At 41.8% G+C, this 72,089-nt stretch overlaps 1 protein-coding gene across 4 annotated transcripts; it reads left to right on the top strand.

Moving 5' to 3' along the window:
* The first annotated feature begins 36,030 nt into the window (after positions 1-36,030).
* On the top strand, positions 36,031-68,070 carry BPGM (bisphosphoglycerate mutase). 4 transcript variants are annotated; one of them, XM_040471912.1, is made up of 4 exons: positions 36,033-36,402; positions 39,202-39,343; positions 53,838-54,493; positions 65,993-68,070. In XM_040471912.1, exons 3-4 carry the CDS (start codon positions 53,893-53,895, stop codon positions 66,172-66,174), a joined length of 783 nt encoding a protein of 260 aa, XP_040327846.1. In that variant the 5' UTR covers positions 36,033-36,402; positions 39,202-39,343; positions 53,838-53,892; the 3' UTR covers positions 66,175-68,070. The 4 variants fall into 4 exon arrangements, with proteins under 4 accessions (XP_040327847.1, XP_040327846.1, XP_040327845.1 ...); XM_040471911.1 differs by having other exon boundaries at positions 39,019-39,343; XM_040471913.1 differs by lacking the exon at positions 39,202-39,343 and having other exon boundaries at positions 36,031-36,402.
* Positions 68,071-72,089: the final 4,019 nt, after the last annotated feature.

Here is a 72,089-nt window from a genome sequence, read left to right as displayed (position 1 = left end):
TGTAACTACTTGCTATGGTGCTTCAAAGTCCTTCCTCAAGGGGGCATGGCCCTTCAACCAGTGGATTCTGAGACTGGAAACTGCCTAAACTCTTGAAACTAGACAGGAGACCATGATTGTCCACTGTGGTACTGACCCAAGAGGAGGTTTTCTTGGATATATAAATCAAGCAATGCCTTCATTGCTTGCCCATATATCTCACTCCTAGGTGACCTGGCTTTGCCACAATTTCTAAGGGTCAAGTCCTCTTGGTTGTCACCGTTTCCCATTAGGATAATTGCATCTACCTGGCTTATTGTGGCAATGAACACAGCCAATTAATTCCACCGACCCCACCTTCACTCTGCTACTTTTGTGTTATCAGCTGGCTTCTGCTATTCCAGAATCCTATTATCCCCATTAAATCCAGGGAGACCACTCTCCCGGAAGATCTTCTGTCAGCTTTGGCCTGCAGAAACAAACAACACTGAGTTTGTCAAGGTGTTGGTGTCTCCCTTTTGAAGCATTTCTTTCTACTTTAGTGAAGAGTGTTCTCTGGGTTTTGCTGAGAACCACCGGCATCTGATAGTTCTCTGGTGTTGCACAGTAAGTCTGTTCTAACATGCCCACCTTTCTGAGCCTTTCACCCCTTCCTCAGCCAAGGAACTTCCAGCATGTCTACCTCATTTACTATAAGTATCATTTTTTCCAAACCAAACCTTATTTAAGAGGCAGTCTGGCAGTGTATTAGGAGTGGCTCCAGGTATGCTTACCAGGCAAGCTGGGGGAAGAGAAAGCAAAAAGAAAGGGAAGCAAAAGAATAGGCCACATATCTTTCTTCCCACTGGCAAGTCCTCAAACCAAAAATCAGTTCTGAGCTAAGGGAAGGGAAACACTCTGACCTGGATGACAGTTTGAAGTTTTTGACTGGATAATACCTTCTAATACTTGAAAAGCCAAGCTGTTTCAATACTCAAGAGCAAATGGAAAGTGAATGGAGAGGCTTTGGATCTGCCCATGATATCACCAAGGGAGAGAGAGGGAAGGGAGAACCAGCAGAGTATTCCAAGGCAGAGGCAGAAGAAACATAGAGCTCTTTCCTCATTGTACCCTATCAATCATAGATGGTTTAAATATCCAGTTGCACAAGTGGCGAAGTACAAAATGGCGTTGCTGCCTTTTAGTTTTCCGAGTTGTTTTTCGCATTTAGGAAATGGGTTACAATGAGCCATTATGCAATGTGAAACCACTAGACATTCCATTTTTATAAACAGAGGGAACAAAATGAATAAGCTGTCCATGTCATCATATGTAAACTGGCCTCAGAGACTGGCAAGTAGCAACATAGGTGCCATACAAAAGTTTTAGCTATGTACTATGGAGCTCAATGAAGGAAACATTTCACCTATGGGTCAGTGGTTGCAGGGTCAAAAAGGAGATGATATTTAAAAGGAATTTGAACTACTGAGTATGATTTTGAAAGGTGTAGAGAAAGAAGTCCTTCCAAGTGCAGGAAACAACAGGGAGAGGCCTGGCAGAGTGATACTAGGGATGAGAACTTCAATTTAGATGAAACAGAGAACCTATGTAGAGATGTAATAGAACAAAGATTGAAAAACACATTCCATTTGTATCTGGACAGTCCTGGGTACCAGGGAGCGGGATTTATATTTCATAGGGAGGTATAGGAGTGAGTGATTGTAATGCTAATGCTTTCCTTAGTATTTTCCAAATAATTTCTTGGACAGTATCTTCAAGTTGTTGTTTGAAAAACAACCCAAAGGTAGAGTAAGTGGGAGTAAGGCTCTGCTAAGGAGCCAGTGGGCAGGGACTTGCTGATGCAGAGCAGTGACTGGGGGTGGCTATACCATACTGTTCCATAGCAGTGACCTGGAGAACAGGCAGAGCTCTAGAGTTCTTGTCCTGCCTACCAGCCAGCAGTAGCTGAGGTGGAAGGAAGCAGGTGCCATTTCTGGGTTTGACAGCTTTCAGTAAATCCCCCTTTCCACTGCCCTCCTCCAGTCTTGTCCTGGTCTGAGTACAGGAAGTGGGTGGTGAACACTGTGTTGGACCCTATGAGCAAAGGACCTTTTTCCTCTAAAGTTGATTGCCTAGTCTTCAAGGTGAATATTGGAGCCCAGTGTCAGCGTACTGTATTTATATGAACAAGCTTATGCTTTCCCCTCGCTGGATCTTCAAAGGGAAGAGAGTTATTAGAACACTCCTAAGGTGCTAGACATGCACCAGTGGCTATCTCAGAGAGTTTGTGCAGGGAGGTAGTGCAACAACACACGTGAAATGGTTATCATTTCCTGGCACAGAGTTGACACAATATTAAGTTCCCTTTCTGTCACTTTTCTATGTCAGGGAGCAGCACAGAGTAAGTCATCTCTTATCTCCTTGAACCCCTGCCCCCCACCCAGGTAACTGAAAACACATTACATCCTTTATCAATTATATTCCCCATTCCTGCAGACATTTTCCATAGGAGATGGTTTCAGAGTTGCCTCTTCCCAGCCACATCTTCTGGACTTCTATGGGTTGATGTTGTCCCTCAATGACACAATACCTGGAAGACCACTCAGTTCTCCAGGTAAGGGCTGACCAGCGAAGGAGAACAAAAGGGTTCCCGCACCTTGCCCTAGATACTAATTCTGTTTTTCCAGGTTGAGATTTCTTTAGGTTTTATTTTATTTTGTTTTGTTAAGCAGCAACAACTTGCTGTTGACTCATATTTAGCTTCCAGCCAACAGAAACTGGAGTCTTTTCTTTTTCCCCATGTGGTGCCATTAAGCCATCTCAACCCCACCCAGGTCTTAGACATTTGTTTGTTTTCATAGATCTGAATAAAGGACTTCTCATGTCTGTTAAATTCCATCTTGTTAGGTTCATTTTCTCCATTCTAGCTTCTAGCACATTAACTATCCTGTCCCAGCCCTATCCCATAAGAACCAGATACCAATCTTCTTTAAAATAGATTGATATCCTTACTGAAATTTATTAAAAATTTTAAAAGGAGCAGCAGCCCCCCAAAAAAGGCAGCCCAAAGCTCTGGGACCTGCCACAAGAGGCCTCTTAACAGAGTGAAAGGAAATTCAGTAAGTGCCCCTCTTTGGGTATGGTCATTCAACTGGACATGAATTCATCTAATTGATCTAGAATCCAGTTCCCATTGTTACACCCTTTCTAAAATAAATTATGAGGGGACTTGCCAAATGCCTTGCCCACGTAAACAATTTATGCTGTATTCACTCCATCTTCCAGTCTAGAAACTTTACCAAAAATGAAATGAATCTAGAGTGCAGTGGCTTCCTCTTTGTGAATACTACATTTACCACGACCTGGGGCATTGTCCTTCCATCCCTCTTCCCTACACAACAGTGGTCTCTAAAACATACTCCCTTTTTCACAAAGGCAGCACTGTGAGAAAGATCATGAAGAGCATGAGTCTGGGCTTGAATCCTGGCTCCTCCAATAGCTGGCTGTGTGAACTTGGGCAATTTGTCTCACCAATCTGTGCCTCAGGGTTTTCATCAGTAAAATGGGGATAAGAATAGAGGCCACTTCATCAGGTTGGTAGGAGAACTGAATAACTCAATATTTGTTTAAAGCATGTAGAACTATTTCTGGCCCATTCATAAGGAATATAAAAATTCTTGTTAAATAACTAAGTGAAAAAAAATAATAAACCCAGTGTGCTGGTATACAGGTGTCAGAACAAAGCCTAAAACATCAAATCATGGACACCCCTCTAGCGGCCGAGTATAAATAGCAACAAAACACACCACAGCAAACATAAACTGTAGTTTTCTTAAAAATAACCCACAAGCCTTGTAACTGACCAGAGATAGAGTCTCTGTTAACTTCTCAAAACTTTAGAGTCAAAAAAAAAAATTATTAGGGGAATACATTACGTCTCCAGAACGTATGATTTCTTATTACTGTCTAGTAGTCATATGTGTATTTTGTATTAATGAGCATATGCTTTCCTCTTCCAAATCATTTTAAATACTCTAATTGGTACTAAATAACTGAATAGCACAACACTTTCTATTACTTTTACCAGAAAAAAAAGTCTATATAAAATCGGGATATCTCTTAAGTTCCTGTGCATTTTATACTCTACTTCAGATTGAGGAGAAATTCACATAACATTAAATTCACCACTTTAGGGGCGCCTGGGTGGCGCAGTCGGTTGAGCGTCCGACTTCAGCCAGGTCACGATCTCGCGGTCCGTGAGTTCGAGCCCCGCGTCAGGCTCTGGGCTGATGGCTCGGAGCCTGGAGCCTGTTTCCGATTCTGTGTCTCCCTCTCTCTCTCTGCCCCTCCCCCGTTCATGCTCTGTCTCTCTCTGTCCCCAAAATAAATAAACGTTGAAAAAAAAAATTAAAAAAAAAATTTCACCACTTTAAGGTGAACCATTCAGTGGCATGTAGTACATTCACAATTTTATACAACCCTCACCTACCTCCATCTAGTTCCAACACATTTTCATTACCCCAGAAACTCTGTGACCATTAAATAGCTAATTAAACTCCCCATTCTCCTCTCTCTCAGCACCTGCCCTGACAATGACCAACCTGTCTTGTTTCTATCGATCTGCTTATCCTGAACATTTCAAATAAATGGAATCATTCAGTATGTAGCCTTTTGTGTCTGACTTCTTTCACTTAGCATAATGTTTGTGAAGTACATTCATGCTGTAGCACGTATCAGCACTCCATTCCTTTTTATGGTTGAATAATATTCCATTATATAGGTGTTCCACCTTTGTGTATCGATTCATCCACTGACGGATATTTGGATTATGTCCACCTTTTAACTATTGTGAATAGTGCTGCTATAAACATCCAGCACATGTATTTGTTTGAATATTGATTTTCCACTCTCTTGAGCGTATACCTAAAAGTGAAATTGCCAGTGCATATGGTAATTCTAAGTTTAATTTTTTGAGTACCCACCAAACTGTTCTCCATAGTGGCCGCACCATTTTACATTCCCACCAGTATTGTAAGGAGTTCCAATGTCTCTATACCCTCACGTGTTTTATTTTATTTTTTTAATTAATTTGTTTTTTTTAATGAAATTTATTGTCAAATTGGTTTCCATACAACACCCAGTGCTCATCCCAAAAAATGCCCTCCTCAATACCTATCACCCACCTGCCCCTCCCTCCCACCCCCCATCAACCCTCAGTTTGTTCTCAGTTTTTCACAGTCTCTTATGCTTTGGCTCTCTCCCACTCTAACCTCTTTTTTTTTCTTCCCCTCCCCCATGGGTTTCTGTTAAGTTTCTCAGGATCCACATAAGACTGAAAACATATGGTATCTGTCTTTCTCTGTATGGGTTATTTCACTTAGCATCACACTCTCCAGTTCCATCCATGTTGCTACAAAAGGCCATATTTCATTCTTTCTAATTGCCACGTAGTACTCCATTGTGTATATAAACAACAATTTCTTTATTCATTCATCAATTGATGGACATTTAGGCTCTTTCCATAATTTGGCTATTGTTGAGAGTGCTGCTATAAACATTGGGGTACAAGTGCCCCTATGTATCAGCACTCCTGTATCCCTTGGGTAAATTCCTAGCAGTGCTACTGCTGGATCATAGGGTAGGTCTATTTTTAATTTTTTGAGGAACCTGCACACTGTTATCCAGAGTGGCTGCACCAATTTGCATTCCCACCAACAGTGCAAGAGGGTTCCCGTTTCTCCACATCCTCTCCAGCATCTATAGTCTCCTGATTTGTTCATTTTGGCCACTCTGACTGGCATACCCTCACGTGTTTTAAAGTAGTCCCTCATCATCCTTTCTATTTCTGTAAAATCAGTAGTAATGTCTCCACTTTCATTTCCGATTTTAGTTTTTATGTCTCCTCCTTTTCTTCTTTGCCATATATCCTAAGGTTTTTCAGTTTTGTTGATTTTTTCAGAGAAACAACATGTGGTTTAATTGGTCCTCTTTATTGTTTTTATATCATCTATTTCATTTGTTTCTGCTCTAATCTTCATTTCTCCCTTCCTTTTGCTAGCTCTGGGTTAACTTTGCTTGTCTTTTTCCAAGGTATAAAGTTGGGTCATTGGTTTGAGATCTTTCTTCCTTTTTAATGTGTTCAGCTATAAACTTCCCTCTGAGCATTGCTGTCACTGCCTCCCATGGGTTTTAGTATGTTATGTCTTCCCTTTCAAAGTATTTACTAATTTCCATTGCAATTTCTTTTTTTTTTTTATTTTTTTTTCAACGTTTATTTATTTTTGGGACAGAGAGAGACAGAGCATGAACAGGGGAGGGGCAGAGAGAGAGAGGGAGACACAGAATCGGAAACAGGCTCCAGGCTCTGAGCCATCAGCCCAGAGCCCGACGCGGGGCTCGAACTCACGGACTGCGAGATCGTGACCTGGCTGAAGTCGGACGCTTAACCGACTGCGCCACCCAGGCGCCCCTGCAATTTCTTTTTTTAAGTTTGCTTGTTTGTTTATTTATTTTGAGAGAGAGGAGAGAGACAGAGAGACAGACAGGCAGCAAAAGCGGGAGAAAGAGAACCCCAAGCAGGCTCTACACTGTCAATGCAGAGCCTGATGTGGGGCTTGAACTCACAAACCACGAGATCATGACCTCAGCTGAAACCAAGAGGTGGCCACTTAACTGACTGAGCCACCCAGACACCCCTGTTGCAATTTCTTATTTGAGCCATTGGTTGTTTATGAGGGTGTTGTTTAATTTCCATATATTTGTGATTATATGCTACTTTAAATCACACTTCATAGTCATGTTAAATTCTATATATTCTACCTTAAGGATCTTATTTGAATCCTTACTAAACCTCATTTTCTTGTATTTATCATACCATTTAGACAAATTGTTTTTGGATTCCGATTTCATCATTCAATATACTTGGCCTAGAAGACTTTTATCAAATAAATGATAAAAATGTAGAACAGGATTAGTTAAGATATACCTGTCTTCATAATTAGTACATAATTATACATAAGTTAACAGTAGCAGTTCACTTTATTCTTTTTTTACCTTTCGAAAAAGTAAAAGGTTAGGATTGAAGATCCCAGCCTACTTTCTTCAGACTATAAATCCTTAATATAATTTATATACTACAAATATAATTTAATACACTATAATCTTGCTGTGATGGTTCATTTTATGTATCAACTCAACTGGGCCACAGTGCCCAAATATTTGGTCAAACATTATTCTGGAGGTTTCTATGAAACTGTTTTTTGGATATGATTAGCATTTAAATTGGTGGACTTTGAGTAAAGCATATTACCCTTCACAAAGTGGGTGGGCCTCATCCAATCAGTTGAAGGCCTTCTGGGAAAAGACTGACCTCCCCCTTGCAAGAAGGACTCAAACTATACCACTTCCCTGAGTCTCCAGCCTGATGGCCTACTCCATCGGATATTTGATTTACCAAGCCTCCACAATCGTGTAAGCCAACTCTTCAAAGGAAATCTCTCTTTATACACATACATGTTGTTGCTTCTGTTTCTTTGGAAGAGTGACTAATAAACTTGTTAGGTAGTATTATTCTGAAACTAAATATTTCCCTTTTGTCCTCTGATTTATACTTTGTCTCCAGAGTAAAACCTATCCAGAACTTAATTTCTCACGTTGGATTCCATCATGCATTCATTGATTCATTCATTTGGCAAACATTTGCTGAACATCTACAATGCACCAGGCACTGAACACAAGGCAGTGGACAAATAAGGAAATATATAGCATGTCAAATGGTGGTAAGTGTTATGGAAAGCACCAAAGGGCAGGATGCAGGGGGTGTTTACGAGGATACAGGACTGTTACCATACACCTTCTGTCTTCTTCTCTAGATCTGTTCCCTACCCTTCTCCACTCCATTATCTGTCATCAGAGGGTGATATGTATAGACTACACAATATACTCTTTTGTACTGCGGCATCCAGGTCGGTTTGGCTGGTTGGAGCGCTGGCAAAGGATTACAGGAAAAGAAAAGAGTTGATTTTGGATATTTCTTCTTCTGGCTCCTTTCCTATCACATTACCATGTTTCGGCTATATCTTTCTACTGAAGCTTTTGCAGGTGGGATGTCCATCTCACTACACCTGTCTCTCTTAGGGTTCTAGTAAGCTGCCCTTGCCTGGTATGTTTCAACCTCGGGCACCTCTTTCCCCTAGGGGGCATTTAGTGATGTGTGGAGATCATCTTCATTGTCCCGATGGGGGGAATGCTACTGGCATCTAGTGGGCAGAAGACAGGGACGCTGTTATACATCCTTAAAATGTGCAGAACAGCCCTCCCCCAACCACATAAAACTATCTAGCCCCAAACGTTACTAGTGCTGAGGTTGAGAATCCCTGCCTTGCCCCCTTGGGCCTGGGAGTTGGTAAGTAATGGCTCCAGGCCGTTCCTGGCCCAGAGTTACTGTACCATCCCTCGCTGTTTCTCCAAAACCAAACCATCACCTGTGTAAACAGTTCCTTTTATTAAACTTTCCTCTAATTACACGTTTCCTTCTGGGACTGAAACTGATACAAGTTGTCAGTCAGATTCAGTGACTCCAACAGAAATAGGCCTAGAGAATCAAAAGAGAGGAATTTTTTGGGAAGAATTGATTGCATGGGTATTGGGATACCTGAGGGGCCAAACAATTCACATTAAAGAAACCTGGAAATCAACAATGGCTGGAAGCCACTAGCATTCCTAGGCTGGAGGAACAAAGGGTTGGACAAGAGAATGATAGGAGAACATGTAGGCTCGTACCTAACAACGAAAGTCCCTTCTAAATAAGATGACATTTCAGTAAGAACTTGAACGAATGAATAGGCAAACCATGTAGATATTTGGAATAAGAATTTTCTGGGTTGCAGGGAAAAGTGCAAAGGTCCTAGGAAGTAGCATGCTTAGTGTATTAAGAGGAAAGTATTGCTAATGATCCCACAACAGAAAGAATGAGTGGGAAAGTGGTGGGAGGTAAGATCAGAGGTTAAGACAGGCAGCAGACAATATGGGACTTTATGTGCCATACTGTGGACTTGGGTTCTGGCTCTGAGATGAAGTCATTGACAAGTTTTGAGCAGAGGAGTAACACAACGTGATTATGGTTTAGAAGGATCCTTGTGACTGCTGTGAGGAAAACAGACTTTTTAAACAAATTTTTTTATTATTATGTTTATTTTTTGAGAGAGAGAGAAACAGAGCATGAGTGGGGGAGGGGCAGAGAGAGAGGGAGACACAGATTCCAAAGCAGACTCCAGGCTCTGAGCTGTCAGCACAAAGCCCAACGCGGGGCTCAAACCCATGAGTGTGAGGTCATGACCTGACTTGAAGTCGGACGCTCAACCGACTGAGCCACCCAGGTGCCCCAGGAAAATAGACTTTAATGGAGCAAGAGATGAAGAGAGAGAAAGAGAGCAGTTGGGAAATTATCTCAATAATCTAGGGAAGGCAGCTTGAGTGAGGGCCCAAGGGGTAGATGAGAAGAGGTAGGTTTTTGCACATATGTTGAGGGTAAACCCAACAGATTTGGTTGGGTGATACATAAGTGTGAAAGAGTCAAAAATGGCTTCAACTTGAGAAGTGCAGTTTGGAGAGAAAATCAGGAGCTCACTTGTGGACACATTAAGTTTGAGATGGAGACTAGATATCCATTCAGAGCTGTGGGGGAGGGCCATTGGATATATGATTCTGGAGTTTGGGGGATGTTTAGATGAGAGATATAAATATGGGAGTCATTGGCATAGAAGGAGCATTTGTCTTAGTTTGGGTTCCCCTAGAAGCAGACCCTGACAAGAATTTGAGTGCAAGCAGTGTGTTTGGGAGGAAGGTCCAGGAATTACCAGTAGAGAAGTGAAAGCAAAAGAGGAAGGAAGTGAAAGGTACACAATGAAGTAAGTTATCCCTTTCAGCAACTTAACTCTATTCCCATTGTGGAATTCTAGGAAAGAGTGTAGAATAGTCCTCAAAGGCATCCTGAGGGATCAGAAAGCTAGGTTTATTACCCACCAAATTGCCATCCATCTTTGGTTGAGGGCTTGCTCTTGGGGACATTTACTCTCTAGGACTTCCAGGTTTCTCCATAGGAGAGTCCAGTGCTGCCTGGGCCAATAAAAGCCCCCTTGATAGAACATCAGAAGTGAGGATCCAAGCAAGCAGCGCTCTGTGTGCACAGGTCTTAAAGAACATAGGTGGGGGTTCCAGTCATGAGATGGTCCAGCATCACCCCCAGAGTGAGTGAGGTTAGAGAGAGATGATGTCTGGTCTTCTATAAGCTCTATAAGCATTCCATCATTTAGAGATCTATAAGCTCTCTGGCTGGTCTTCTATAAGCTCTATAAGCATTCCATCATTTAGAGATCAAGGAAATAAGAAGGAACCAGCAAAGGAGACTGAGGAGAGGCCAATGAAAAAGAGAGAATGGAGTCCTAGAAGCCAAGTTCAGAAAGTGCTCCTAAAGGTTGGAAGAGATTAGCTACCAAATGCTGCAGAAGGTTCAAGTAAGGTGAGGATTGACGACTGACCATTGGATTTAGCAATTTGGAGGTCACTGGTGACCTTGAGAAGATCCAAGGAGCAGTGGTTCAAGACAGGGAGTGAGTTCAACAGAAAAAAGAAATCAGAGACAGTCTGTAGAGACAACTTTTTCAAATAGTTTTGTTGTAGAGAAATTGTATGCTAGCTGGAAGGAGATGTGGGGGTCAAAAGAGATGTGTGTGTGTGTGTGTGTGTGTGTGTGTGTGTGCGCGCGCGCGCACGCGCGCGCACACACACGTATGTTTAAGATGGGAAGTGTTGCAGCATGTTTGTGTGTTGATAAGAGTAATCCAGGCAAAAGGGAAAAACTGATAATGCAGGAAAGAGAGGAAAAGTCACAGAAGTGATATTCTTGGTACACAAGAGGGAACGGGGTCTGTACACAGCTAGACAGAACTGCCTTAGGAGCACAGATATGTATCAGTAGTGACAGAGGGAAGGCAGAGGGTAGCTGTGGAGGTGGTGGAGTGTGTGGAAATGCTCTTCTGAATTGCAGTGTTTTTCACAGAAGCAAGGAAGTCAGCTAACATTTGAGGGTGGAGGAGGAATTGTTGAAGGGTTGGGGAGAGAGAAGAGGTATGAAATAGTCGTTCAGGATTGGGAATAGTGGAGAGAAATAGAGAAGGATGGCCAAGAAGCAACTGGCCTTAGTGATCATGACTTTGAAGTGAGTGCAGTCAGCGTGGTTGAGTCTGTCTCCAGCCATGTTCAGCTGCTTGGGTGTGGCCATGGGGTGAGACAACCAGGCTGACTGCTCTCACTTTAAATTAGACTTGACCAAAGGTTGGGTGTGCTTTGTTTACAATGCCCAGCATTTCATTTCGCTCCAGAAATGAGGTTTCTGGGGGAAATCATCCTAAATTCTCAGATTCTAGAGAATACGTTTATAAGCAAAGGGAGAAAAAAGAGATTTGTGGGAAGATCAAAGCAGAACTTGCTTTATTGAACACATTTTGAAAGCGTTGCTCTGCCAAAACCGATCTGGGACTCAGCAGGAAACAATAGGTCAACCCCTTTACCTTCGACAAATGTAGTGAGCTGGATTTCCTCTCTGAGTTTCTTGACTCTGGTGAACTCTATAGCCACCGATTAAGGAACTGGAACCCAACATGCCATTTAACTGTTAGAGTTCTAAATAATTTATTCCAGTTTACAAGAGGCTGAGTGTACTACAACCACAGGGAATGTAAAAAGCAAGAAAGGTGTTTTTGAAGTTGCCCCACCTTCCTCTAGTAAAATTGTCTTACTACTTTTGCAGATAGAGCTCACATCTTTGATGAGCCTCTGGTCAAAGATTCCAGTAAGAAAACTCTTGAGACAGGGAGCTGTATACTTTGGACTTTCATTTTACCCCCGGCCAAAGAGAATTAACATACTGAGTCTTTGTGTCCCAGTAGCTAGTTTCTGAACAAGGTCAAGCAGCCCATTTATGAGTGCTCAGAAGACATCCATAGCATTAAGCCACCAGATAAAGGCAATGAAAGGGCAGGCACAGTGGTTGAATATTGTGCCCCCAAAAGATATGCCCAAGTCCTAACTCCTGGAAACTGTGACTGTGACCTTGTTTGAAAACAGGATCTTTGCAGACATAATTAAGTTAAGGATCTTGGGATGAGATCATCCTGGATTTAGGGTGGGCCACAAATCTAACGCCTGGCATCCTTACAAGAGAGGGGATGAGACACATAGAGACGCCAAGAAGGGCAATGTGAAGATGGAGAAAGAGACGCATGGCGTCCATGAGAGGCAAGGAAGTGATGGGACGGGCACATAACAGTCTCCCTCCGCTTCTCCCGAAGGAACCAGCCCTGCTGACCCCTTGATTTCAGACTTCTGGCCCTACTGAACAGAAAGAGGATAAATTTCTGTTGTTCAGGTTTGTGGTGACTTGTTATGGCAGCTGTACAAAACTGATGCAGGGAATGAACTCACATTTTAATAAAATGAAAAGTGCATAGTCAGGAAAATGGTACTGAATGAAACGTTCTTGGGACTAGGGAAAGAGGCTGGGACCACTTGCATTTCCTAAAACCTTGGGGTGTTTCCCTTAGTTTCCCTCTAGAAGAACATAGCTAGCTAGCTTCTCCTCCTGAAATCATGCCTCCTGACAGTCTGGAAAACATGCCCGTGAGTCCATCGCTTCATTTCCATGAAGGTGTTTGCAAGTATCCGGCTCCCCCAACAAGTCCTACCCTCATGACTTCATCAGCCTGATTCTGCAGTCCTGAAATTTCTGCTTGTAACAGGTCCGAGCTGAGAAGTCTGTACTTTAGAGAACAGCCTCCCAGACACCTGTCTCCCCCTGGATTCTTGTCTCATCTGGAGTGAAAAGAAGTAACAGCTAGCACCACACTTTGATGTGCTTTTTTTTCATTCTGATCTCTACTTTAATGCCCACACTCCACTTAGGGAACTCTTGCCTCTCCTTCAAGACTTGCCCAAATGCCTTCTGCTCTGTGATGGTCTCCTTGGAACCGCGGAATCAATTATGTTTTCTTCTACATTCCCACAGAACTTGAGCACCTCTGTTAAAGGGCATAATTAAATTTTATTACAGCCTATTTTTTACCTATCTGTCTTACCTGAAACACTCCAGAGGAAGTGTTATTCATGTCTGAATCACCAGCAGCTGGCCTAGCTCAATAAATACTTTTTGTATAAATTAAGGAAAGCAGTATCTTAGAAAAGTCCACAATAACCAAATTCAAAGGTTCTCAAACATATACAACTGCTGTTAATTAACTTCATTTATTTTGGATTTCAAGCCATTAGCACTTGGCAAAGAAACAAAGCAACATAGAAATTAGTATGTCCTATATGAGTAAAGAGTTCAGTGCAGCAGTTTGGAGGTAAGTGTTGACTGCTTTGCCATTAGCAAGAGGGAAACTTCTTTCCCAGAGATAAAAAGGGCAATGTTACCCCCAGGATGGCAACATTCTTCAACACATGGGAGATAAGTTCTTCCTATTTTGGATGAAAGTTTAGCAAAAGCTTTCTAGAATTAACCACTGAAGAAGCACAATGAACCACATTTCCTTCATCTGGTCACTGCAGAAAGCTGAAGTGTTCACAGCAGATGGTGTTCAGTGTGATGTTATCATACCACGGCTTATCCAAATGTCTCCTTTCATCATGTTTTGTTTGGAGTTATACCTGGAGTTTTAGGTATTTGAAAATATTCAAAATGAATCCTCAGTTGTTGAAGGAACATGGATTGTGCTCTCAGCTTATATGTGAACATGTTCTGTAGAAAAGATGAAAGCATCCAAGCGAACAGAGGCACAGAGCATAAATTTAAGAGGAGGGTTTGAGTAGGTAAGTATGTATGTTCTCGTGGGAACACACAGCTGCTGCCAACAAAAACCATGGGAAAAGGCCGCAGACTCTTTCTATGATTCAGGCTAAAATCAAATTTGTAAAGGAGTCAAAATACCCATGAATCATCTCCTCTTTCAACCACCATGATCATTACTATCTCCAAGTCAAAAGCGGGCCAAGAGTTACAATGAAAACCAGCCTGTTGTGACAACTGGGGATGTTTGTACTAAGTAGTCTCCCTGCCAAGGAATTCTGGTAGCTTCTAACATCCCCCAAACACCCTTTAAGTTCCTTTGCTTATTAAGACCCCCATAATCTGGTACTATAATTGCTATCTCATCCAATTTGTGGCCACTTCCCCATTTTGGTCAAGGTGGTCTTTTCACTACCCGGCACGCTTTCATGTTCATGCATGCCAAAACTTGACTCACTCTTTGTCCCCCAGTTCATGTTCCTTCTTCTTCAGCTATTCAAACCAATTTGTCCTTAAATCCCAGCCCCAGTACCATCTGATCGGTGGGGTCTGTCATGACTGCCGACCATATTTGCATTACCCTGCTCTTAATTCCCATACTGACACTTCAGAGCTAGAATCACAAGCTAATGTTTCTTTCTTTTTGTTTGTTTATTAGAGAGAGAGAGAGTGCAAGTCAGGGAGGGAGAGAGAGAGAGAGAGAGAGAGAGAGAGAGAGAGAGAGAGAGAGAGAGAATCCCAAACAGGCTCTGCACACAGTGAAGCCCCAATGTGGGGCTCGAACTCACAAACCATGAGATCATGACCTGCGCCGAAGTTGGATGCTTAACCGACTGAGCCATCCAGGTGCCCCCCAAGCTAATGTTTCTTTTGAAATCAGTCTATCATCTATGGACACTCGTTGGATTCACACACTGCTAGGAGCATAATGGAGATTTCTGGTTGACCTTCTAGCTATTGTCTTTGCTGCTCACCATTGTAAACATGTCTTTCCTTCCCAAAGATGACCAAGATAAGTAAGGGCTCTTGTTCCTTTTTAATCCTATGCAAGGGAAACATCTCTCCCCCTTCTCAGGCAAAAAAGAATCAGTTCGTACTGAACTGGTGAAAGCTATTGGAATCTTGACTTTTAACCCCTTCCAAATTGCATAAACCTCAGCTAAACTATAAATCAGTTACTAGTTGAGAAAATCCTATGCAGATAAAGGAATACTGGTTTGGGGTACCACTTGGAATAAGTGGTCTGGATCCCAGATTTTGGATATCCAGACTGTGGAGTCACTAATAGGCATATTCCACAGTCAGGATTCAGAATGAGAGTAATTCTTTTGGAATCTGAATCTTGCGGGGAAAAATAAATGAACAGGGCTAGATTCAGGTCTCAGAGTCTGGCAATCACAGTTTAGTCACGAACAGATAATGGAATCTCTGTAACATTTGCTTAACATCTAAAACCTCAAAATGCCTCCATTTCTAGGGCAATGTCATCTTTGTATCAAGAAACCATTTCTGGGCATGGAGACATTTAGCCTGGTATTTTATTTTATTTTATTTTAGCCTGGTATTTTAAAAAGTCACACTAGTTCATCCGTGCTGAATGAGAGGAAAACTGAAAGAAATTTTTTTTCCACTTCTTTAACTGAACAAACTGTAGCTGCCCTTGAATGACCTTTCTGTAGCTTACTCACTGCGTAAGTCACTGTCAAAAATGTTTACACCTTTCCCCTCCATGAAAGGGACATCCTTCCCCCACTCCTTTACTTTGGTTTGGCCATGTGACCTGCAGCTATGTAAGATTAAATGACTGTTATTCCACTGAGTTTGGGGGAAAGTTTGTTACACAGAGTTCTTGTGGCAACAGCTAACTGATGTACATGCCATTACCTTCATAGGTAGGTAGTTTCCAAAGTTTCCAGATTTTCCGAAGTTCTGTTTCAGCTCCCAGAAAATGCCATTCGTGACCCTGAAAGATTCAAATATAATATTTTCCTATGGGCTTCTAGATCAAATGGCGTAGTTGCTTCAGACACATGCTTCTATTTTTTTTTTTTTTTCAATTTCCGACATCGTGTTTCCTGCGGAATATTGCAAGTAGTCACAGGGAAATGTGATGTCTCTATGTGCACAGGTTACTTGAGTCCAGGCCCAGGGGGATCTGGTTGTGATCCCTAAATCTGTCACTATGTCATGGACCGCTGAAAAGTTGAAGGTAGGAGGCTACATCAGCCAGGGGCTCAACAAGAAACAGAGGGTACACTCAGTTTTGTTGTGTAGAGGCTTTTTATTTAAGGAACTATTTATAGAGATACCGGTAGGATTACAGGAACCCGCGCGGGAGGAACAAGAGACTAAGGACAGCGGAGATCATTTGCAATCCCCAGCCTGAACAGCAGGGGGAGACAACCCTATTACCAAGACCCTGGTTGAGAGCTAAAGTCAGAGAGGGACTTCCCCATGGTAGCTGTGGTTTGGTGATAAGGCCATAGACCTCAGGGAAGCAGAGTGTTTGGGAGGGAATAAATGCCCTGGCATCTCTCTCCATCCACATTCTGACCTCCTGCTGGTGCCTCCTACTTGTTAGAGGGTGCCATAGCCCATAGAGGTCAGCTTCCCAGGGCAAAGAACACAGAAGAGGAAAACAGAACAGATCTGGGGAGAACCAAAGAATAATCAGAATACAGGATACCTCAGAGATATCACGGACTCAATTCCAGACCACCACAATAAAGTGAATATTGCAATAAAGTGAGTCCAATGAAGTTTTTGGTTTCCTAGTACATATAACAGTTATGTTTAAACTATAGTCTAGTAAGTGTGCAATAGCACGATGTATATACCTTAATTAAAAATTCTTTATTGCTAAAAAGTGATGGGGCGCCTGGGTGGCGCAGTCGGTTAAGCGTCCGACTTCAGCCAGGTCACGATCTCGCGGTCCGGGAGTTCGAGCCCCGCGTCAGGCTCTGGGCTGATGGCTCAGAGCCTGGAGCCTGTTTCCGATTCTGTGTCTCCCTCTCTCTCTGCCCCTCCCCCGTTCATGCTCGGTCTCTCTCTGTCCCAAAAATAAATAAATGTTGAAAAAAAAATTTTTTAATAAAAAAAATAAATAAATAAAAAGTGCTAACCATCATCTGAGCTTTAAGTGAGTTGCCACCATCTTTTTGCTGGTGGAGGGGCTTGCCTCAATGGTGATGGCTGCTGACTCATCAGGGTGGTGGTTGCTGGAGACTGGGGTGGCTGTGGCAATTTCTTAAAATAACACAACAATACATACACCGTATTGATTGATTTCCTTTTTTGCAAATGATTTCTCTGTAGCATGTGGTGCTGTTTGATAACATTTTACCTACAGTAGAACTTTCAAAATTGGAGTCAATCCTCTGAAACTCTGCCACTGCTTTATCAACTCAGTTTATGTCATATTCTAAATCCTTTCAACAAACTTCGCAGCATCTTCACCAGGAGTAAATTCCATCTCAAGAAACCATTTCCTTTGCTCATCCAGGAGAAGCAACTCCTCGTCTGCTAAAGTTTTCTCATGAGATTGCAGCAATTCAAATATAATAATAATGAAAACATTTGAAAAATATTGCAAAGAATTATCAAAATGTGAGGCAGAGACCCAAAATGAGCAAACATGGGGAAAATGGTGCCAATAAACTTGCTTGACTCAAGGTTGCCACAAACCTTCAATTTGTAAAAAATACAGTACCTGCAAAGCACAATAAAACAAAGTATGACTGTAGATGTTCATTAATGCTTGACCCAGTTCCCTCAGGAAAAAAAAAAACAACATGGCAGGAAGGGAGGCCAAAAATGGTGTTATGATTAGGGAAAGTGCATGGTCTTTCATTGTTAATTGATTAGCAAAAAGATGGAGATTTAGATAACCTGTAATTGGACCAGTAGGTTGCTTTGCATTGCACCTATGTTGCCTTCAAGAATTTCTCTAAAAGCATCATGACATAAGCCAGTGGCACTAGAAGGCATCAGTGAAATTAACACTAAAGTATCTGGAAGATAATATTTTGAGGAGGGCAATGAAACTAAGGCTCAGACCTGAATTTATGGATTTGGAATTGTGATTTAAGAAGAGATAGGTTAATGGATAATGAGGCAAAACCTATCTTGGTGCCAGAAGATTTCTAGCATCTGAGCCACGAAACCCTAATGCTATTTCAATTTTGTGATATTCTTCAGATTCTTGACCTATAAAAATATTATGTGGAGATATTTACCAAACTTAACTCATGACACATCCATAAACCCAAACTTTCTAAAATATTTTAGGTGAGGGTGTGGAGGGCAAGGGATACTGAGGACTCCTGGGTCCATATACACGCATGCCTATACATACACCAGCATCAGCTGTCTTTCTTCAGTGGAATTACACTTCCTTTCCATTTTTGGAAACAAAAGTATGCTCAAGTGAGTAAAACTAAAATATCAATATGTTGAGGGTACCTTTTATTACACACAGAAATATCTTAATATGCTGGGAAACAGTATTATACATTATACCAATTTGCTTTGAGAAATCAATTAGCTGACTATTCATCTGAACTCAAATATGTGAGACACACTTCCATGGTTTTGAGATCATTCCTTAAACTGGATCATTATCTCAGGAGAATTCTCGAACAGTAATATTTCAGGGATAATGTTAGGTAAACTCAGAGGAAATGAATTCTAGGTCCTTAGGAATGCTGGATGTGAACCAGCTGAAGCATCAGAAGATTTACAACCAATATTTTCATCCTAATATTTTATTAGTGCATTTGCTTGATTTAAAGCTAGCCTCGATCGGGTTTCTCCAGAACAGACCCTGACTAGGACCAAGGCTACAAGTTTATTTGGGAGGTGATCTCAGGAAGCATTGGGCTGGGGAAGGGGCAGTGAGCCAGGAGATGAATCTATGAGTATGCTACAGCTGTGGGAAACTTGGGCTCATTCCAAACGTGTTCCTCTAGGAGGTGGTGTAGAGCATACCTGGTCATTGTTGCACTCCAAGGGTGAAAAACGTGGAGGACTTAGCCACCGAACCCCCACCTGTCATTAGTTTGAGGCTGTTCCCATGGATGTTAATGTGCTGGCACTTCCTGCCCGCCTGGCACCCAGAATGCTCCTGTGGTCAAAGAAAGCTCTCAGCCTAAGGGGTGCAGGTATTGGCAATAGAAAGCTTATCGGCATGTATAGGAATGTTGGGTTACAAGGGGATAAAAATGGTGTGCCAAAAGTACCTACTCAGAGGCATAACCAATTATAAACACATGACTAAATCTTTCTCTCAGTGGGAGGAAACCAAAAGGCCAGCAACCGAGGGTGGCAAGATCTGGAAAGCATAGACTGTAATCCTTCTGATAGCAGTCCTACTATCTTCCCACACAGGATCCTTGCAAGCTTCTCCTCAACCCCCAGTCAGTCACTGGAGGTCAGACTAAGGGAGGCCTGAGAACATTTTTTGCTTATCTTCTTGGAAGACATTGGGAACAGGTCAGGGAAGAAGCTATACAGAACACAGCAGGAGAATGCCATGCTTTTCTAATCAATGGTAGAGTCCATATTCCAAAGAAATAGTATTTCTCATGCTGTAAATTGTAATCATCCTATTTCTCTACAGGCTTGAAAGCCACAGGATTATCTCTTCAAAGGGAAATATTGAAGCTGAGGTGCTTATTGTTCTTCAATAAAATTTCCACATAGTACTTTCCTTTTAGGTTTTATGGTATCTTACGTCCCAGCCTTACAAGCTTCTTGTACCTCTTAACATCAAATTGAATGAGCAACTATGACTTGGGCTGTTGGTATTTCCTAAATTGGGAATTGGAGGAGGGTTGAGGAAAGGGGAGTTTCCCCTGCCCTAAGCTTTCAGTGCCCTTTGAAAAGACAGGGGTTGATGCTGAGTCTAGAAAACTGGTTCTTATGTAGCTTTTAGGCTTATTTCCTCATCTCCTAACTTTATGGGAGGAAGGATTTCTTTCAATAAAGTAAGGACTAGATAAGGAGTAAGTAGTTAATCAGAAAAGCGTGGTAGTAAATGTTCTGGGCAAGGGAACCACGTGTGAAAAACATATTAAGCCAAAGGGTGCGCTCATGAAAACATGTTCAATATCTAGCCATGAGAGAAATGCAAATTAACACTAAATGGAGGTACTACTTCACACCCACTAGAATGGCTAAAATTTAAGACTGACAAATACCAAGTGTTGATGGGGATGTAAAACAATTAGAACTCATACATACTGCTGGTGGGAGTGTAAAAGTGTGGTAAAGGGCGTGGTAGTTTCTTATAAAGTTAAACATATACTTACCTTATGATCAGCAATTGTAGATCCAGGTCATTGCCCAAGATAAGTGAAACTATATGTTCACAAAAGGAGTTGTATAAAGAGTGTTCATAGCAGTTTAATTCACAGTAGCCAAGAACTGAAAACAACCCAAAGGTCCATCAACAAGACAATGAGTAAGCAAGCTGTGGTATATTACCACTCAGAAATAAAAAGCATGAATTAGTAATGTTCTGATACCTGCAACACCATGACTGAATCTCACAAACCTGATGCTGAGAAAAGCAGCCAGACACAGAGGGTATATAATTAATGTTTCCACTTACATGAAGTTCTAGAATAGGCAAAACTCATCTAAGGTGGAAAAAAAATCAGTGGTGGCTTTTGGGGGACTTGGGGGATCAGCTGGGAAGGGCAGAGGACTTTCTCACAAGATGGAATGCTGGTAAGATTGTAGGTACACAAGTGTAACTAATTATTAAAATTGCTCAATTAAGATCTGTGCATTTCAATGTATGTAAATTTTACCTTAAAAACTCTAAAAATAATGATAATTAAATAGGCTGGGGAGTGGGTGGAATAGATAAAACAAGAGTGGTAGAATATTCACAGTTAAAGTTAAGTGGGGCTCATTATACTATTCTGTTTATCTATGAAATCTTCCACACACACACGTAAAAAAAAAAAAAACAATAAACAAGCATCATCAAAAGGCTTTAAGGGAACTGAAAATAGTTGAGAATGATTGAAGTGGAGAGTGTCTTTTCCACTCTTTCATCTCGTAGGAATCTTACCAGACTGTGCTGGACTGAAGATACCAAATCTCTTAGTCACATCTCACTTTACAGCACGGATGGTTACAATGACGAGCTAACATAAACAAGTAACTGTGGCAAAAACAGACATTTATATCTCGTGTATAAACATAACTTACCAAATATTGTTCCTTGAGGTACCTTGCAGCAATTGGAACAAGAACTTAAACATGAGCCATTTGGCTACCATGCAATATGGACATGTTTACTGGTACAGGCTCAGACCAGTATAATTCCCTTTCTTAGCCTGGTAGAGCTCCTGAAGTTGCAGTAACTAAACTATACCACACCCAGTCAACAACTGATTTTTAAAAAGCCATAAATGTCTTATAAATCAAAAGTCATGTCTGAAATATATATAAGAAATACATTCAATAAATCATCACCTCTCATCACTTCCTGCTTTAAAACAGATTGATGCCAATGCTGTGAATGTTTCATACGAGTTTACATTAAAATTCCTTCATCTTAATGTAATGCAGTTTGTGTGTGTGTGTGTGTGTGTGTGTGTGTGTGTGTGTGTGTGAGTGAGTGTGTGTGTTTGTGTATGTGTGTGAGAGAGAGAGAGAGAGAAATCACACGTCTGTGTAGACTTGTTAGAGTGAATTACAGATTTCCTTTTTAGGAAAAACTTAGAGCTCCCTTTAATTTTGCAGATGAGGGAACTGAAACCAGGAGAAGTGAGATCGCTGTCCAAGATAACAAGAGTAAGAACGTCACTCAGATCTTATTTCTTCAAGTTGAGATGGATCATTCTGCAACGTGCATAAATATGAAATCCTTTCCATTAGCTGTATCCACATTGAATAACTCAAGAGAACTTTATCTTGGCAGTTTACAGAACACTACACAAATTCAGAATTGTTCAAAATGTTTCCAGTGCATTAGTAGAAATACACTTTTGAGCCATGGAGATTACTATACTGGAACATGGTGACTCCTTCAAAAGACCTTGGAAAATACCGACAATTTGCCATTTGCATATGCTTGCTGACCCAGCATTAGAGTAGATAATTGAACTACTCAAGATCTTTTCCTCTCTTTATTTTTTTTTGCTTGTCCACATTTTTACTTGGGTGATATCACACACTACACCAGTTTTTTTAAGTAGTGTGTTATAGTCCCTTAGTGAGTTATGAGATCAACTTAATGGTACACAATTAGCATTTTTTTTTTAAAAAGAAACTAATTAGATTAGAAAATAGTGTACAATATACATACTTAGGGCAAGGATTATTTTGTAAATTTTTTGTTTCATATACCTATGTGTGGACACTGGGTGACAACATAAAACATTTATTATTATAGATCACAATTAAAAGCACTTGAGAGCCATCAGCTCTCAAAACTTAAAATTCCCACAAGCAATGTTCGAGGGTCTCCTAAGGACTTTAATGCTATAACTCTTGATTACTCCTCTCTCAGCTCACTTGTTTGTGTTGCCTACTATTTTGACTCTCACTCTTAGAACCACACGAATGAGGCATTATTATCATCATCAATATTATGCAATTTCTGAATTTACCTATATGTTTGTTAATTTCTTTGCACCTGTCAACTTTATCGTGGTGAAATTCACATCACATAAAATTCAGTTTTAACCACTGTAATGTGTATAATTCAGATGTACATTTAGTACATCACCTCTATCTGGTTCAGAGCATTTTTATTATCCCAAAAGGAAAACTCTACAGCTGTTAAGCAGTCACTTCCCATTCCTCCCTCTCCTCAGACACTGGCGACCAGTAATCTGCTGTCTCTATGGATCTGCCTATTCTGAATATTTCAAACAGAGTCATACAGTATGTGACCTTCTGTGTCTGGCTTCTTTCACTCAGCATAATGTGGTTATTGTGAATAGTGCTGCTATGAACATTTGTGTACAAGTATCTGTTTTCAATTGGGGGGGGTGGTATATAACTAGAGGTGGGTTTGCTAGTTCATATGATAATTCTATGTTTAACTTTTTGAGGAACCATCAAAGTTTTTTCCATGGCAGCTGCACCATCTAAAATTCCCGCAAGCAATGTACAAGGGTTCTAATTTCTCCACATCCTCCCCAACACTTGTTGTTTTCCATTTAAAAAACTATAGCCATTCTACTGAGCATGAAGTGGGTATCTCATTGCAGTCTTGATGTGAATTTCTCTAATGACTAATGATGTTGGACATCTTTTCGTGTGTTTGTTGGCCATTTGTGTATCTTCTTTGGAAAAATGTCTATTCAAGTGTTTGCCCCACTTTTCAACTGGGTTGTTTGTCTTTTTGTTGTTAAGTTATACAAGTTCTTTATAACTTCTGGATGCTAGACACATGATTTTTATGATTTACAAATAGCTCCCATTCTGGAGGTTCATTTTTTTTATTTATTTAAATTTTTTTTTCAACGTTTATTTATTTTTGGGACAGAGAGAGACAGAGCATGAACGGGGGAGGGGCAGAGAGAGAGGGAGACACAGAATCAGAAACAGGCTCCAGGCTCTGAGCCATCAGCCCAGAGCCCGATGCGGGGCTCGAACTCACGGACCGGGAGATTGTGACCTGGCTGAAGTCGGACGCTTAACCGACTGCGCCACCCAGGCGCCCCTGTAGGTTCATTTTTGACAATGTCCTTTGATACACAAAATTTTTAATTTTGAAGTCCAATTTTTGTTGTTGTTGTTGTTTCTTGTGCTCTTGGTGCCCTAAGAAACCATTGCTAAATCCAAGATAATGGAGATTTACCCCTATGTTTTCTTCCAAGGGTATTGTGGTTTCAGGTCTTTGATCCAATTTGAGCTAATTTTTTGTAGACTTCGTTCTTTTGCATGTGGGTATCCTGGAACTTGTTTTTAGAATCATCTTTCTTCTTTTTAAAGTACATTCTTTACAAATTCCTTTACAGAAGGTTTCTTGGTTGTAAATGCAATCTCTATTTATCTGAAAGTGTCTTTTATTGCCTTTGTCCTATAAAAATAGTTTTGCTAAATCTACAAATCTAGGTTGACAGTTATTTTCTCTTCAGAACTTTGAAGATATTATTCCACTCTGTTCTGGTTTCCATTGTTGCCGCTCAGATATTGATATCTACTTATCCTCCTTTGTAAATTATCTACCTTTTTCCTCTGCCTGCTTTTAAGATCTTCTATTTGTCTTTGATATTCTTTGGTTTTCCTAACATATATCTGGGTGTGGCTTTCTTTTTATTTCTCTATTTTGGACTCTTGTTTCCCGTTATCTCTGGATTCATGTCCTTTTGTCAGTTTTGGGAGAATTTCAGCCTTTATATTTTCAAATATTGCCTCTTCTCTATTTTCTCCTTCTGGAACTCCAATTAGATGTGTTATACATATTCATTATATCCTCCATGTAGCTTAATCTCTCTTCCATATTTACTGCCTTGTCTCTATGTATTATAGTCTGAGTATTTCCTTCAGATTTAACTCTCTTCAGCTGCATATATGCTGTGTAATTCATCCACTAAGACATTAATTATAATAATTATATTTTATTTATAAATGTCCTAAGTGGTTTTTTTTCAAACATGCCTGTTATTTTCATTAGATTTATATTTTGACACTTTTTCAGTTTTTATTCCATCTTTAATTTCTGGAAAAATTTGATCCACAATTATTTTATACTCTCTATCTGATCATTTCAATATCTTATTATATTTTATTTCTATGTTATGTTTTATTGTATTTAACAAATCAGAAGTATTCACTGGGGATTTCTGTTTGTTTCTTCATGGATCAGTGGGGGTTGAGGGGAGAGGGAGGAGATTGACCTGGGACCACTCTAGCCTCCTTCAAAGACTCTTGGTTAAGGGAAGAGTTTCGCTCTCCACTTTGCAGAAAGCCCAAAGCCTTAAAGTTTCTATAGTTAAATAATATCTTAAATTTACAAATAACTTAGATTACAGTTTTAAGCAATTTATCCTAAAGTCACACAACTAGTATAATAAATCGTGGGAGTAAAGTCAAAGTCTCCTGACTCCAAGCCATGCTTATATATTACACCACATTCTACCATTGAATTGACTTGATACTAATTGTTCAAATATGTGGCATTGCATACCAAAAAGAAGGGGGAAAATGCTCTCTTTGAACTAGTTGTTTTCTTCCCTTTCTTTTTACAGAACTGATGACTTCACTCATAACCTTGTTTACTGAAAGAAGCACATAGTTTTGATGAGTATAAATCCTCTATTGTGTATTTTTTTAACTTTTTAAATTTAACTTTTTTTATTTATTTTTGAGACAGAGAGAGACAGAGCATGAATGGGGGAGGGGCAGAGAGAGAGGGAGACACAGAATAGGAAGCAGGCTCCAGGCTATGAGCCATCAGCCCAGAGCCCAACGCGGGACGAGAACTCACGGACCGCGAGATTGTGACCTGAGCTGCAGTTGGACGCTTAACCGACTGAGCCATCCAGGCGCCCCCTCTATTGTGCATTTTTTTAAAAAAATAATTTGCACCACTTATGGTGCAAAAATCTTTTCTTTCCTCCTTCTTTTTCTTCCCTCCTTCTTTTTCTTCCCCCCTTTGGTAATTGTTCAACTCCTAACTTCAGTAGATAAGGATGGATACTGCCCAAAAGTAAACAAGAAACACAGTTCTAGTTAAAGACCAGGAAAAAGCTGATTGGTGCATCAGAATCAAGATCTCTCAGAGATATACATAGAAAATGAGTGATGAATGAGGTTAAGGAAAGGTAGAGCTTGTATGCGTGTGAAATGGGGCAGGTCGAGATTTGAAATTCCCAGAGATATATATGCTTAGCTGTTGCTGACTTTGGGGTAGGTTGTAAAGGGGTAAAGGCTCAATACACATTAACTTTGTCTACTTTTCTATCTCCCTTCAGGGTGAGGCCTAGTAGAACTGGACTGGAGTTTCTTTAGTGATTTAACAGAAGGTTACTAGATGGTCGAGCCTGGCTTGTAGCACTTATAGACTCCCATTTGGTAATCAGGTGCTGCGGCTGTTTTCCATAATGCCGGGAATCCAGGATAACATTTCCAGTCCAAATTTCCTTCCTCAATAGCAGAGGTGGACTATGGAGGCAGAGTGGGGAGGCAGAGTGTACAGGATAGATGTAGCTAGGCTGGGTGGGTCAGGGGACAGTGGAGGACAGGTGTATGTAAACACACAGGTGAGGAGGGATGGAGACGGAAGTCACATACAGTGACAACCTTGCACACCCAAGAATAGCCCAAGTCTCTGCCTCACAGCTGGGATTAGTACCAGATTGGCTAGGAAGATACTACACGTTTCACTGCTTAAATAGACTTCTCTGGTGTGTGTCACTTGTTTAAGATCTGATAGCTCTTTTTTTTTTGCCTACTGGTGGGTAGAGCAGGAAATGATCAAATAGGGGGTAGATACACATAGAGTGGATACGAGAGACTGGTCAGTAGGTTATGCAGTCAGAGAGAAATGATGGCCACTTGAATAACAAAAGGATTATTCGTACAGTCAAAAAAGATAGTTGAACTGTGTAAGAGAACACTACATAAAATTTTGCCCCAAACTGGAAAATCTAGATGCAATAGATGATTATATAGAAAATACAAATGACCACAAGCAACTAAAGAAGAAAGAGAAAAACTTAGGTAGACCAAGTAGCACCAGGGGTGGGAGGTGGGGTTGAAGGTGTAAAAAGCAGGTAAAATGTCTACCCTCTAAAAAGTCCCCAAGCTAGGATGATTTACGGAGAGCACTCTACCAAACATTCAGAGTCCAGATATTATCTGTGACAGTCACATTATTCCAAAGTATCAGAAAAGAAGGAATTTTCCCAACTCATCTTATAAGGATAGAATAACCCAGGACAAAAACCCTTCCCAAGAATCATTCAAAACTGTAGACTAGTCTCTCAAAAAAAAATATGAATAAAATATATAACAATTGATTCTAATGGCGTATTTATAAAATACGCTGTGCCAAAATAGGTCTTATTTTTAGAAATTCAAAGACAGCTAAATACTAGAATATCTATAAAGTGATCCATTAATGAATTTTATTAATAGAACACATGACTTAAAAAGCAAAAGATCAAGAGCCAGTAGCTACAGAAGAAGGCAGAGGCCGAAAAATCAGCCTATTTGGAGTGCAGTCAACATGCAGCAAAGATGATTATTCTAAGCAAAGAAGAGGGACAAAGAGAAAATTTAAGCATAGGGGCTGAGTCTCTAATCTAGATATGGTTGGTGATGTCTCCTGCTGTTTATTTCCCCTTTGGGGCCATTCTACTACAGTAGGAAGATCCTTTCTGGCACAAATAATTCAAGCCACACACACATATATATATAACATAGTATAATAGTATATGTTATATATATATATATATTTAATACATATATATATTGACTTAAGTGTGCCAATATCTTAAGTGTGAAGTTGGCTGGTGACGAGGAGCTCTATCAGCCTACAGACGATACCTGTGAGCCGTTAAGACTTGTGAGGAGATTTCAGTCCGTCAAAAGACATTTGGGGTAGATGCGGAGTAGGGGCTATGGCTGCAGACAGCCATGAGGAGGACCTCTGCTCCTGTCACTCACTTGGTGACCTGGGTCATTTACTTCAATTCTCTGGGGCCCTATATTCTCATCTGTAAAATGGGGATAATATGACGTGTGTCACGGGGCTGTTGTGAGAATGAAAGGAGATCATGAAGAGGACGAAGCCCAGAGCCTGGCAGATGGCGAGGCCCGGGAGCCCTGCCCTGAAAGCGCTCACTATTGTGTTCTTTCAGAAAAGCCCCTTCACACGTGTGATCTCCTCTGAGCACCAGGCAGCACACCGACACTGCCCTTCCCCAGGGACCACCGCTCGTAAGTTGTGCAGCCTGAGACCTCAGATTATACTGCCCTGCTATGAATTTTGGCGGAGCAAACCAACCTTCTTGAAAGGCATATGCACAGTATCTGCTTTCCTCCTCACGTTGGTTGAGCAAGGAGTCCGCAGGACGCAAACCCAGAGCCCTTGAATATGAACTTGTACGTAAGGTATACTAAACTTCTGGCATTAGGAAGCAAGATCATTTGAGGTATGAATTTTCTTTTTCTTTCATATTTTAGAACACTTCATTACTTTTTCCAAGTACTATTCTACAGTTACAAACATTTCATTTTATCCTCACAATAACACGGGAAAGTTTGCAGGACAAAGTACATTTTTCCCGTTTAACTGGTATGGAAACTGAGGCTCGGAGAAGTGTGGTGATTCATCCAAAGCCAGACAGACAGTTGGTGTCAGAATTTGAACTACCACCAACTAGATCTTAAGACACCATTACGGGAATGCTTTTTTGTTTTTCTTTCCTTTCCTTCATCTTTCCCGGTCTCTTTCCATCCCTTCTTTGCTTCCTCTCTTCTTTTTTCTTCTTTCCCTAACTCCAATTTCCCCTCACTACATTATACAATACACACACACACACACACACACGGTTGCCTATAGTCCATTTACCCACCTTTCTGTTTAAGAAATATACTGCCATTATCTCTTAAGCTTACTGCATCCCACCCCTACCTGTAATCCACTATCCTGGATTTTGTAGTTATCATTCCCTTTTCTTTCTAGTTTTACCATCTTATCATTTATGCATCCCTACAAATATCCACATTGTTTTATTTTGCATGTTGATGGACTTCAAGTGAAGGGAATCATACTTCACGTTCATTTTTGTGCAATATTATGTGTCTGAGATTTATTCCTGCTGACGTGTGTAGTTGTAGCTCATTTCCACTGCTTTAGAGTATTCCATTTTATGAATATACCACATTTTACTCATCTTTTCTCCTACTGATGGGCATTTGGGTCATTTCAGTTTTGTGCTTTTCTGAACAAAGCTGCGCTAACTCCTGTGGCACATAGGCAAGAGTTTTTCCACTGGAATTACTGGTGCATGGAATGTACCTACCTACAACCTTACTAGCTAATGCTAAATTGTTTTCCACACTGATGGTACTAATTCTCATAAGCATATGAATTCTAATTAGTCCAAATTCTCATCAACTTGAAATTGTCAGAAATTTTAGCCAATTTCACATCTTTCGCTCAGATCTTGGTTTCCAAACACGCCTCTAACACAACTGTTACACTCTAACTGTTTCTTCCTTGGGAAACAGTTGATTCCAGGGCCAGGGCACATCACACGTAAGATGAACCTGGAATATGTTGCAGTGCCAGAAACTAAGAACACGGTCCAAAATAAAACAGAACTAGGGACCAACCTGAATTAGCTCTTAAGTGCCAAAGCTGGAAAAATTTGAGCAGCAAAATAAATAATCACAGTGTTCGATCTAATCCATAAATATAATAGATACCCACGAGTCCATACAGATAAAAATAATTAATTAGGGGCGCCTGGGTGGCTCAGTCAGGTAAGTGTCCGACTTCGGCTCAGGTCATGATCTCGCAGTTCGTGAGCTCGAGCCCCGCGTCGGGCTCTGTGCTGACAGCTCAGAGCCTGGAGCCTGCTTCACATACTATGTCTCCCTCTCTGTCTGCCCCTCCCCCACTCAAGCTCTGTCTCTCTCTGTCTCTCAAAAATAAACATTAAAAACTTTTTAAAAATTAATTAAATAAGTAAGTGGGGGAGATGCGACAGCTTTTCCTTTGGTAGAATTTGAACAAATAAATGTAAAAGGAAAGAGGAAAATATAAAATTATCAGGAAATACCACAATAATAATGCCTGCGGACAAACTCCATCACCAGATGGTAAAATTAGTGTGTCAAGTTTGTGGAGAAATAAAGTTTGCATCATTTCAAAATATCTGCCCCAAGATATTTATTAATCACAAAGCGGAATTCAGTAGTTTTAAGTGGAAAAACCTGGCAGAAGCCACCTTAACCAAGTGATGAAGGTTTATACCACCAATGATGAGACACATCAGTATCATGAACTCTGTGATATGATGCAGGAAGGAGAACACGGTATTTCGTGGTATTCTCACCTAATGTGCATAACCTCAGTTTAATCATGAGAAAATATCAGGTGAACTCAAACTGAGAGACATCTGACAAAATAATCTGTACTCTTTGAAAATACCAAGGGGGGCGCCTGGGTGGCGCAGTCGGTTAAGCGTCCGACTTCAGCCAGGTCACGATCTCGCGCTCCGTGAGTTCGAGCCCCGCGTCGGGCTCTGGGCTGATGGCTCAGAGCCTGGAGCCTGTTTCCGATTCTGTGTCTCCCTCTCTCTCTGCCCCTCCCCCGTTCATGCTCTGTCTCTCTCTGTCCCCAAAATAAATAAACGTTGAAAAAAAAAAATTAAAAAAAAAAAAAATACCAAGGTCGTGAAAGACAAGAAAAGCTGAGGAATGATTACACACTGCAAGGGACTCAGGATAGCTGTCAACTTCTTTGCACCCCCAGAGCCTCCCCCCTCCCTACATACTTAATACTTCCATCAAAACATCTCAATAATTACACTTGCACTTATATTTGTTGGGCCGTAATGAACAATTCATGAGTTGGTCTCTTTCCTTTTAGACCATACTCCTTAGGGGTAAGGAAAATGTTTCACTTATATTTATATCTCTCGCTCCCAGCACGGTTCCAGGTAGGCGCTAAATGTACTGTTAACTCACTTCGTTCAAAACCTAACACAATTTCTTAAACATGAGGAGACATTCAATGAATGATTGGTTACTTTTGGGTTTGATTTGCTCGTTGAGACCAGATCCTATGCATTTCTGAAGATGTTACTGGGGTTTTTTTTTTTTTTTTTTTTCATTTTTTCTTTTCCTTTTTTGTTCTTCTTTTTTCTCCATTCTTAGAGAAGGTGGAGACTCCATAAAGCATAAGAAAATATGGGAGTTTAAGCAAAGAGGAATACATATTATATATTTATATATTATATACCTGAAAATATAAGGAGTTATACATATTTGCTGAATTTACCCTTTTCTGGAGATAAAAAATGTAACTTTTCCCACAACATTTTGTTAAAAGTTGGTCTGTTGTTAATATTTTGCCTAATATGGGGCGCCTGGGTGGCGCAGTCGGTTAAGTGTCCGACTTCAGCCAGGTCACGATCTCGCGGTCCGTGAGTTCGAGCCCCGCGTCGGGCTCTGGGCTGATGGCTCAGAGCCTGGAGCCTGTTTCCGATTCTGTGTCTTCCTCTCTCTCTGCCCCTCCCCTGTTCATGCTCTGTCTCTCTCTGTCCCCAAAATAAATAAACGTTGAAAAAAAAATTAAAAAAAAAAATATTTTGCCTAATATGATTTGATTTGGAGCTGAGAACATAGGTTTCTTTTTCCTATTGGTCTTAAAAATACTTTTCAACACAAGGGAAGTGTTAGCAAGATACAGATGCCTGGCCTTTACATACTTGCTTAAAGTTCCAAAGGTGAAGAAATGTAGGTCATGTGGCATTGCAGGTTCTCTGCTTCAGCTGTCACGGAGTAATCATGGATCACAACAATGTGAGTTTCAACACGTCATTCAGCACGTCAAGAATCATCAGCATTGGTGCCTTTGCCATTACTCACCTTATACACCATACCTAGTTTACAGAGCAACCTTTTTTTTTTTTTTTTTTTTGCTAACTTTTCCATTCTGTGCTTACCACACAGGTGATCTACCTAGTTCTCTTATCTGACATCCCCCTGAGAGATAATGTCAGAGACTAGGATACTCAACTGGCATAAAAAGACCAATGCTCAGTTGTTGGTACTGGCTGATGGTCGCAAGACTGGTAACCAATTGCTTATTCTCGTTACTCTGTACTTGAAAACTCACGATAAACGAAGCCAACCAAGCAATCTTCTACATGTATGTAGTGAAGATTCAAATGTTGGATTGAGATTCAAATGTCTCACTCATGTTGGAGTCACAGACATGTAAGTAAAGTAGCTTACAAAACAGAACTTAGAAGGAGCTACAGAAATGACAGCCCTGAAAGCCACCAGAGAACATTCTGTTAAAAAATTCTGGGACCTCAGGTAGCGTCAAAAATGTTCATTACGCAAGGAAAAGATACTTTACATAATAAGGCTTGGTTTAGAAGCGTATGATAATTTCATTTGCAAATAGATTGTCTTTTGTTTGCTGTTGTGATTTTTTAATACTATTTTAGATTTCTTTAGTGTTTTCCTCTCTGTATTTTTTAAGCCCCTAGGCTTCATTTTCTTCTCAACACGCTAGCATCTGTGTCCTGGCACTTGTTTTCACTAAGTAATCACATGTCTTACCCTACGTAGTGCAGCCCCTGAAACCTTATCTGCTAGGACCAGCCTTCTCCTGCCCTAAGAGGGCCTCCCAGTTGCCTACTGTATCAGTTTTTCTCTAGAAGAAAAGAGAATATCAACAAGGTTGATTTTATTCTATACATAAGAAATAATACTGGGCCCTTAATCTACCCTGGAGACTTTTTAAAGCTAAAATGTATTGACCTCCTTCCATATGTTAACTTATTTAAATAATACAACTTTATAAGGTAGGTACCTTTAAATAAGGCAAGGATGCTAAACAGGTTGTCCAAGTTCACATGGTTAGCACAGGACAGAATCAGGCAGACTGCTTCCAGAGCCCACACTCTTACACTTCTTTTGAACCTCCAAGTCATATTTTCTTCCTGTTGGATAATTATTAGTCCCCAGTAATATACCTGCATTAGAGATTCAGCCTGGGAATTAGGAAATTTGAAATATTGTTCTATACTTTAACTGGGGAGAAAACAGCATTCTAGGGAGGGAAAATGCATGCACAAAGTCTTAGTGGCTATGGAGAGGAAGAAGGAAGGCCAATATCAGGAATAATGGGAAACCATTGCAGTGTTTGAAGCTAGAGGGGCTGGGAGATTAGTTGTGATATGACTCCAAAGATACTCTACCAATATCACCTTGGCTGCCTAAAAGAGAGCAACAGTGGATTCAGGAAAATTTGGTTAGGAGTCTACTGAGAAAATCCAGGCAGGAGGTAATGGTAGCTTGGGTTAGGGTATTGGTAGTGTGTGTGTGTGTGTGTGTGTGTGTGTGTGTGTGTGTGTGTTGGAAGGATGGAAAAAGGGTATTTTAAAACATGTACCCTTGATTAAAACTGATTTTGATTAGATCATATAAAGAAACTTTAGCAACACATTCTAGAAACTACACCTCCAGATAACATGTTACTGGCTTCAAAGTACCATATTGGGATGTTAAACACCTATTTCAAAATGCTTCATGGCTCTAAATAATTCTGGAAAACCGTTTTTAGAATTTCCTTCAGAAACCATTTATGAGCCAAACCAGAAAAATAGGCTCATTGCTATATACATGCTTCATATTTTATATATATATTTTAAGTCACATTTCATATTATACATATACATACACACACACACATATACACAGGTATACTTTATAAATCCCAAAAGCTAAGGGAACTGTGTATAATGTTGTTAAATTGCTGCAGGATTTATAAGAACTTCCTTTTATGACTCACCTTCCAATGTATATAGTAAGGACACTTCTATAAGAAAATAAGCAACACAGGGGGAAAAAAGCTACATCATCTGATTGTTCACCAAAAACTGAAGATATGTTCTTTTGGCAAAGAGTGAGCCAATTCAGGAAACCCATAGACAGAAGGAATTCTTGGAAAGTCAGGAGGTGTTTTTTTTGTTTTGTTTTGTTTTGTTTTGTTTTACGGAATAGATATAAATATATATCCTAGAAGATTGACAACAAATTTCTCACAGGAAAAAAAAAAATGAAGTTCCACCCATCAGCTTTTAGGAGCAGTGGACAGCATGGTGGGAAGAGTCAAAATTTTAGAACCATGCCTAGGAGTCAAGCTCTGGTTCTCTTAACTAGCTACGCAGGTTTGAACAAATTCTCGGAGCCTTACTTTCCTCATCTATAAAATGGAGACACAAATGCCAGGAGTTTTGTAAGGTTCTATTAACGGACCCCTGTCCATTCCCTCCCCCAATTTTCTGTCACCTAAACTCCCTTTTCCTCAGGAAACTCTGAGGCAAGCAGGGCTTAAAGGCCAACCCCTCTGGGAGCTTTAGGCTTAAATGGCTTCTGCTCTCTCAGCTCTGCAATACCAGGGCACAGAGAAAAGGATTCTTGGCCAACTTACCAGCCCTGTCAAAAAAGAACTGAGACCAGCAGGCAGTCCCTTTGGTTCAACAGACATTTCCAGAGCACCCTGTCACTGGGGGAAATAAGCAGTCCATTTAAATCCCTGAATCTTTTGAAGACACTGAAACACCCACAATGTCTGGAAGTAGCAGACTGGTTGAATTACGAGACATAATTCTTTTTTTTTTTTTTTTTTTTTTTTTTTAATTTTTTTTTTCAACATTTATTTATTTTTGGGACAGAGAGAGACAGAGCATGAATGGGGGAGGGGCAGAGAGAAAGGGAGACACAGAATCAGAAACCGGCTCCAGGCTCTGAGCCATCAGCCCAGAGCCCAACGCGGGGCTCGAACTCACGGACCGCGAGATCGTGACCTGGCTGAAGTCGGACGCTTAACCGACTGCGCCACCCAGGCGCCCCACGAGACATAATTCTTGAAGGCACATTCACATGATAGAATTATGTGCTGAAAAAGAATTTTAAATGACGGGGAGATGTTCATAATAAATTAAGTAAATGTTGCTGTAAAATAGTATATACATTAAGGATTCCAGGGTTTTTTTTTAAATAATTGATTTATAGGGAAAACCAGAAGGAAATAAAAATTGTCAATGATAAGTTCTGAGTGGTTGGATTATGGGTATTTTAATTTTTTTTAATGTTTATTTTTGAGAGGGAGAGAGACAGAGCGCAAGCAGGGGAGGGGCAGAGAAGAGAGGGAGACACAGAATCTGAAACAGGCTCCAGGCTCTAAGCTGTCAACACAAAGCCCATATGGGGCTCAAACTCATGAACCGTGAGATCATGACCTGAGCCAAAGTCGGATGCTTAACCGACAGGCGCCCCAGATTACGGGTATTTTAATTTTTTTCTTTTCTAAACCTTATACAATAAATGTAATAGTTTTCAATATAGTGTTTCAATATGTAAATATGATACAGCATTTAGGAAACAACTCCACTGGGCAGAAATTGTGACTACCTTGTTCATCACCATAGAAAAATAAGCATTTTTAAAAAAATTTTTTTAACGTTTGTTTATTTTTGGGACAGAGACAGAACCTGAGTGGGGGGAGGGTCAGAGAGAGAGGGAGACACAGAATCTGAAACAGGCTCCAGGCTCTGAGCTGTCAGCACAGAGCCCGACGTGGGGCTCGAACTCACGGACCGCGAGATCGTGACCTGAGCCAAAGTCGGACGCTTAACCGACTGAGCCACCCAGGTGCCCCGAAAAATAAGCATTTTAAAGAAATGTGCCCTTTTCCTCAATAGAGAGGTAAAAAATTTGGATGGGGCAAATTTTTTGGATGAGGCCCCTCCCTCCCTTGTCCTTGAGTTTTGGGTGTCCCTACACAGCCCAGAACTGAGAGTGGAAAATTAAAAAAAAAAAAAAACACAACCATCCTAGCTCTTTTCCTGCCCATAGATGCTCAGTGTTGAGACTTAGAATGGGAAAATTTCACATAGTTCAGACCTCCCAATGCAGAGGCTCCTGGCCTTGTCCATAGGTCTGCACCCTCTCCACATTCACTTCCTGACAGTCGCTTCTCCGGGTGGCCGTGAGATACTGGGAGACTCCCATCCTATATCCTCGGCAGGAGGTCAGGTCTCTGCTTGGGAGCAGGAAAGGGAAGGAAGGCACAAGGCCCAAATTTTCTTGAATTCTTAAAATGCAAGTACTGCTAAGTAGTTAGAACACTTGACATTTATCATTAGCGTAATTGTTAAGAATAACTACCACTTACTGAATGCTTTCCAGGTGCCAGGTACACACTGTGTTCTTTCATTGAATTTTCACATTAGCCACGTAGGTTTTATTCCTATTTCACAGATAAAGACACAGGCTGAGGTCAAGCAGCATGCCTAAGTTCCCAGTTCTATAAAATGGCTGACGTAAGGTGCTTCACAGATTGTGAAACTGTTTCAAAACGGCCTCTGTTATTTTTCACACTACTCTGCGAGAAGCGGATTCTACGTTTTCACTTGTGAATGAAGGGGCAGATGGCTTTAAATGTCCTCTCTGTGGGTCTACGTGCCTGATCCATGAGAGCATTCCCAGCGTTTGGTTTCAGTTAGAGGAGTCCTATACTTAGCAGGGCGATGGTGGGAGCCAAACCTGACCCGACTATACTAGATTGTGCGTGACAGATTTTAATCTGACTCTGAAGAAGGTAGGGTGTGGTGGGAGACTAGATACTAGCAGGAAACAACCAGATCAGGCTGTGACCTGACACTGTGAAGACAAGGAGACAGTCCTGTACATTGGATATAGGGTCAATTAATTCTGGACTTTGCTGGTGAGAAGCGGGGGGAGGAGGGAGCCAATGGCTCTGCAGGGAAGAAAAAGGCAGAATAGCCTAAGTCAATGGATGATGTTTTGATGCTCGGTGGACCAGCTCGACCCTACCTCAAAGGCTATATAAACAGCTGTGAAATTCTTTTGGCCAGGTATGTATGCTATCATAAAAGTATTTTATTCAGGTTCTGAATAAGACAATCTGCTACTAACCCTTAAAGTACCACGTGTTAACATCGACTTTTCAATATACACACGTAACAGAGAGAAAAACAAAGAGACAACACGGCTATGATAATTTACGGCATTTTCTTTTGTTTTTTTTTTTTTTACTTTTTAAAATGTTTTATTTATTTTTGAGAGAGAGAGAGAGAACGCATGTGCACGAGTAGGGGAGGGGGCAGAGAGAGGGGGAGACACAGAATCTGAAGCAGGCTCTTCAGAATCTGAATCGGGCTGTCAGCACAGAGCCCGATGCGGGGCTTGAACCCACGAACTCTGAGATCATGACCTGAGTCAAAGTCAGATGCTTAAGCGACTCAGCCACCCAGGCGCCCCAATTTACTGCATTTTCATTTGTTTGGATGACAGTGGGACTACATCAAAGTTACTGGAAACAAAGCAGTGAACTGTGACACTATTTCCATAGCTAAACTGCTTGCCTGTATCAGAATTAAATTTCTCCTGATTGGCCTTAATGGAAGTTAATTTTTTTTTTAATTTTTTTTTCAACGTTTATTTATTTTTGGGACAGAGAGAGACAGAGCATGAACGGGGGAGGGGCAGAGAGAGAGGGAGACACAGAATCGGAAACAGGCTCCAGGCTCTGAGCCATCAGCCCAGAGCCTGACGCAGGGCTCAAACCCACGGACCGCAAGATCATGACCTGGCTGAAGTCGGACGCTTAACTGACTGCGCCACCCAGGCGCCCCAATGGAAGTTAATTTTAACATCAGTAACCTTGATTAAAAAAAAAAAAAAAAACTATTGGGGCCCCCGGGTGGCTCAGTGGGTCAAGTGTCCGACTTCAGCTCAGGTCATGATCTTGCAGTCTGTGAATTTGAGCCCTGCGTTGCACTCTGTGCTGACAGCTCAGAGCCTGGAACCTGCTTCAGATTCTGTGCGTCCCTCTCTCTCTGCCCCTCCCCCACTCACGCTTCTGTCTCTCTCTCTCTCTTTATCTCAAAAGTAAATAAACATTAAAATAATAATTAAAAAAAACTATTGTTTATTTTTGGGGAAAGCAGCGGAAGAGGAAACATTTTCTCAGAATTATGAATTGGCAACCTTGGGTCCTTGTCACGGCTCTGTCCCCAACTGCTGTAATAATTGTGAACGTTAAACCTTTTAAAGTTCCGATTTCTCACCTGTAGAAAGAGATTCTAAAATGCAAGTGATGTTTGGGATTGTTCATGTCCTAGGTGCCCAGCTAGCCCTCCATGGGTATCCACAACAGTGAAACCAAATCCAATGAGCAGGGGCCCTTAAGTCCTAAGTAAGGATCTCTAAATGTCAAATGCTGTAAGAGTCTGACACGTGAATGGTCGTCTTTAGACTCCAGAGTAGGGACGGGGGGCACGGAGTAGGGAGCTTCAATGCTACCCTGTAGTAGAAAAGCTTTTTCCTCACTTTGCCCCCATCTGGCATGGAGAAGAGGAAAAACAAGTGAGTACGAGTATAGGATTTAGAAGCTGCATTCCTGGACGCTGCCTCCTCCAGTTGCTCTGACCTGACTCTGGTCAATCTCGTGCAAGGTGAATTCTAACTATCGCTAGGTGGGACCTATCACCTGCTGGGACCCGTCAGGCCTTGGAGGTGTGCTCTCCCAGAAGTAAAGCTCTTGTCTTTGAGATTCCAGGAGGAACTGTTACATTCAAAGACAGGGAAATGCTATGCCGAGCTAACTACAAACACTTGGGTGGGAAGGAGTTCAGTACATAGTGTGTCACAGAGTTTAAAATGTGGAAGGATGATCTTTTCAAAATGATGTTTAATTTAGGCTTATGTTTATGCCTGGTGGTCACAAACCTACTGAACTTGTCACGAGGATGAAATAGGAAAAAGCCAAAAGAGGACACTAAACAGTAGGTAGGGCAGCTTCTAGAAATCAAGAAGGACAATTTCCCAGGTGGTCAGGCAAACCTATCATTCCTTATCTTTCTCGTCCACCCAAAAGTTCTGACACTCGCTTCAAAGCTGTGTGGTAGTTCAAAGCTACTCAGATGCTTACAGGGCCTCGTGCCGAGCTTTGGGTATTTTCATGGGTTTCTCCTGTTCAGTCACTGTGGCCTCCCAATCTATAATTCTCCTCCTCTTTCCATTCCATCCTTCCTTCAACTGTTCTAGAAGCTTTCTTCATGCATCCCTCTTATCACTTTTCTTCCCCAACCAAAATAGTGTCGGGGAATTGCCCAAAGGGAGTCCCTATGAACGTACTAAGAGGAAGGGGCATGAGTTACTGCTCATAAATCGGGCACTTTTAAGGCTTTTGCTTTAATCACGATTTAAGTCTGACAACCACTGAGGAAAGCAGGAGCTTTTCGCCTGCGAGGACTCCCACCTTCATCCCCAGGATGAAAATTTCCCATGAGTAAAAGAAGGTATCACCTCATCACTTCCAGGATTCCACTTCTCTACGTTGGCAGACGGTTCATTTGTGACCCGAATCGCTTTCCAGCAGCACCTCAAGGGTTTAAACGCTACCCAAGCCCAAAGGTTTTCTATCGCCGCCGCGATGCTCCCGGCTTTGTTTTTTTCTACTTCCCCAGGCCCAGGCCCGCCCCTCGGCGTCGAAGTCAGGTCTTTACTGGTCTGCGAGTATGCTCGTCTCCGCAGAGAGCCAATCAAAGCCTCGCCTTCTACCCCATGGCTTTGGGAAGCGGAAAAGACCCGGACCTGATCCCGGGAGTGGGGCGAGGCCTCAAATGAGTGACAGCTCGACCCCCCAATAGGCAGAGCTCTAGGACCTGCCCCTTCTGGCTCCAGAGCTAGAAAAGAGCGTCGATGCCGGCGGCAGCGATGAGTTGTAGGAGGAGCTGGCTGCTTGGCGGTTCTGAGGAGAGGTGGCTGCTGCTGCTGGTGGCCTCTTTGCAGGTGAGTGGTTTTGTTTTCGAATTTTGCTGTTGCGAACCTTAACGTTTTTCAGTGATGTGGTGTTTTAATTTGAGCGCAGGAAGGCCATTTCTTTACTCCCCGGATTCCGTCTTTGGAGAGAATCTGGAGCTCGCTCGTCCGCCCCTTGAGCTCCCACCCTCACTTACTCCCCAAGGTCCCTCTCAGCTGTTCCTTTCGCAGAATGTGCCCCTCTGGGAGTCAGATCTGTCAGCTGAAAGGAGGACTCCGCGTTGGTAGTGGTGTCTTGACGGCAAGAATAAATAGGAGTTGGAGGGAGTGATGAACTCCTCGCTCCTGGACGTTTGAGACACAGTGTGGCAGAGCCCCTTCACTAGTAGGGGTCCTGGAAGCAAGCTCGGGTGTTTTCAGAGCCATGCCACTAGGACGATGGCAGACCTGGCCCTAAACGTCTAGGTAGAGAGAAAAAAACTGAATGGCAGGGAAGGAGAAAGAGGTGAATATCTGCGATGGTTTCATGTAGCTCTCAAATCGAGCTAAATCACAGGTTCTTAGAATCACTAAAAATTAAAAAAAAAAAAAAAAAAAGTAAGTTTATTTCTCCTCCTTCCAAAGGGATGGGGGCTGCATTACTCGAGAAGGGCAACAGAAATGCATGATGGAAGTAAAGTTCACAGTTACTCTGAAAAAGTAAAGTTAAAGGATAATTGGTTGTTTGCTAACTTATTATAACCCTCTTCCCCTTACTGCCTCCCTTCCAAATTATGGAGGATTTACAGCCCGTGAGTGGTACCAGAATGTTGACCGAATGTAGACTTTTCGAGAAAAGAATCAAATGCTGTGTTTCCCCAGTAGCTGCTACAGTTTTCTGTGATGAGAGCAGAACACATGTCAGTTTGTACTTTGTTCTAAACCTCTCTCCCCTGAGGACAGGGACTAGGTTTTATCCATCTTTGTATTCCTGTACCATCTCGACACACCACAGATGCCCCTCGAATGTGGTGGACTTTCTTTTATTTTAAGTTTTTATTTTTAATCCTAGTTAGTTAACATAGAGTGTTATATTAGCTTCAGGTGTACAACGCAGTGATTCAACACTTCCATACATCACCCTGTGCTCATCACAAGTGCACTCCCTAATCCCCATGTTGGTGGACTTTAGAGAAGTGTACTTCAAACATATGGTGTAATGGAAGGAGCTCTGAGCTGGAAGTCAGGACACCTAGGTTTTAGTCATGAAGCTGTTGCTATTTGTGTAATCTTAAACAAATCATTTCAACCCTCTGACTTAGTTTTTTGCATCTTTAAAAAGCGGATGGTGCAGTGGATTATTTCCGAGGGCCATGCCTGTGTTAAAAGCCGGTTTTAAACTAAAGGTGATTAGACATTTTCCACCATGAGTACATAAGCAAAAAATCTCATAGCAGTAAATTCTGGGCCAATCTGTTAGCAAATAAAAGTTCCCATCTACAAAGGGTGGTACTTACTCTTTTGTGCTCCCGTTTAAACCAAACCACATGGATCATTGTAGAAAATTTGGTCAGTGTACAGAATGACCATTGTACAGGGCGTAATGTGGCAGAAAATGTCATCCTTTATTCCGTCGCTCAGAGGTAACCACTGTTAGTGTTTGGGCAGATCTTCCAGTCTCTCTTCCTCTTTTGCCTTCTACGGTTGGTTGAAATTAAGTGGCACATTTCATTTCAAGTAATGACTGGTACATCTAAATTCAGCTGTGCCTTCATTTCTGTGGGCCTGGTGCTCAGAGAACAGAGGATAAACAAATATTTGAACCAACAGGTCTCTTGAACATCCTTGGAATGAAGTCTGGTTGTGAGAGGATGTTTACGTGGAAAAATAAGACTACAAGTATTACTTAATGGTAATACTCTTGCACTGAAATTTGGCCACAAATATTGAAAAAAATGTACTTTATAAAACATAAACTTGACCAAGGCATTTGGATTGTAGAATACTGCTTAATATTTTGTATGTTTCTAGAGCTGTATCTTAACATCAACTCCCCACACCCCCAATACACACAACATTTGATTGTATTTCTCCTTTCACTACCTAATTTAACCTTTTCTCTTTACCCCTGCCCTCACTTTACTTTTTTTAATTTTTTTTTTTAATTTTTTTTTTCAACGTTTATTTATTTTTGGGACAGAGAGAGACAGAGCATGAATGGGGGAGGGGCAGAGAGAGAGGGAGACACAGAATCGGAAACAGGCTCCAGGCTCCGAGCCATCAGCCCAGAGCCTGACGTGGGGCTCGAACTCACGGACCGCGAGATCGTGACCTGGCTGAAGTCGGACGCTTAACCGACTGCGCCACCCAGGCGCCCCTATTATTTTTTAAAGTTATCATTTTTTAATGTTTATTTTTTTTGAGAGAGAGAGAGAGAGCATGAGGTGGGCGGGCGGGGGGGGAGTATTGAGAGAGGGAGACACAGAATCTGAGCTGTCAGCACAGAGCTCAAAGCGGGGCTCAAACTCACAGACTGTGAGATCGTGACCTGAGCCAAAGTCAGGCGTTTAACCGACTGAACCACTCAGGTGCCCCTCATTTCACTTTATTCCCAGCATTTACTTCTGTGCATACCTCAGCAAGGAGGATCACTTTCAGGAGCCTGAGGTCTGTGCCAGGCTTGGTTCGTCAAAGTCTGCTGCATTCAACCCAGAATACTTTTCACTTCGGCAGGAGTGCTTCACTGTAATTTCATTTAGTCTCACCCATAGCCCTTGAGAACAGCAGTTATCCTTATCTTTATGGATAAGGAGCCTGAGGTCTAGAAAATTTGAATAACTTGGTCAATATCACGCTGTCAGTAAGTAGCAGAGCTGGGACTAATGTCCAGGTTTCTTGACTTCAAACTTCTGGGATTTGGTGGAAATAGCTTGTGTTGACAAAAGCTACTATCCTGGGGGAATAAGTAACCAAAGTTAGGAAGGAGGTGTCATGAGTGGGTGTTTTGCTCATCAGTGATGCCGTGCAGGCCGGAACAAGCAACGTGCCTCAGGCAAACACTCATCTCATTACAGATGTAGATGTCTTCCCTGTGAATAGGGGTCTCCCTGCTGTAGTTTGCTTTGCATGTACCAAGTGATCAGTGGGGGCTGCTGGTAGATGTAAAGCTGGAGAATGACAGGGTCGTAATGCCTGCAAAACACCTGGAGGTGATAGCATTTGCTCCTGGTAGAGAGGCGCCCTTAGATTACAAATACAAATAGAAAAGTTACTGTAAAGCTTTAGGGAAAGTAATAGATAGTGGAAAACAAGGTACTTTCAGGTACATGTTTGAACTTTGAATATTGAGCTTGATTTGGGGGAAAGAACGCTTTGTTAAGACTCTAAGAACTGAGCTCTGGATTTCATTTCCCTTAAGAACCGTTCCTTTTTATTAGAAACATGGCTAACCCCTCTTTTTTTTCTGTCCTCAAATACAGCCAGCCTATGTTCTGTAGAGTTGGATTCCTACAGAGTTAGGTTAAGAGTTGTTCAAAGGTGTGCAATGAGGTTTTGGACTAGGAAAAACATCAGAGTGGTTGAGGGTAGCATTTGAAGAGCTAATAATTAAGGGTAATCTTTTGATCAAAGCAACCCTGACTCTGTATCCCTTTTTTTTAAGTTTCTTTATTTATTTTGAGAGAAAGAGCAAGAGAGAAGGAGTCAGGGAGGGGTAGAGAGAGAGGAAAGGAGAGAATCCCAGGCAGGCTCCTTACTGTCAGTACAGAGCCCTACGCAGGGCTCAAACTCACGAACTGTGAGATCATGACCTGAGCCAAAATCAGACACTTAACTGACTGAGCCACCCAGGTGCCCTTCTGTATCCATTATTTTTATGTTACCTCAGCATGATATCACTGATCACATTTCTTCCTCAGTTTTTGGAAGCAGAGAACAAACTAAGTTTTTATTTTTTATTTTTTTTTTTTATTTTTTTTTTTATTATTTTTTTATTTTTTATTTTTTTTTTATTTATTTTTTTTTTATTTATATATGAAATTTATTGTCATATTGGTTTCCATACAACACCCAGTGCTCATCCCAAAAGGTGCCCTCCTCCAAACTAAGTTTTTAGACTGGTCTTTAGCCTGTAACTTTCCCCACCCATTCACGAGTTGTTATGCTAGAGTATTAGACATCATTACTTTTCAAACACCTGAGGAAGGGAGGCAGCAACGTCTCAGGAGCATTAGTTTGGAAGACGGAACGAGCGTCAGTTATTGGGGTTGGCGGGGGAGGTGAGTGAAATTATATGCTTTAATGAAAGGCAGGAGTAGGAGGCAGCAGCAAGATTGTTGTGCTACATTTGTTGAAACTACCTAGAGGTCCTGGAAATATTGTAGTAGTAACCTCAGTAAATGCAGGGCCATGTGTTTGCACCAGTCCCCTACCTGCCTGCTCTCTCCAGGCTTGCCTTGCTGAAAGGATGCTGAGTCTAAAAAAATAAATAAATAGGGGCTCAGCCGGTTAAGCATCTGACTTCAGCTCAGGTCATGATCTCACGGTTTGTGGGTTCAAGCCCCGCAGCAGGCTCTGTACTGGCAGCTCAGAGCCTGGAGCCTGCTTCAGATCCTGTGTCTCCCCCTCTCTCTGTCTCTCTCTGTTTCTCCCTTAAAAAAAAATAAACATTTGAAAATAAATAACATAACTTCAATTTTATGGTGGCATTTATGGAAAGAATATTTTTTTTTGGCTCTACAAGCGATTTAGGTGGAATTTCTATGCCTACACGTAGTGAAAAGTCTTTGAAAAGATGTCACCTGCATAGCGTGTTTCCTTTGAATCACCTGTCGATTTACTGCCGGGCCAATTGCTAAGCTTGTATTCCCGAGCAAGTGTATATTCACCTGAAGTGTGAGACACTGTGGCAATTTATGAAGACGATAGTCTAAGAAAAGTAAAGCATGTCAAAATGACCTATTTTTTTTTTTAATCTTTTTTCAACGTTTATTTATTTTTGGGACAGAGAGAGACAGAGCATGAACGGGGGAGGGGCAGAGAGAGAGGGAGACACAGAATCGGAAACGGGCTCCAGGCTCCGAGCCATCAGCCCAGAGCCCGACGCGGGGCTCGAACCCGCGGACCGCGAGATCGTGACCCGGCTGAAGTCAGCCGCCTAACCGACTGCGCCACCCAGGCGCCCGAAAATGACCTATTTTTGAAGTTGCTTACTACCATGAGTACGTCTTCTCTCTAACTTTACCTTGGACCCGTTATGAATTAAGCAAAAGTAAGCTCCTCAGACTGATTTAAATGAGTTCAGTATTGTCTTCTGTGAGGAATAAAAACAATTATGAATGGGATTTCATTCCTCGAGGTACTTGTAGTTCTGGCCAAAAGTAAAATCAGGTGATTTAATAATTCTGAGATTATCTCATGACAGGATGCTTAAAGGTTCAAAATGCTGATATGATTAGTAGCTCTGAATATGATGTCCAGCTAGGCCAGGGATTGGCAAACTAAGGCCTTCTGGTCTGCTCCCTGTTTTTGTACAGCCCACAAGCTCTGAATAGTTCTCACCTCATTTACTGGTTGAAATAAGGCAAACAATGACAATATTTCACACGTATGAAAATTACGTAAAATTCTAATTTCAGTGTCCACACATAAAATTTTATTGGACTAAAGCTTCATTTATTCATTTATGAACTGTCTATGGCTGCTATCAGCTACAATGGCAGAACTGAGTAACTGCAACAGAAGCCAGATAGCCCACGGAGCCTAAAATGTTTACTATTTGGCCTTTTACAAAAAAAGTTGCCAACACCTCAGCTAAGCTGTACTGTCTTTCACGTTCATCTCCTTCATCGCATCTCAACAGCCATTATCCTGGTCCAGGTCTCCATTATCTACATTATCAGAATCATTGCAAAAGCCTCTCAAGTTTTCCTATCAGTGGTTTCTCCCATCTCATTCTGTGTTTGTAAGTGCTGCCTGATCCTCCTAAAATACACATACTTATTTTAGTGATGTCCCAATACTTATGGAAGAACCTATCTTCTTTGCACAAGACCTTTCTGGGGCCACTATTCAGTCTTCTCTTTCTAGGCTAATCTCCTCCTACTTCCTTGTTAGACCCTATACTTAGGATAGAGATCATAAAATCTTCCAAATGGGACACTCAAGTGTGAAAGGGGCCCTATAATGATTATGTGGGGGAAACAGGCCTAAAGCAAGACTGTTCTAGGCAAAGCAGGAAATGTGGTCACACTATCTGTACTCCATCCGGTTTGAATGGCTCACCATTCTCCATATGTACCCGTTCCCTTGCTTCTACTCATTATTCCCTTAGGCTCGAGTTCCTTTTCCTTGTTTTATAAGTCTGAGTCTTGAACATCTTTCCAAATCTAGGTTAAATAGTGCCATGTCCATGAGCCTTACTCAGAAATAATCTTTCCTTTTTTTATCTCCCTTATGAATGGCTTTCTCATGGTGTGGATGACTTTCTGCCTTAGTGATACACACACACACACACACACACACACACACACACACACACACATCCTTTTTCCCCATCAGTTCCTTGAAGACATAATCTGTGTTGGATCCTATACTCCTCATAGTCCTAGCATTATGTCATGCTCAGGTGGTGGTTGCAACACATGTTTAAAGAATGTTTAAAGAGTGAATTAATTGACCAGACTGGGGAGACTGATGAATATTTGGGGCTGTCAATTTGTAAATCATCCATTTTAATGTGATTAAAGTAGTGAGAAAAGTTGGGTTTCCAAGGACTGAGGAGAGCCTCGGATGTCAACGTGGCAGTGTAGCAGAGTGGTTCTAGGCGTAAAGATAGGCGTTGGGGTCCAGCCTGCCTGAGACTGATTGCCAGCTCTGCCATTTACAATCTGTGTCACTTTGGGCAAGTTGACCTTTCCTCCTAAGTTTCTGCATCTGTAAAATGGGCGTAGTCCTAGAATCTTCTCCATAGAATGGTGGTTGAGGATTCAAATAGTCCCAAATCACATGGTGAGCCCTCTATGAATATTAGCTGCTGTGATACCGCATGCTGTCTTCATCATCATGGTGCTATTAATGGTGGGTAGGAAAATACAGCGACTCGAGACAAGGATGTAACAATAGAAGAGCTGAGAGAAATGCAGCCCCGAAATCTTAGAATAATTGTACCCCCTTGATTGAAGTAGTCAGTTTCAGAGGGACCAAAGTGGTGTGAGTCCTGCGAGAAGATGGTTTCACTTAGTAACAAATGACTAGTTAGCAGTTTTTTGAGAGACCAGTTCAGTCGAGTGGTCAAGGCACAGGTTAGGTGTCCGAGAACTAAATAAGTATTGGCCAGAAGGCGGGGAAACAGTGAATAGGAAGGGGTGAGAAGGGGAGACACAGAAGCATAGAAAAGATCTATTTGTTTAGTAAGTTTTTTCTTTCAGCTTTACCATACTTTAAAAAGGAAGAGGGACGCCTGGGTGGCTCAGGTGGTTAAGCGACCGACTTCGGCTCAGGTCATGATCTTGCAGTTTGTGGGTTCGAGCCCCGCGTCGGGCTCTGTGCTGAGAGCTCAGAGCCTGGGGCCTGCTTCAGATTCTGTGTCTCCCCCTCTCTCTAGTCCTCCCCTGCTCACGCTGTCTCTCAATAATAAATAAATGTTAAAAAAAAAAAAACAATAAAAATAAAAAGGAAGAAACCCTGGGATATGCTAATTCAGTGACCTGTGTGGCCCTTTTTGGAATGAAGTAAATCATTGACTAAAATTGGTGCTTAATTCAGGTGCTGGTAACCCTTGCCAAGGGATACATAAGGAACCTTCAGAACCAACTCCAGAGTGGTTAGCTTTACCAAACAACACAAAAAACAAAGCTCGATTTAAAAAAAAAAATAATTTTTCATTTGAGAGTGGGGAGTATATATTCATAGTATGGCACCCCTCTAAATTGCCCACTTGACTTTGTACCTTGAGGTTTTTCTCGAGCAGTCATAAGCTGAGCCCTCCTTTATACTCACCTCGTTTGTATGCATTTTATGAAATGACTGCCTGGGTTTGGACGGACAAGTTGTGACTGGAGATGCTCCTGTGAAGTGAAGCCAAGTGGAGCCGAGATACTCAAAAAACCCAGACCCTGAAGTCTCTAGTGGTGAGAAGAAGGAGCACAGGTATTGGAGGCAGAAGGTGTGGATTGTCGTTCCAATTTGCCACTTAGTTGTTTGTTGGTTGGTTGCTTGTTGTTGTTGTTTTTTTTTTTTTTCCAAGTTTTTATTTGAATTCCAGTTACTTAACAGATGGTATAATATGGTCAGTTGGAATCTCTTCTTTCTGGAGATTATGACCATTCATGAATATATTAAACTGTCAAGGACACAGAAGTGTAATGGATGATTGTTATCGGCTCTGGCTTTGCCACTAAATACACTGTGATTCTTGAATTAAGGCTTCCTAACCCCTCAGGCCTGCCAACTGAGTGGTTTTTACTTTGGCAGTTACCGCTAAAACGGTCAGGCCTTAGGCTCATTAAGCACAATGTAATCACCCCTGTCAAACTGACTTCAAGTCAGTCAACACAGCTCCTTACTAAGTACCTTGTGTGTGTCGTATGTCAAGTGTCACGCTAGATTCCAGAGATAGGGCAAGTAGCACCTGCTGTGATACAGTTCACAGTCTAATAGGGCACCCAGATGCTGGACAAGTAATCTGTCACAAGTGACCCATCACAGCTGTATGCAGTGTTGTAGAGCAGGGTGCTTCACGAGTGTTTTCCAAGCAGGACTGTCCACTTCCCAATGGGTGAAAGGGAAGGGTAGAGAAGTCTGCCTAGAGCAGAGGTTCTCAAAGCATGGTCCTCAAACTGGCAGGATGTCAGCATCATGTGGGAACTTGTTAGAAATACAGATTCTCAGGCCCGCCCAGATGTGGTCAGTCAGGCCTTGGAAGTGAGGCCCAGCACTCTGTTTTAACCACTTCTCTTGGTGATTCTCATGTACATTCAAGTTTGAGAATGATTGGCCTAGAGGAAATAACATTTAAGCTCTAAAGCTGTTCTGATCCGTTTGGTAGCCACTGGTCACATGTGACTCTTGAGCCTTTGAAATGTGGCTGGTCCAAATTGAGACGTGCTATAAGTATAAATACGTATCAGGTTTCAAAGACCTACTATGAAAAAAAAGAATGTAAAATACCCCATTAATACTTTTATATAGGTTGTATGTTGGAATACTATTTTGATTCTATAAGGTTAAATAAAATATATTATTTTTTTGAGTTTATTTATTTCAAGGAAGAAGAGACAGCATGAGTCGGGGAGGGGCAGAGAGAGGGGAGGAGAGAGAATCCCAAACAGGCTCTGCACTGTCAGCACAGAGCCTGATGAGGGGCTTGAACCCACAAAACTGTGAGATCATGACCTAAGCCAAAACCAAGAGTTGGGCGCTCAACTGACTGAGCCACTCGGGTGCCCCTCAATAAGGTATATTATTAAAATTAATTGCATTTATTTCTTTTCCCTTTTTAATATGAATTTTAAGAAATCTAAAATTATATATGTGGCTTGCAGCATATTGTGATTGACACAGCCGATCTAAAGGGTGACTAGAGGTTACCTCAAGCTGGGTGGGACCAAAGTGGCAGTGGAGGGGAGGGGATGCAGGGTGAGGGTTCTGGGTAGGGTACAGTGTGTGCAGGGGTCCTGAAGCAAGAAAGAACATGGCATGCTCAAGGAAATAAGAGAAAACCAAAGCCTTGCAAGTCATGTTCAGGATTTTGGACTTTATCCTAAGACCAACAGGAAGCGATTGAGGATTTTAAATAGGGTGCTCACTTTTCAGGAAGTTTGCAGTTAATAAATGAAGGCAAGAGAGCTACATCTGAATATATCAAGACTCTCAAAGTCAAAGCTTCTCCCCTCCCCAAAAGATGGTGGGCATGGAGGCATTTGGTCCGGATTGAAAGGGAGCAGGACCCTGCCCGTCACCTACCCGTGCCCCAGGACTTTAGGCCCAAACACCCCCGAGTCAAGGGAGAAGCAGACACCTGGAAGAGGTAGTTTTGCTTTCAGTTCATTTTCAGCATGGTTAAAGCTCAGAGCTGGCCAAAGCATTCCAGGAAGAGTCCAAAGTTGAGTGGAAGTTTGATTACAGAGCTGAGGCTCTTCAGGGCACTGGCCCAGGCTTTGGTGAAGAAGGGTCAGGGACAAGGAGCCCAGCACATGTGGGGGTTAGAGGGTGTTGGACAAAGCAGAGGAAAGCTGGGATTGGAGCCTGGAGGCTGGGGTACTGACCTTCTCCTGGGGTATGGTGGCCTCTTCATTCATCTGTGGCCTGGAGATTTCCCTGTAAGTCATGGTGCATATGTTAGCAGACTCAAACTGGCCTCCAGACACATTTCGTTTAGTTCATGTTTCTAAAATGTATTTAAATTAGTCACCAGTATTAATATCAGATTTCACATAAAACTGTGCATTTCTGGGGCACCTGGGTGGCTCAGTTGGTTGGGTGTTCGACTCTTGATTTTGGCTCAGGTCATGATCCCAGGGTTGTGGGATTGAACTCCATGTCAGGCTCTGCACTGAGTGTGGAGCCTGCTTAAGATTCTTCCCCCGCCGCCCCTCTCTCTTTCCCTCCCTCTCCCCCTCTCCCCCTCTGTCCCTCCCCTGCTCACAACCCCCCCCCCCACTCTCTCTCTTTCTCACTACAGTTGTCTTTAATGTGCATTTCTGGTGTTTTTGAAAATTGGAAGATCCAGGAACCCCACAGAGACATGGAGCAGCCAAGTAGTAGCTACTCCTTTTATTTTTATATGAACTTTTAGGAGCTGAAATGACCATTTAAAAACATTTTTTTTAATGTTTTTTTATTTTTGAGAGAGAGACAGACAGACAGAGTGCTATAAGGGGAGGAGGAGAGAGAAAGGGGGAGACACAGAATCCGAAACAGGCTCCAGGCTCTGAGCTGTCAGCACAGAGCCTGACGTGGGGCTTGAACTCATGAGCCGTGAGATCATGACCTGAGCCGAAGTCAGACACTTCACTGATTGAGCCACCCAGGCACCCCCTGAAATGACCATTTTTATGTGTTTTTTTTTTTAATTTTTTTTTTAACGTTTATTTATTTTGAGACAGAGAGAGACAGAGCCTGAACGGGGGAGGGGCAGAGAGAGAGGGAGACACAGAATCGGAAGCATGCTCCTGGCTCTGAGCCATTAGCCCAGAGCCCGACGCGGGGCTCGAATTCACGGACCGTGAGATCGTGACCTGAGCCGAAGTCGGACGCCCAACCGACTGAGCCACCCAGGCGCCCCCATTTTTATGTTTTTTAAAGAAGACATTTATTTACCCTAAAGACAAAACTGAGTCCCTAGGTTCTCTGTGGTCTGACTCGAAGTATTGCAGTCTCTCCAGTGTTTGCTTTGAGGAGTCCCTTCTTCTGTGTATTCTCCAGAAAGGTTGTAAGAATGGGACCCTTAGTTCAGTGAGACCAAGTTATACAAAAGCTCTGTCCATCTGCACAAGAGCCACGTCCATCAGAGAAGCACATATGCTCTCTACAGTTTTCCATGGTTCCCATCATGCCTGTGGCTCAGTGTGTGTGTTTGTGTGTTTGTTGGTAAACACTTGGTATACCAGCTCCCATGATGATTAAAATCTTAAACTTTAAACCTCAGCAGCTCCCCTGTAAATATTCAGTAGTTAATTAAATGGGAAGTCAGTTGATAGCAGCAAGGAGGAAAGAAGGAAGTGACTTTATTTACCCAAGATAGATGCACTAATCTGTACTTTGTCCTATGTTCACCCCTGTACACCAGAGGGAGGGAGGGGTGTAGTCTTTGTGGCTGTGGTACTGTTTCTCTGCGCGCTCTCTCTCTCTCTCTCTCTCTCTCTCTCTATATATATATATATATATATGTATTGAGGGTGGGGGGAACAGAAATTGTTTTATTTCTTAAACAGAGTAAGCAAATATAGCAGATTAAAATACTGCAAGCTTGGTGGTAAGTGCCTGAATGTTCATGATGTTATTGCCATATATATTTTTTGTTCTCTTGGTATAGTTCATAATCAAAGGCAGTGGAGAAGTGCTTTTGCCTACAGAATTTGTCCATCCTACCCTTTTTTAAAATATATATTTTAGAGGGAGAGAGAGAGAGAGTATGAGCAGGGGAGAAGGGCAGAGGGAGAGAGAGCATGAACAGGGGAGAGGAGCAGAGGGGGAGAGAGAGAGAGGGAAGGAGAGAGAATCTTAAGCAGGCTCCACACTCAGCACAGAGCCCAATGTGGGGCTTGATGCAGGGCTCAATCCTGTGACCCTGGGATCATGACCTGAGCCGAAATCAAGAGTCAGAGGCTCAACTGATTGAACCTCCCAGGCACCCCATCATACCCTTATTCATTTAAAGGGAAAACAGCTTTATTAGCATAAGGAGGCTTCTTGCTTGACATGACAAAGTGAGGGTTGGGGTGGAGGAACACTTGATAGCCTCTCTTTTCTCCATTCCCTTCTCTACCAGCATCAAAAAACAAAACAATAGGGGCGCCTGGGTGGCGCAGTCGGTTGAGCGTCCGACTTCAGCCAGGTCACGATCTCGCGGTCCGTGAGTTCGAGCCCCGCGTCGGGCTCTGGGCTGATGGCTCAGAGCCTGGAGCCTGTTTCCGATTCTGTGTCTCCCTCTCTCTCTGCCCCTCCCCCGTTCATGCTCTGTCTCTCTCTGTCCCAAAAATAAATAAACGTTGAAAAAAAAATTAAAAAAAAAAAAACAATAAATGTTACAGGAGGGTGGGTCTAGTTTTTGATCTGACAGAAGTTTCTAGTACTTGGTGAATTGGGGCTCTTTGAAGAAACAATATAAAAATGTCTTTCTTTTGCAAATTAAACACACACACATACACACACGCCCACACATTCATTATTTGGTCTCTCCCCGTGCCCTAGACGGGGTTTGTTCAAGTGAAGGATCCTGGAATTTGAGCTCATTAGCTTCGTGATTATTCAGCTTCTGGGCACCAGTGATCACACAGCAAAACACTGCCCAGATGTGTGTCATCCCATTCTCTGTTCTTCCGCCAACCTCATGCCCCTCTGGGCTGAGGGTAGAATCATCCCTCTTCCTCCAGAAATTCTCAGCTGTCTGATGTACCTTCGCCCGAGCCCAGGCTCTTCCAGATGCTTCCTGTTTCACATGCACTAAAGCTTCAAACTTGATGCTTGACCAGAAAGGGGTGTCATAAACCTGACGACCCTGGTCTCTCAGCTACTTGCAGATTACCTCAATCTGCTTCTTCCCTCAGGGCCCCATCAGTTTACCTTCTCCTGCAGTGAGATGAAGCCTTGTTATAAAGGGGTTTTTTTTCCCCTTCAGAATCTCTGAAAATTACTAAAGAAAGGAAGAAACTAGATACCTAGATTCCAGTTCACTTTGTCACTGACTGTTATGTAACTGTGGGTGAATCACGGATTAAGTGGGCCAGAAAATCTCCCATTTCATGGAAGTTGCAAGAACGGCAGGAGACCAGGCCCCGATGTTCATATCATTTTTAGTCCCCAGTGTGGAAAACCCTGGGGTGGAAGTGGAGAGCCTGGGCATGCAAGGCGGGCAGTGTTTGTCGGTATACATATGTCCACTGCAAGGAGGGTGAGGGCAGGCTGATGCAGCCGGAACAGCAGATTCTCCAGGGGACGGAGTGGGCCCAGCAGACCTTCGGGCCAGCAGCCTAACTTAGGGAATTCAGAAACACTGTAAGGTTGTCTGTCCCACTTCACCAGATTCTTCTCCCGCTGAGATGCGGCTGGTGTGTGTAGGGCAGCCTAAGATTTGGGCAGGAGGGGGCGGGGCCTCCTTATCAGCGTGCTTCCTGTCACTTCTTCAGACCTGCTCCTGCTAATCTCTTTCTACAGGCAGCATCTCTTCTACAGCTGCTTGCATTTGATAGCTTTTTTGCATCAGGATTTATGCCTGCCGAGCGTTGTTTTGGGGGCAGGGGAGAGATTATTTAGGTGAGTACCGTATTCAGTGTTCATGTTGTTTCAAATCACTTTTGGTGTTGTTTGAACGTTGGACCATAGATTTTCTTATATGTAGTGTCGCCTGTGGCATTGAAGAGCGAGTTGCCACCCATTAGTGATTTACATACCAAGCAGATGTGGTGGTTCATTGAATTAACATGTTTAACTTCTATAATAAGGTGACACTGGTAAATATTCTCTTTCCACCAGGGGAAAAACAAAGTGAGAAGGATGCCTTCAACCTGGAGTCAGCTGCTAGGAGCTGGGAGTTCCCAGCTACTAGTCATACTTTCAGACATCTATAACTCATTCTAGTAAATCCTCTCTTCTGTAAGCACAGACTGCCTTTTTATCTGGTGGAAACGCAGCATGCCATTAGAATGACATGTCCTGTCATTTTACATCATACAATTAAGATATTGTCTAGCTGTCAGAAAATTCAAATCGACTAGGCTCCCTGTAATTAATTATCTGTAGAATGTGCCATAGTGTATATGTTGTAAAGTTCAGGTAGTCGGTTGAATGAAGACCATAACATACTTTTTGTTTCTTCTCTTTCTAGATGTCTTGCTGTCATTGAACCCATTTGAAAGTGCTAGGCGAGCTCAGCCATCAGTATGTCCAAGTACAAACTGATTATGTTAAGACATGGAGAGGGCGCTTGGAATAAAGAGAATCGGTTTTGTAGCTGGGTGGATCAGAAACTTAACAGTGAAGGAATGGAGGAAGCTCGGAACTGTGGGAAGCAACTCAAAGCACTAAACTTTGAGTTTGATCTCGTATTCACGTCCATCCTTAATCGGTCCATCCACACAGCCTGGCTGATCCTGGAAGAGCTGGGGCAGGAATGGGTTCCGGTGGAAAGCTCGTGGCGTCTAAACGAACGTCACTATGGAGCTCTGATCGGTCTCAACAGGGAGCAGATGGCTTTGAATCACGGTGAAGAACAAGTGAGGCTCTGGAGGAGAAGTTACAATGTGACCCCACCACCCATTGACGAATCTCACCCTTACTACCGTGAAATCTACAGTGACCGGAGGTATAAAGTGTGCGATGTACCTGTCGATCAGCTGCCACGATCTGAAAGCTTAAAGGATGTTCTGGAGAGACTCCTACCCTTTTGGAATGAAAGGATTGCTCCTGAAGTCTTAAGTGGCAAAACCATTCTGATATCTGCTCATGGAAATAGCAGTAGGGCTCTCCTGAAACATCTGGAAGGTACCATCCTTATGCTACTATTTATTAGAGGTTGCTAAATGTTATGCTTGGACCTTAATCTAGAAAGGACAGGGTTTCTGAGCACAATTTACATAATGGACTTTCTTGCCCTATTCCCTTTTGTCATTTCAGTCTTTTTTTTTTTTAATTATATGAAATTTATTGTCAAATTAGTTTCCATACTCATTTCAGTCTTTTAAGAATCATTTTGTTCTATTAAATCAAAAACGCTGTGCCTTTCACATTCATACTATATAAAGCAATGATTCTAAAACTTTAGCAAGCATCAGATTTCCCTGGAGGGAGACTTTGGTCTACTCCAGATTGCTGGCCCCATCCTTAAAGTTTCTGAATTTATAGGCCCCGGGGGTATGGTTGGAGAATTTGCACTTCTAAGGTGTTTTCAGGTGATGCGGTTACTGCTGCTTGGGGGTTTTCCACTTTGAGAACTATTGATCTAAAGGATAATAAGGTTTTTGCTGTAGCAAGGTAAAAGCAGGCTAGGGAGGGAATTAATTTCTATAGAGATGGTATGCAAAGTCAATTTATTTATTTGAGTCGTTCCAGATAAAATTATCTAGACTTCAGCTTTGCCCATGCTCTTCCAACTCTAAACAATTATTCCTGCGTTGCAGATCTGTGTTTCTTGAACAATTCCTTTGTTCCAGCTCTTTTTTTCCAGACCAGGCCTATTCATTGATTGGGAGAAAGTTAGGGGGAAGGTAAATAAAAGGATTGCCTGTTGGAGATAATCAGTCGGCTCAATTTTATTTTAACCACTTCATGTTGTGTTCTAAACATATTCTGAAATGTACAATATTGTTATCTTCCTCTTAACTGATGTAAACTAGGAACCCCTGAGGACTCAGGCTCACCACTTTGGGGCATCAGCGACTGCACTGTGACACAGGGGGTTCTTCCTTCCCCTTTCTCCCTTCACTAAGCAATCCCAGGCATTTGTGCTTTTTGAGTGATCTGCTCCCTTGTCCTTTGTCCTGACAGCACCAGCAGTAGTTAGCCCCTGATATTAGAATGCATTTCTCTAACATTCCTTGCCCATTCTACTTTTCTCTATGAGGCTGTGAAAAATGAAGAGGTTGACATTGTATGTGAAATAAGTGAAAATAGGTTATTGGTAACCAAACAAAGTGATCTTTATGAGATTTTATTGTAAACTTTTTAGCATGTGCTTTTGCCCCTGATTTTTATAACATGGCCAAAAGCCAAATCATTACTCGAATACTTGCATCCATTAGTTGTGCAGAGATCTAAACTCTACAGACTTTATTGGCTATTAAAAATGTTATTGGCTAGACATGGCGCTCACCCTGTTTGTGTATATATCTTATTTACTCAACTACATAAAGGCTTCTATTCTTTTTCTTTCAGAATAGTCAGGTATTTGATTAAGTGATAAATAACTTCATCATTATTGGACTACAGTACTTTATTGTTTGAAGAAGAGTTGAGCCTTCTCTTAGGACAACAACAAACTGAAATTCAGAATTTTGAAGTTTCTGCCAAAAGGTGTATTCTGTTCCACCACTCCAATTCCCTTGTTCCAGAGACGAGACTTTGATCTCTCTGTGGCCAAGCTCCCTTCCCTAAAGAAGATGCCATCATCTGCTTCAGGAACCTCTTTTCTCCCCTGTCTTAACTAGGAAACCCTCCCTTTAAAAAATGATTTCTTGCTATTTAATACCATTTATTCTTCAACTGTCTTTAGGTTTAGATGTCTTTAAGATTATTCTGCATCCCCAGCCACAGCCCATTCTAGATACTCCCTTCTATTAGTGCATCGAGGATTTCCCTATTTGTTACTGTTCTTTTTTGAAGGGAATAGGAAGGTTTAGCCAATGGTGAAGAAGACTGTCACCCTGGTCAGAGTAGAGGGAGAATTACCTGTGGACGGCAAGGTTACCCATAGAAAGCTTACTTTCTGTATTTGAGGGAGGTTTTGAAACCATTAATAATTTACCGAAAAACAATCATTTGGTATAGCTGCTGTAGAAAACAATCCATCAGCTTCTTTATAGATTAGACCTGCGGTTACCATACGATCCCACCAATTCTATTGCTAGGTATTTACCTGTATTCATTTCCTAGCGCTACTGTAACGAAGTACCAATAACTGCAAGGCTTAAAACAACAGATACTAATTTTCCTCACAGTTCCCCGGGGCTGGAAGTCCTAAATTAAAGTGTTGCTGGGGTCATGTTCTCTCTATCCTTTCTTGCGTCTTCTAGCTTCTTGGGTTTGTTGGCAATCTTTGGCATTCCCTGGTTTGTAGGTGCATCCGTGCAGACCTGTCTTCACTAGGTGTTTTCCCTGTGCGTCTCTGTTTCTTGTCCAAATTTCCCCTTTTCGTAAGAATACGCATAATATTAGAGTAGGATGAAAGATATCATTTTAACTTGACTACCTCTATAAAGACCCTGTTTCCAAATAAGGTCACATTCTGAGGTTAGGACTTCAACGTATCTTTTTTGGAGGGATAATAGTTCAACCCATAGCAATACTTAAGAGAGATGAAAACCTATGTCCAAATGAAAACATGTACACAAACCTTCATAGTAGTAGTATTCATAAGAGCCAAAACACAGAGAAGCATCCCAAATGCGTGTCACCTAGTGACTAGATACATTAAATTTGGTATCCATACAATATAATATGATTCAGCAATGAAAAAGAATGAAATACTCTTATGTGCTACAGTGTGGATGAACTTTAAACTCATCATTACCTGAAAGAAGGGAGTCACAAAGGAATATTTATTGTGCAATTCTACTTAAATGAAATGTCCAGAATGGCCACATCTTTACAGACAGAAAATAGATTATGTGTTTCCTGGGCCTGGGGTAGAGGTGGAAGGGTGTGGAATGAACAGTGGCTGCTGTTAGATACAGAGTTTCTTGTTGGGGTGGTGAAACGTGCTAAAGTTGATTGTGATGATGGTCGCACGAGTCTGAATATACTAAAAGCCGTGGGATAAATGGATAAATTGTATGATATGTGAATTACCCAGTTAAAGCTGCAAAAATAGTTTAATCAATGGGATTGAAAGATTAAAGGATGTGGCATTGGCCTAGAGAAAAATATTGGAGGGCAAATATGGGAAGCAGTGTCAAAGTAGACATGTATGGATGTGGAGTAAAGAATAAGGAAAAATAAAATAAACTACAGCTTTGGTCACTAGAGCAGAAATGGATTTATAGGGGTTGCTGAGAAATTAGTAGGCATTAGTCCTCAGGCTTTATTTAAGCTTTCTTCTGGAGGTCTTTTTTTTTTTTTTTTTTTTTTAAGTTGGATGTATAATGCTAAATGACTTTTCAGAGCTTAACACAACTGAAGCAACCTTAAATTATAATTCCTATCCCTCTCCCTATCTATAGGCCTTATACAAAATGTTGTTATTTGGAAGATAATTGATTTAAAACAGCAGTTTTCATGCTGGAAGAGGCAAATGGTATGAGATTTGAGAAGGAAATACGTGAAAGTAGAAAAGGCATAAAGTTGGCTGATGTCTGCAGCAGAGGACAGGGGAGGTGTAGATGAGGGAGACAGGAAGTGGAAATGGGAGGGTTGGTGACCATGGCAGATGGCAGACATTCAGGGGGAAAAAATGGCAGAAAATCCAGAATATGCCATTAGGCACAAGCCATAGAGTGGGGAAGCAAAAGCAGTGGATGTGAAGATTGGGATCTGTCCGTAGGAAGACAGAAGGCTGGTATGTAAGTTTGGCTCACCCACCCCGGGCAGAACAACTTGGTTCCTTTTGGCCTATGGTACCCCCTGGTGGTGCCGTTGTTAAGACTCATGGAGCTCTTTGGTGTCGCTGTGACTCCCTTTAGAATGACCTCCACGCCTAACATGGAAGAAATTATTTTAGATTTTAGGATCACTCCATAAATTAGTTATCATGTCTTATTTTAGGAGTTCCCTAAATACCAATCTCCACTAATGGATTTCTCTTACTATATATTGAAAAATAAGATCCATGTATTCGATGTCACAGCTCTAAGAATTAAGCATAAATGACTTTGCCAAGATCCGAAGGAACAGTGTATGTTATTTCTTCCACATAATTTCTGTTAATGAGATTTTAGCTTTTTAAAAATTTATTCTGGATGTATATGTTTACCAGAATAGGAATACCAACATTAGTCTTACCTCACACATCTGACTTTCAGGAACTCAAGTTATAGGGCTTTATGTGGTATTTGATAAATTCTCAGCCTAAAAGAAAATATTCCTTTGAATTTGGATGCTAACTTAAAAAAAAAAATTTTTTTTGACATTTATTCATTTTTGAGAGACAGAGACAGAGTGTGAGTGGAGGAGGGGGAGAGAGAGAGGGAGACACAGAATCCAAAGCACGCTTCAGGCCCTGAGCTGTCAGCACAGAGCCCGATGTGGGGCTCGAACTCCTGGACCGCAAGATCATGACCTGAGCCGAAGTCAGATGCTTAACCTACTGAGCCACCCAGGGGCCCCTGGATGCTAACTTTTTAAGATTCCAGAAATTAAGTGAATCTTACTTACTTTAGGGGGAAATACAGGTATTTATCATATAGGAAGGACCACTGGCCAATTTATTTGTGTGTGTGTATGTTCATTGTGTTAAAAAATATCATAAAATTTACCATTTTAATTGCCAGTTTATTCTTACTGTAAAGTTACATGACTGTATCATTTTCTGGTTAATACCTGTTGTTCCAGTGCAATTATTAATAGCATCTCCTTTCACTTTCATAAGTGCCCTGCTTGAATGATAAATTATGTGGTCACCTTACCATAAAGGTGTTAGCCTTTACTAGTATTAAGAATGAATCCCTGAAATAGGTGTGACCAGATTCCATATTTCCTGTGAACACAAAAGTTGCTAAATTCTTTGCATTGATGACAAAAGTAAAGATGTTTGTGGTTGTAGATTCATCTGATTCCTAGTCATGCTTTCTAGATATGTTTATATAAAATTCTCTCCTATTAACAGGATCTTTCAAGGAACTGGGCAATTTTTCCCTGTATTATCCTTAAACTGCCTGACAAACTTAAAGCATGTTACCTTCTGCTGGGGAGGAGTATGGTAGCTGATAGAATCAACGACCGCATACTCTCGTATCACAAAAATACTTTATTGTTTAAAGACTATAACTTTGGGGTAGGAAGGATGATGTCCCAGTAAAAAAACTAATTAGAATATTAGTCTACCCTGAAATCTCCAAGTGCCTTATGATCTCTCTACTTAAAAGTATACTAGTGTTACGCATCTACTGTACCTTGTATACACCTCAACAATGGAGACTGTTGGTTCTTAAGACGTTATTTTGTTTGTCAACTATTTGGTGCTATGACTTTATCCTATAGGCAGTCCAGTCCTGACTGACACTTCTTCCATTTGTGAAAAAGAAGACAGGTGCTGTTGAGGGGAAATGAAAGCCAGACAGACCTCAGATGACTTAGCCATGATCATGATAATTAGTTGGAGTCGTGAACTCCACCCAAACCCAGTTCACTGAGTCTCCACACATGATTACCACCTGGGCTTTTTTGTTTTAAATGTTTTCTGAAAAGTAGCCCTTCCCTTGATCTATTTTTTGTTTGGAATACTATGTTTTAAGAAGCTGAGTCAAGAGTATCCTTGGCAGGTTAACCATTAAAAGTTAATTTGATGCAGCTAACTGAGTCTCAAATTATTATTGCTGTTACCCTAATATTGTGGTTTGTGAATGGTGTTCCCTAGTACAGATGTACCAGGTGACTTTTTTTTTTTTTTTTTTTTTTTTTTTTTTTTTTTTTTTTAGCGCATGTTAAGTGCAGCTCTAGGCATTTACATACATATCCTGTTTAATATAGGAACTAGAGCCAGGCTGTGAACTCACCGGAAAACTGAGGTTCAGTCCCGTGTTTTACACTGCTGTTTAGTGTATCTGGGTCATACTTTTTATTTCATTTGACCAATCATTGATCACTCAGCTGTTTTGCTTAAAGAAACTGCTCTAATGAAAAGGAACAAACTACTGATACCCTCAACATCGTGGCTGAACCTCAACGGCATTATACTAAGTGAAAGACCTGGGCTCAAAAAGCCGAGTATTGTACATTCTTGTTGAAGTCTTAGCCTTCAGTAGTTCAGAATGTGACCATATTTAGATAGAGAGTCTTTAAAGAAGTAATTAAAGTAAAATTGGGCCATTACGGTGGCCCTAATCCAACGTGATTGGCGTCCTCATAAGAGATCAGGACACAGACACACACAGAGAGAAGACCATGTGAAGGTACAGGGAGATGACAACCATGTACAAGCCAAGGAAAGTGACTTCAGACTTTGATATCCCCAGAACAGTGAGAAAAGAACTTTGAGTTTTGTTTTGTTTGTTTGAGTTTTGTTTTTGTTTGTTTGTTTTTTGGGTTTTTTTAGCAAAAAACAAGCAAACTATGCACTGTATGACTCCCATTTATATGCCTGTCAGGAAAAGGCAACACCATCGGGTCAGAAAACAGATCAGTGGAAGAAAAGGTAGGATGCAGGGGGGCATAAGGAAATTTTGGGGGGTTCATTAGAGCTATTCTGTACACTAAAACCGGTAAATTTTACTGCATGTGAATTATAGTTCGGTGTAAAAAGTCTAGCTTTCATCCAGTGAAATGACCATTTCCCTAATGGGGACCATGGCTTTTGTTGCCTAAGATAAAGACTCGATTAGTTTGTCAACTAGTAGAATTAATTAAATGAAGGTTGCTACATACGCCTAATTGTGCCTTTGAAAACTAACCCGGAGGGCCCCGGTATGCTCTCTCAAGACTGGGAGCAAGTAGTGCTGACTTTACGCAGCACCCAAACCATGGACGTCACAGGGAATCGCTGGCACAGCCGGTCTTCGCAAGTGACCTAGAAGCTGTTGGACCAAGAAGCTTTGTCCTTCGAGGTTGTGAGCTTGTCTAGGAAAGGTTTTCCTGCCCCAGAACTATTTCTGCTCACTTGACACTGAATTCTCTAGTCGTCCTTGGGTCTTCTATCTGTCCTTTTTTTCTTCTCACAACCACCTAGGCAAGGAGTAGGTCAATGCAAGAGCATGAAAAGAACAGCAAGGCAAGTGTTACTGATTTGGAACTAGGCAGCACTCTTGTACAAGAATTGCAAACACAGGAACCCATGTCAGGGCCTAGGATACACTTCTTGCCTGATCAGGACAGCTTCTACCATGTCAATTACTTATTTAACATCTCTGCTTTTAAATTGTAGGTAATTGGGAGATTGCATTACTTTTAACTGGAAAGTAGTCCTTGACACTTTCAGAAGAAGGACTGCAGTCAGACCTATGAGATACGATACAGTAAGAAAATTCCTACCTAAGGAACTGCTTTACCTGTTTCTAGCAGCGTAGAGGATTGCCTGTGCTGTGCTAATAAGTCCAGGCAAAAGCAGGGCCCTGCGCTGACTGGTTCAGACACACTTGTCACAGAGCACCACCGCGAAAGCTCCTAACACAGGCTTAGTATCTAAAAGCATCTTGTTCTGTAGCGCTCCAGACAGGCGTTTGTTTCTTTCTCTGTGGTTGGCATAGTCACTTCCTGTTTGTTTGCTGCTGGCCCACACTGAAGGAAAATCCAGGGCCTGAACTGAAGCGTTGGATGTAGTCTGTGTCTTGCCAGCGGAAGTGGATTGTTTAGTCTGGGTTCAAGCACAGGACTAGGCAGTTTCAAGTTTGGAATCAGAGTGGCATGCAGGAGACTCATGAACGACAGGCTTGGTCCCTGAAGGATTGGGTGCAGCTGCACACATAGCAAGGCAAGGAAGCCTTGAGGCAAAATTAGAGAGCCGGGGAGGGCAGGTCAGCCGGGGCCAGCTGTGGCGGCGGGGCTGACGAGTGCTTCACCTTTGGCATTTTAGCGTGATATTTTCGGAAGCTGCAAATTCAGACCTCTCTCCTGTAAAGCAAATGCTTGTCTGGTGGTATGGTCAGGCTTTCTCTTATTCAAAGTTTAATTGATGTAGGAAAACTTTTGCTTTTAAACTATTCTATACACTATAGATTTGGGGTTTGCTTTCATCCTGTGACAAATCTGTCCCCCTGGCCATCTTTTCTCCTGTTGCCCGAGATGAGCAAACCTTTGGAGGAAATCAAAGAAAATATATAGACAAATTTAATTTGAATTGTTTATTAGCACTAAATACCTTGTATTCAAGCCTAAGTGCCTTCTCTCTCTCTCTCTCTCTCTCTCTCTCTCTCTCTCTCTCTCTCTGGTAAGGTTATAAAGGAAACACAGTCTTTAATCAAGGTTTCAAGAGTAAAAGAATAGATTTAATTAGAAAGCCCAGAGAGTTCAGGTTTATTCATTTCAGCCATGTGCTGAGGGCCTGTCGAATCAGGTGCTGTTCTTGGCACAGGATACAGCCCCTAGAATTGGACACGCAAAATCCTGGCTTTTGAGGGGCTGTGTCCCCATTTTGATCTCTTTCCGAGATTCGGCCGATCCTGGATCTCTGGCAAAGTCTTCAGAGTGCTTTCATGTATGCACTTTATAAGTTAGGGTTTGTAGCTAATGTTCTGTCCCTTACCGCTTGTATTCGTATATAACAAGTAGATTCATACAACATATACAGTTGTAAAAGTGGATCATACAGCTGAACAGCTTCTGGATCCTGGCAGCCAATGCATATAATAGAAGGTTCTTTACAGTTGAACAAATATTACTGAGTTCTCGCAGGGGGTAAGGCACTGGTCCGAGAGCACGTGTGACACAGGGATGGCTGAGACATGGTCCCTCTTCTCAAGGCGTTTATAATCCTGCTTGGCGAAGCGAGCATTTGCACAGCCACCTCTAATAGAAGGCCAAGTGTGCATGCTGTAAGTGTATCTTAATATACTTCATTAATGTATATACATATTAATGTAAGTATTAATATACTTAATGTACAGCGATCTCGGGGCACCTGGGTGGCTCAGTCGGTTAAGCGTCCGACTTCAGCTTCAGGTCATGATCTCACGGTTCGTGGGTTCGAGCCCTGCCTCGGGCTCTGTGCTGACAGCTCAGGGCCTGGAGGCCGCTTCTGATTCTGTGTCTCCCTCTCTGCCCCTCCTCCACTCCCGTTCTGTCTCTCTCTCAAAAATAAATAAACATTTAAAAAATAAATAAAATAATGTACAGTGATCTCAATAACTGGCCGTGGCTCCTGTTCCTGCTATAATGACTTGGTGGAGAGGGCTCATAGGTGCAGATTTGACTTTCTAGAGCTATTCCTATATGCAGAAAATGAAGTTGTTTGAGTTTCTACCCATACTGGCATTGAGTTACCCCCTTTGACTTACCATAAACTTTCATTATTTCTTTTTTCTTTTTTCAACGTTTATTTATTTTTGGGACAGAGAGAGACAGAGCATGAACGGGGGAGGGGCAGAGAGAGAGGGAGACACAGAATCGGAAACAGGCTCCAGGCTCCGAGCCATCAGCCCAGAGCCCGACGCGGGGCTCGAACTCACGGACCGCGAGATCGCGACCTGGCTGAAGTCGGACGCTCAACCGACTGCGCCACCCAGGCGCCCCACTTTCATTATTTCTTACTCGAAATAGCCCAACCATGTGGATTGACCACAGTTAACTCCTAGATGCTCCTACGTGAAGATTCAAGAATTAAAGACAATGGTTGGGGGCTGAAGAAGGGGTGGCAGTGGAGGGAGCGGTGACGGAGAAGGGCAGTTGCAGGGTGAGAACTCTGATATTTCCCTTCAAACGTTCTTGGAGCCAAAAAAACAACAACAAAAATCTAAGCCAGTTATCAGACAGGGGATGTGCTGTTTGTTCACTCATTTTAACTTTCATATGATGTTCCAGTTAGTGAATTTATAATACAGTATTGCGTAATACAGTATTGATTCAGTTTGGCTTAATTCAGTGCAGATGCATTATTCTAGCCTTAGGAGTTCTGCCGGCTTAACTTTCTCAGGATGAAGAATGGCTTATGCCAAAATCGAGTAATGAGCAATAGCTTCACTGTGGTTTTTCCTAATTTGCTGTTTTAAAAGTTCAGTCTGTTAAGTCTCATTGACTGATTATTAACCAGTCTAAGCATTTTAAATATTTGTAAGTAATTAGTCTGCTGTGTGAATGATTTGAGTAGTCATTAAAGTGGAATGTCAACTTGGTGTTTATTGGAAATGTCTCTATTTTTGTTGAGCTCTCCTTCCTTTGTATGTGAAATATGATAGTTCTCGTGGCCTTTGTTTAGTTGGCTCTTTGCTTTGGTCCCACACAAAAGTGGGATGTTATCTGAGCCAGAGACATGAGCTCGAGTGTGGTGCTGTTGAAGAGAGGACCTGTCAAGATCTGGTTAGATCTGGGACCTTGGCCAAACAGGAGAGTCCCATGTGCTCTCCAGCCCCTTGCCAAAGACCTAGAACTCATTTCTAAGGTCCCAGACGACAACCCCTAAACCTGGCGCATCATGATCCCAGTGTGTTAGCTGTTTCAAGGGGATCAGATGAATCTGTTCATGTCCTTACCAGCCCTGAAGACGGAGAAACACGAGGTGCTACTGTTTAGTTAGTACCCAGCCCTTCAAAAGGGCAGAACATGATTGCAAACATTCTCTTCTCTCCTTATACTGCGCTGGAAGTAGCCGTGAACAAGTCGGATGACCAGAGTTGAAATCCTGGGATTTGGGAATAAGAAAACCAGGTGCAATGTGATTGCCTTATCAGTCTTGTGATTTGAGAAATTTAATTTCACTTCTCTGGATCTGTTTAGTATTTTTTAACAGCTTTCTTGAGATATAATTTACATAATGTACAGTTCAGTGGCTTTTAGTATGTGTACAGAATTGCCCATCTATCACCACAGTCAATTTTGGAACATTTTCATTAGTCCCAAAAGTAACCCTATACTTAACTGTCACTTCCCCATTTCCTCATTCTCTCTAGCCCCAGGCAATCACTAATCTATTTTTCTCACACTAGATTTTCCCGTATAAATGGACTCCTACAACATGCCGTCTTTTATGACTGGCTTCTTTCATTAGTATAATGTTTTCAAGGGTCATCAATGTTTAGCATGTATTAAGCACTTATTTCTTTTTTTATTGCTAAATAATGTTCCATTGTATGGGTATACCGCAATTACTATAGTTAATTTATCCATTCATCAATTAACGGACATTTAGGATGTATCCACTTTTTGGCTATTATGCTACTATGATGGCTCATGTACAAGATTTAGATAGGAAACATGAAGGAACAACAGGTTGCCCTGAAGGGTATCTACTATCCTAAAATTTAATATGATGCGAATCTCTGTCTAAGCTTTTTTTTTTTTTTTTTTTTTAAATTTCTGAGAAGTTTTTATACTTCCAGGAACTATAGCTAGAATCCCTTACCGTATCTGGAGTGGTTCCAGACATGCCACTAATATGGGACTCAATAAATGTGCAGTGAAACAACCAAACGGAACTACCTCCCGTGTTGTCTTTAATGCTTTGTCCCTTCCTCTCCCAATCTACAGGTATCTCCGACGAAGACATTATCAACATTACTCTTCCCACTGGAGTGCCCATTCTCCTGGAACTGGATGAGAACCTGCATGCTGTTGGGCCTCACCAGTTCCTGGGCGACCAAGAGGCTATCCAAGCCGCCATTAAGAAAGTAGAGGATCAAGGAAAAGTGAAAAAACGAGTTGAAAAATGAAAGCTTTCCCATTTACTTGCTAGGAATAGCTGCAAAGGAAGTGGCATGCAGTATTTTGTGGGTGCTGATCTCCCTCTCTTTTTTTTCCCCTGATTTTTCCAGAACTAGTCAATGGGATAGAGTTTATAAGGTAACTCGGTAAATGTTGTTGCCCAGATAAAAGATTTAGGATGCCTGAGTGCTTTGTCATAAGTCTGATGAGAACTCTCTTGCTAGTCCTGTTTGAATTAGTCATTCATGGGGCTAATTGGTAACCAGTGGGGCTTAATCAAGGTCCCGAGTGTCTAAGATGAGAGAGTAACAAGTAGAGGTGAAGTTTAAGGTATTCATCATTTAATAAATCATTATTGAGTCACTATTGACAGACACTACTTATTCCAATAGGTAGTTCACTTTTATATTTACTGAGACTTTCTGGGATGATAGTAAGGTATATTAGATAATACGCTCTACTTAAGTATTTATTACTAGTCTTCTCCTCTAGGAAAAGGGATGCTTTGCTAGTTAAAACCAGAGGCCCATTAAATGGGAGAAATCACCGATGGATTCCTCCAAGAAAGCCAACAACAAACAGTAAGGCACTTTGCCTTGTCTCTAGACCAGAGACATCCTTTCTTTGACAGTTGGTAGGATTCCCCTTTGGCTGCTGGGATTAGCAACGTGTCGACAGCCATAGCTGTTGATGTTCTCCTTTTGTTTTGTTGAACTTTAATCATTGGTTACTTAAAATTGCTTAAAACTAAAGGTCTGTGACCTAAAATGAATCTCCTCAAAGCATCTCCATGTGACTGATAAACATTAGGTAAAGGCCTCCGAACTAGTCTTTGGCTCAAATCTTCTGTAACTCTCAAAGTGTTGCACCTATTTCATTGCATGGACACTCCTAATTCCCTATAAATTGAACATCAGGGTCAGGGGGAAGGTAAAATATAATGCATGCAATTTTATTCCCATGAGCAGGAAAAATAAGGTACATTGGGGATGGCCATACACATTTATTGTTCATCAGCAGAGAGCAAAAGATTATAGTATGTGACATAGAGCAGCTAGGGTAGGCCACGGACAGAAATGGTTGCTGATCAATCTCAATGATACTGTTTTCCAGATCATATTTTTAGATGTCATGGGTATATAAGTCACGGTTTCTTCAAACTCTTGCCTTATTTTAAGGCAAGGGACATATATTTCAGTGACAAAGTTATGGAAAAAAATATGTAGCTGTTTATCAGTTTTTCATGATTTTCCATTTGTGGGTTAGTCTATTTGTATCCATTTTAGAGTAAATGGCAATGGAAGAAAACTAATTCTAAAACCCTTGCCACTGCTTGGTCTCCATTTGGTCCTTTCTTTGAGACTTTTTAGAACAAAGATGTCTGGGAAGAAGAGATGACCCTGGTGTGCTCCCAGCTGGCCACATCTGGGATGTGTCAGGACATGGCATGTGGATGCTTTACATTTCTGACGAACCAGTAGTGTCTGCTGTAGCCCTTCATTTTAGTCCACTTACTTAACCAAATAATATTCTTTGGAATTCAGAGATCAGATCTTTCTAGAATTCCAAGCCTATGGCCAGGCTATACCTCAGACCATTCTTTAACAGCTTCATCTCTGGATTTTCTGAATTTCCTAACCCGAGTGGTGACCGTATCTTAATGCAGCTGAAGACCCTAGAGTTGGATTCTTCCCTTGTCCTTCACTTGTCCTTGTTCACTTCCAGGGAGCGCCCCCGGCAGAATGATGTGGTTCTGCACACAAAGCGACACTCACAACCAGTCACTTGGGAATCTGGCAGATCTCCTAAGATAGGGATAATTTTTGCTGATACTTTCTGATGTAATTTGGTGTATTGTTTTTGAGATCTTGGCTGAAATAAATGAGACATTTATGAAAACCTCATGTTAAATTATTTTTTTGGTAAAGATTCTATTTTTAAAACTCTACACCCAACATGGCGCTCAAACACAATCCCGACCGAGATCAAGCGTCGCATGCCATACTGACTGAGCCAGCCGGGCACCCCATTTTTTTAAAGACAGGTAAAATTATTTTTAACAATTCCAGCACTTCGTCCTTAGACCGCCTAATGTAGCTGTTTTCTTCACATGGCTCACATCCAGAATTTTTGATGTACGAATCTTGAAGGCCAACCTGCATCCTAATCTTGGCAACCTTCTGTTCTCTATGAAGCTGGGACCAAACAAAGGGGGATTTTTTTTTTTTTTCTTTGAAAGTAAAGGCAGATAGTCTGTCTAGAAATTTGGCTGTTAGAGAGGGCAGCCCGGCCTGCTGCCAGGATGGACTTGCCCTGAAGCCAGCTAGACCCGTCTCCTCTGCCCAGGTTGGAATGACTGACTGCCCCCGGGGTGCAGCAAGTGTGGTAAGATAAGGGCCACAGCAGGATGCTTCTCCCAGGCTTTAAGTTATAAATTTTCCACAAGTGCTGTATCCCAGTACACCGAAAATCTTTTTTTTTCTAAGAGAACACAAGTTCTGCTTCAGAAAACGGAGGTTTTCACATCCTCTAATGCTAATTTGAGCACTGACAACAAAGCGTCCTTGGATGAAAATGCATTACGTCATGTATTTTTCTTTGATAAGATGTGCAGGAAAGATTTCTAAATGAGACCTGTTTATCTCTCAAGCTCATCCAGATTTTTTTGCCTGCGATTTGTAGATTATTTCCCATCTTGGAGCTTGATCACCTTGATGGAAATGCTGTTACCACATGTGCACAATAGGGTGGTGGTTCTTTGTCTTCCAGTCTGGGAAACGTCCCCAGGCCCTGTAGCTTTTAGAGGGGATTTTTTTTTGGGGGGGGGGGGGGACAGGGTGTGAGCCTGTTAAAACCAGTCCCAGGTGGGCAGCACTTGGCCGATTTGGGGGCCGAATGTAGAAACCCTCCTGGTCATGTTGCCACCCCCAGAAAAGAGAGAAGAGTCAGGTAATTCCCTGCTCCTTCTCTCCTGTCGCTGTAGTTCTTTATTTCCCTAGCCCCTTCCTGCTTTTGACCGAATCGGTTAGGGGAAGCACTTTTACTACACAGAGGTTTCATCACCCCTGGTGTCATTTTTCATTCACTTTCTTGCTTTTATAAGCCAGAGTGACTTTTCAAAGTTCAGCTTCCCTATTACCTGGAAAGCCTTTCTTTTCCTTTTAATGTATTTATTTAAATTCTAATTAGTTAACATACAGTGTGATAATGATTTCAGGAGTAGAACCCAGGGCTCATCCCAAAAAGTGCCCTCCTTAATGCCCATCCCCCCCACCCACCTCCCCTCCAGCAACCCTCAGTTTGTTCGGTGTATTTAAGAGTCTCTTGTGGTTTGCCTCCCTCTGTCTTCATTTTATTTTTCCTTCCCTTCCCCTATGTTCATCTGCTGAGTGTCTCAAATTCTACGTATGAGTGAAATCATACGATGTTTGTCTTTCTAACTTCTTTCACTTAGCATAATACACTCTAGTTCCATCAACTGATGAATGGATAAAGAAAGGGTGTTCATGCCTGTGTGTGTGTGTGTGTGTGTGTGTGTCCATACATAATGGAATATTACTCAGTGATCAAAAAGAATGAAATCTTGCCATTTGCAACAACGTGGGTGGAATTGGAAAGCCTTTCATATGTTCTTTTTCCCTCAGAAAGATACCAAAATTGCCTCAAGGTTGCAGTTCCTTATTATGTTTCCTGTTTTTCCGTTTTGCATAATTGGATTTTGCAAGTGTTTGGCTGACTTTTATAACAGCACTTGTTGTATTAAATCGTGCCTTGCCTCGCAGCAGGTCTGGCTTTGGTGGATGCCATGTTATGCGGTGGCCTGGGGGTTTTCACATTGGACTGTGAAGGGAATTTAAGCCACCGAGTCCAAGAGGAATATGAAACATCCAAAATGTAAGAATATTTTAATCGTTGAATCTCCTTCTTATGACAAAGTCATTTGGCTGAATGATGGGCAGAACGAAAGTCATTCTTTTTCCACAATTGGTAATGTTTTACTTATTGGAGGATAATCTGGCTGTGTAGCCTAGCCTTTAAGACATTGGGACCTTAAGTTGCCCAAAACTGTAAGTTCCTTTGACAGTTTTCTAGAGGTAAGCTAGAGTGTCCCCATCACTGCCTCTTTACACGTAAAATAGCCACATATCTCTTACTTGCTTTTTATTTAAGTCAAGGGCTTATTTAAGTTAAAGGCTGGCCATTTAAGCTTCCACTTACTCTGATTTGACAGGAATACATTTTTAAAAATCTTTTTATTGTAGGGATGCCTGGGTGGCTCAGTTGGTTGACCACACCGGATTCTGCACTGAGTATAGAGCCTACTTAAGATTCTCTCTCTCTCTCCCTCTGTCCCTCTCCTCATTCGCACCCTCTCTCCCTCTCTCTAAAATGAAATAAACAAAAACAAAAAAAAAATATTTTTATTCTAGAATGCTTTAGAGTATAAAAGCAGAGAGTATAAAAAGTACAAAGAAGGGCGCCTGGGTGTCTCAGTCGGTTAAGCGTCCGACTTCGGCTCAGGTCATGATCTCACGGTTCGTGGGTTCAAGCCCCACGTCAGGCTCTGTGCTGACAGCTCAGAGCCCGGAGCCTCCCGCAGATTGTGTCTCCTTCTCTCTCTGTCCCTCCCCGCTTGCACTCTGTCTCTCTCAAAAATAGATAAACATCAAAAAAAATTGTTTAAAAAAATAAATAGTACCAAGAACACTCATACGCCTATCTGCCACTCAACTGCCACCTCATTAGCTTATGACCACTGTTATGTAGATCTTCCCTCTCTCTTCCCCCACCGCACTGGATCATTCTGAAATATGCACCACACATCAAACAGGATAGATTTCAAAAAGAAAACAGCTTAAGTAGTCTTTGCGCAGTTAAAATCGAAGCCATCAATCATCTGTTCCGAACTTTGTCTTTTGTTGGTACTGAAGAGAAACCAAACGGCAGCCATTGCTAAATCGTCAAATTTGAGTCAGGCTTGTATATAGTCTGTACTGTCTCTGTTTGCTGTCTAGAGACCTGTTGATCTGTTATGTGTGACTTCTGCTGAAGGATGCAGGATGATTTGGTGACTGACGTTAAGGATGAAAATGTTCCTGAGACCCTTTTTAATAATTCTGAAACAAGCTCATGAGTTTAAAAAATGAGCAAATCTGTTGGTGTTCTTGTAAATCAGGGTGCTTCCTATGGAAGAAGGGAGATAAAACATGGAGGCAGATAAAGAGGAATGCTATTTTATTGGTTTTGAACTGGAGATATTTATATGACCGTGTGTGTGTGTGTGTGTGTGTGTGTGTGTGTGTGTGTGTGTTCCTGTCCCTAACACCCTCCCCTCCCCACCTCTCGCCCCCAACTCTGTCCCTGTCCTCTGAAAGGACCTAGAAACAATAACCTAGTAATAATAAGCACGTCTACCCTCCTGAGTTTGCCTTCTAATTACTATTCCACAGAACCAGGGTGTTTGCAAAAATGGTCAATTGCAGGTTTGGGACAGATAAAGTACCAAATGAGCTTCGAACATCTTAAATCAGAAAAGAAGAAATAGCCCGAAGACTACTGGGACACAAAAATTGGCCCCAAGGGCCACATTTGGGACAATTTGAAGTTAAAGGCAAGAGTAAGGACAGTGGATTATAGAACATTTGTCTTGGTATACTCAAGCTGCTATAACAATACCACAGACCAGGTGGCTTCAACAACAGACATTTATCACAGTCTTGGAGACTGGGACGTCGAAGATCAAGGAACTGGCAGATTTGGTGCCTGATGGGGGCCCTCGTGGTTTTCAGACAGATGTCTTCTTGCTCTCCTCACATGGTGGAGAGAGGAAAGGAGGGCGAGGACACTAATCTCATCACAAGGGATCTATCCTCATGACCTCATGTAAATCTAAGTACTTACCAAAGGCCCCACCTCCAAATCC

The sequence above is a fragment of the Herpailurus yagouaroundi genome, unplaced genomic scaffold (assembly GCF_014898765.1).
Source record: "Herpailurus yagouaroundi ecotype Mexico unplaced genomic scaffold, PumYag 100, whole genome shotgun sequence".
In the NCBI taxonomy this organism is placed as follows: Eukaryota; Metazoa; Chordata; class Mammalia; order Carnivora; family Felidae; genus Herpailurus; species Herpailurus yagouaroundi.
Note: the sequence above shows the minus strand (reverse complement) of the source record. Positions and strands in the feature narration are given on the sequence as shown.

Bases quoted from the DNA above. Each gene is read 5' to 3' on its own strand.
- BPGM (XM_040471913.1), top strand. From the start codon at position 53,893: ATGTCCAAGTACAAACTGATTATGTTAAGACATGGAGAGGGCGCTTGG. The intron at 54,494-65,992 runs GTACCATCCTTA...CCCAATCTACAG, and splicing joins TCTCCTGAAACATCTGGAAG to GTATCTCCGACGAAGACATT.